This window comes from Primulina tabacum, chromosome 15 (assembly GCF_025594145.1).
Source record: "Primulina tabacum isolate GXHZ01 chromosome 15, ASM2559414v2, whole genome shotgun sequence".
In the NCBI taxonomy this organism is placed as follows: domain Eukaryota; kingdom Viridiplantae; phylum Streptophyta; class Magnoliopsida; order Lamiales; family Gesneriaceae; genus Primulina; species Primulina tabacum.
The window spans coordinates 15,350,359-15,422,447 of NC_134564.1; the positions used below are offsets into that span (position 1 = coordinate 15,350,359).

The 72,089-nt window shown below is 36.7% G+C and overlaps 2 protein-coding genes and 1 long non-coding RNA gene across 4 annotated transcripts; 2 read left to right on the top strand and 1 right to left on the bottom strand.

Moving 5' to 3' along the window:
* Positions 1-28,618: 28,618 nt before the first annotated feature.
* On the top strand, positions 28,619-36,637 carry LOC142526288 (uncharacterized). Of its 2 annotated transcripts, none has more exons than XM_075630578.1 (12): positions 28,619-28,799; positions 28,942-29,293; positions 30,421-30,598; positions 30,669-30,718; positions 31,116-31,208; positions 31,287-31,375; positions 32,484-32,562; positions 32,717-32,799; positions 33,488-33,566; positions 33,659-34,364; positions 35,100-35,676; positions 36,010-36,637. In XM_075630578.1, exons 1-12 carry the CDS (start codon positions 28,768-28,770, stop codon positions 36,140-36,142), a joined length of 2,451 nt encoding a protein of 816 aa, XP_075486693.1. In that variant the 5' UTR covers positions 28,619-28,767; the 3' UTR covers positions 36,143-36,637. The 2 variants fall into 2 exon arrangements, with proteins under 2 accessions (XP_075486693.1, XP_075486694.1); XM_075630579.1 differs by having other exon boundaries at positions 30,424-30,598.
* Positions 36,638-36,694: 57 nt separating this feature from the next.
* Positions 36,695-37,652, bottom strand: LOC142526289 (protein TAB2 homolog, chloroplastic-like; the record flags this gene model as incomplete). Its single annotated transcript, XM_075630580.1, is given in 4 exon segments — positions 36,695-37,147; positions 37,229-37,372; positions 37,458-37,550; positions 37,553-37,652. Coding segments are annotated over 4 exon segments (597 nt in total), but the record flags the coding sequence as incomplete, so codon positions are not given.
* An 811-nt stretch (positions 37,653-38,463) lies between these two features.
* Positions 38,464-58,936, top strand: LOC142528006 (uncharacterized). Its single transcript, XR_012815582.1, has 3 exons — positions 38,464-38,713; positions 47,586-47,649; positions 49,204-58,936. It is a non-coding gene; the product is annotated as an uncharacterized LOC142528006 (long non-coding RNA).
* The last annotated feature ends 13,153 nt before the right edge of the window (positions 58,937-72,089 follow it).

Here is a 72,089-nt window from a genome sequence, read left to right on the forward strand (position 1 = left end):
AGGCTTGGGCTTGAAATTCTTAGACTAACCAATTTTGTCTTTGGTGACATTAGTCTTGAAAGGTGCCTTGAACTCCTTTTTGACTTCTATCAGTTGACTTGAAGACAATTTGGCAGTGAGATCTTCGGGTTGCGGAGTGAAGATTAATGATGCATCCAACAGTCCAGTCTTGTGCAGAGTTTACGATTCACTTAAAAGGACGCCAGTTTCTTCAAGTAGATGACATAGAGGAATTTCCAAGCCAGTTGACTGTTTGGTAAACTGAACCATGGCCTTCAAAATGTTGAATATGATGGAGTACTAGTTCTGAAACATTTGCTACTCGTTTTCTTAACTTGTACTAGAAATTTTTTTTTCTAACTTCTCACAATTCGACCGATTGGAAAATATACATATATATACTTTAAAAATACCTTACACCATTTTAAAAATAAACAACCACCTAATATTTAAAAATCTAAAGGAAAATAGTTTAAATCGTCAAACGTTTACCAAACTTTAAAACATTATTTGAAAGGTATAGCTCATATCACAACCTCTCAAAAACCACTCATAAATAAATCGTCGTAAAAATATCCTTAACATTCACTTAAAATCATAAATCATAAACTGGTGTGGAAAACTAGCGTCGGTCCTCGGGTTATGTGCACCTTCAGTCCAGTCAGATCAACCATCAAGACCTTCCTTTAACATTATTATCATAATCACCTGCATCAATCACACCTAGTAAGTCTAAAGACTCAACACACCATAATCTTGATAACAAGTACTACATATATAGATCACATACAATAGTGAAAATAATTGTACTTAAAATATCATTTTTATGAAGATGCATAAACTTTAAACATGCACATTTTCGTAAACATTTTCATGATGCATAAACTTTAATTACAAACATTGTCATAATGTTGCATCAACTTTTAACATGAACATTTTCATAAACTTTTCATAAACATTTTCATAAACTTTTGCATAAACATTTTCATATCATCATAAACATATTCATATTCATATCCATATCCATATTTGTATCTGTATCCCTATTCGTATCAACATATTCATATTCCTTTCGTTGAATTCAGATGATAATTGTGACTCGTATTCGTATTCGTATTGGGTGATAGATCTATCTATAAAACCACAGTACTGGGCGGCGGGACAGCCAGCAACACTCTCACCGGTCAACTGGGCCTTACCCTACGTATTAACATATTAACGTATTCGTATTCGTATTCGTATCAATGAAAATACGATCGTCGGGCTCCCACTGAGACCTTCACCCTCATGATATCTCCAATATATTTAGTCACAATTACTTCACTTCCTTCAACGTTTCGTATTCTCATCACTTAATAAAAATTAAACATGCATATAACGTTTTTATTTTAAACCAAGCATACAACATATCTTTTAAATGTCAATATTAAATCATAAAAAATCCGTAAACATTTAAAATAAACTTTTTAACGTATAAAAATTATAAAAAGCCATAAACATTTCAAAATAAACATTTTAACATCATAAACATTTAAAATAAACATTTAAAATAAACGTTTTGACATATTAAATCATAAAAACATCCATAAAAATTTCGAACCAAGATTTTTAACATATTAAATCATAGCATTTAAAATAACATTTTGACATATTAAACCATAAATATTATAATAACATTTTAATATATTAAAAATTCGTAAACATTAAAAATAAACACATTAACATCCTAAAAATTCATAGAAATTTAAAATTGACATTTTAACATATAAAAATTCATAAACATCCATAACTATTGAAAATAATCATATTAGCATATAAAACAGCATTCAGGACACTGCCATGACGTTTTCTAATTTCTAGGTGTAAAATTATCGTTTTCCCATAGACGTAAAATTTCACATTTTCAAATTTTTCTTAATTCCGTCGACTCTAGACCATCCCCAATTATTATTTAAGCTCACCTTAATTTTCTCATATTTTTATTTGGCTTAAATCGATAACTTTTAAATTAATATTTAAATATAATATATTAATACGTTTTAATCCCGAATTAAACCAAACTTTAATATAAAATTCCCATATTTAAAACTTAAACTTTTAATTTTTATTTGAGCTTAAATATAATTTTTCATAATTTTATTCCGCATAAAACTAGACGTTTCAAATAATTCTTTAATTAGCGTTTCGTACGGCGATAAAATCTCTGATAAATCCAAAACTTTTATTTTGATACTAAATTTTAAACATAACAGTTTATTATTTATTCTACCCTTCCAAATCATGAGCCACACCCGTGGACCCATGGATTCACTTTTAGTCTTATTATTTTCGTTTTTGACCCTTAACCGATCAACCCCAGCCATCTCCCGATTTAGTCGAGCCACGCCCGAGCCACCTCGAGCCAAACCCTACCCAACCCACCTAGGGACCCTACTGACCAAGTCCAGCCCAAAGCACTAACCCTGGCCCGCTCGAAAACCTCCTGAAACTTGACCCACGTTTCTGCATGTGTGTGTGCGTGTGTTCCCTTGAACAAATAGGACTCCCACCTAGTCTAGGACCCTTCCAGCCCTTAACCACTTGACCCCTCATGACCATAACCTTCCCTAGCCACACCCAGACCCATCCTAGACTAGCTAAGCCCCTTGATCTCGCGCACGAAGCACTGCACCAGATGCATGCTTGGTCGAGAATCTCCTAGTATGGTATGACTCAATGTTTCTGTTGCTAGGACCTAGCCAACCACCCCAGACCTTGAACCAGGCCCTTGAGCACCTTCTTAGGACCCTAAGGACCTAACATAGCCCAGCTCCTAAGACCCTGGCCGAGCCACAAAGCCTGCACAAGCTGCTGTACACCCTGCACAGATTTCTCCATGAAGCTCACGGGTTGGAGTCCTAGCTTGCTAGGACTCCTCCCCAGCCCTCTTAATTCGAGTCCTAGCGTGGCTAGGACTCTTCCCTTGACCCAGACACGACCCAAGCCCAGCCCTGGTTTGGCCAAGCCAAGCCTTGCACCAAGTCTCCCCCTTAACCGAGCCCTATGACACCAAACATCCACTTTTGGTTTCCAGCTTCTGTAATTTGTGTGTGTAGCATCTTTGGTTGATTTCTATGACTCTAAAAATTGTGTAAATCATCCTTGATCATATCCTAGTCATGACAGCCCCTTTAGCAACCATATAAACATGTTTTTGTATCCAATATCAAGGGTTAAACACAAGCTTATGCATAGTTACAAAAACTCTGAATTGTGTGACTTGTTTTCATTCAAAACATGACCAAATAAATACTATGGTGTCATAGATGATTTAAAGGAAGAATATGGCATGCCTTTGCGTATTAAACGCACGATTTTACGTTGACAAATCAAAAAACGACGGCGATGAGGACCTTGGCTTGAAGAACTAAGAAGAACTTGATGCTTTTCTCTCAATTGGAAGTGTGTGCCGTGAGTTATTTTGGAAGAGAGGTGTTTGGTGTGTGATAGGAAAAGTGGGCGTGAGTAATATGGAGGGTTAAGGGGTTGTTTAATATATTATATACTTAATTAATCCACTAACAAGGCTTATGCCGATTAATAAATTTAATTAAGCCCACTTAGCTCATTAGTGTTTAATTAAGATATTTAAAATAATTTTGCTAGAATAAGTTTGTGAATTTATTAGTCGGGTTGCCAAAACGTTCGTATGTTTGTTGAAAAACCAACACCGATAAAATTTACATCCCGGCGTATAAAATCACCTCAAAACCCATTATTTTCCAAAAATAAGAAAAAGCATCAACCATATTTTAAATAATTAAGTTTAATTATTTTATAAAAAAATTTTACATTTTTCAGCCCTCGGCTTCCATTCCTCGATCACAACTTGAATAACATTTTAAAAAAAAATTAATGCAACCATGTAAAAAATATATTTTAAAGATGTCAATATGCATAACATAATTAATCCATGCAATTAAAATATTTAATTGAAATACAAAAGGAATTTAACAACTCGTATGCATGTGGTTCGCGTGGACCTTCGAGTTTTCGGAACCTTACAATCTCCCCCCTCTTAAATTGAATTTCATCCTCGAAATTCGCTTATCCTTGATAACCCAAAGTTTAGACTTAGTTACAGTATCCCAAAAATACACGCTTCCGCTGCGCTACTCTGATAAAACTTAAGTTCTAGAGCGTCCTCCTTATGTCTCTTTGATCCCAATTAAATTTACCTTCTAAATCATCGTTTGCGAATCCCAACTCCAAAAAGACCCATGATGACTTAGTGCTATGTTATTATAACTTTGAATTTCAAATTTTCTTACAATTCTCAATATTAAAAGATGGATGACCACACTTATCGTATATTACTTTCCTTATATTATACCAAAAATATTAATCAATCTAGATAGATTTCAACCTTAAAATCTCAAACACACCAACTAATTCTTAGATTTTTAAACTTAATATTGATTCATCCCGTAATACCCTTGATTAACATCCCTTATAACGTTGTGACCTAAAATATCCCAAGGTTCTAAATATCATTTCGAGCCTAAATCATCGAAATTTTTAGCATTTAAACCCTTCAATTCTCACTTAATTGCTAAAATAGTCCCCAAATTCCTAAAAAAGTGCAAAATAAATTCTTAATTTCCTCAAAAATTATCCAATTGGTCCTTAATTTCAAAATTCCTACAGTTAACCCATAAGTTCTTGGCATTCTTAATTTCCTTCTACATGTTTCCCATAACATAATTTCAATAAATTTAAACTTATTTACCCAAAAATCAATTCATATAATCAATCTTACCTTTCATCAAAACTTAAAATCTCAATTTATACATTGTCTTACATCCAAAGATCATCGCAGTCTTCGAATCACTATTCCTTACGTCTAATTCTCAAAATTAACTCAGCTAGTACCCACGAATCAAAAGTATTTTCTTAGAAAATCTACGTGTCCCAAAAGCATTCATAATATTCATGATTAACTTATGGCCCAAAAAGTAGAACGTCAATACTAAAACCCAAAAATCAACATAGTCCAATTCCACCACAAAGCCAACATGCGTTGAAATGAAATAATTTCTTATTTCATATCGTATCACGTATAAAAATTCTAGCCCATATAAATCATATATCCTCATAATGCTACTAAATATGTGACGTAAGCATATAATTCATGTAGTCATGCAGGTAACAACATATAAATCAAGTAAAATATGTAAACTTACAGATTGAGGCTTGACGACTGATCTTTCTGGCGCTGATGGTGGCATAACCCTTTACAGAACAATTGCTCTGATACCAACTGAAACGTCTGCTACTCGTTTTCTTAACTTGTACTAGAAATTTTTTTTTTCAAACTTCTCACAATTCGACTGATTAGAAAATATACATATATATACTTTAAAAATACCTTACACCATTTTAAAAATAAACAACCACCTCATATTTAAAAATCCAAAGTAAAATAGTTTATATTGTCAAACGTTTACCAAACTTAAAAAAATTATTTGAAAAGTATAGCCCATACTATAACATCTCAAAAACCACTCATAAATAAATCATCGTAAAAATATCCTTAACATCACTTAAAATCATAAATCATAAACTAGTGCGGAAAACTAGCGTCGGTCCTTGGGTTATGTGCACCTTCAGTCCAGTCAGATCAACCATCAAGACCTCCTTTAACATTATTATCATAATCACCTACATCAATCACACCTAGTGAGTCTAAAGACTCATCACACCATAATCTTGATAACAAGTACTACATATATAGATCACATACAACAGTGAAAATACTTGTACTTAAAATATCATTTTCATGAATATGCATAAACTTTAAACATGAACATTTTCGTAAACGTTTTCATGATGCATGAACTATAAATAAAAACATTGTCATAATGTTGCATCATCTTTAAACATGAATATTTTCATAAACTTTTCATAAACATTTTCGTAAACTTTTGCATAAACATTTTCATATCATCATAAACATATTCATATTCCTATCCATATCCATATTCGCATTGTATCCCTATTCGTATCAACATATTCATATCATATTCCTTTCGTTGAATTCAGATGATAATTGTGACTCGTATTCGTATTTGTAGTGGGCGATGGATCCATCTATAAAACCACAGTACTGGGAGGCGCGACACCAGCAACACTCTCACCGGTCAACTGGGCCTTAGCCAGTGTATTAACATATTAACGTATTCGTATAAATGGAAATACGATCGTCGGGCTCCCACTAGGACCTTCACCCTCACGATATCTCCAACATATTTAGTCACAATTACTTTACTTCCTTCAACATTTCGTATTCTCATCATTTAATAAAAATTAAACATGCATATAACGTTTTTATTTTAAACCATGCATACAAAATATCTTTTAAATGTCAATATTAAATCATAAAAAATCCGTAAACATTTAAAATAAACGTTTTAACATATAAAAATTATAAAAAGTTATAAATGTTTCAAAATAAACATTTTAACATCATAAACATTTAAAATAAACGTTTTGACACATTAAATCATAAAAAAATCCATAAACATTTAGAACCAACATTTTTAACCTATTAAATCAAAGCATTTAAAATAACATTTTGACATATTAAACCATAAACATTATAATAACATTTTAACATATTAAAATCCGTAAACATTAAAAATAAACACATTAACATATAAAAATTCATAAACATCAATAACTATTGAAAATAATCATATTAGCATATAAAACAGCATTCAGGACACTGCCATGACGTTTACAAATTTCTAGGTGTAAAATTACCGTTTTTTCCCATAGACGTAAAATTTCACATTTTCAACTTTTTCTTAATTTTGTCTACTCTAGACCATCTCCAATAATTATTTAAGGTTACCTTAATTTTCCCATATTTTTATTTGGCTTAAATCGGTGACTTTTAAATTAATATTTAAATATAACATATTAATGCGTTTTAATCCCGAATTAAACCAAACTTTAATATAAAATTCCCTTATTTAAAACTTAAATTTTTAATTATTATTTGAGCTTAAATATAATTTTTCATAATTTTATTCCGCATAAAACTAGACGTATCAAATAATTCTTTAATTAGTGTTTCTTGCGGCGATAAAATCTCGGATAAATCCAAAACTCATTATTTTGATCCCAAATTTTAAACATAATATTTTTTTATTTTTTGTTCTACCCTTCCAAATCATGAGTCACGCCCGTGGACCCATGGATTCACTTTTAGTCTTATTATTTTTGTTTTTGACCTTAAACAGATCAAACCAAGCCATCTCCCGATTTAGTCAAGCCACGCCCAAGCCACCTCGAGCCCAACCCTAGACAACCCACCTAGGGACCCTACTGACCAAGCCCAACCCAAAGCACCAGCCCTGGCCAGCTCAAAAACCTCCTGAAACTTGACCCACGTTTCTGCATGTGAGTGTGCGTGTGTTCCCTTGAACAAATAGGACTCCCACCTAGTATAGGACCCTTCCAACCCTTAACCACTTGACCCCTCATGACCCTAATCTTCCCTGAGCCACATCCAAACCCAGCCCAGACCAGCCCAACCCTTGATCTTGTGCACGAAGCACTGCACCAGATGCATGCTTGGCCGAGAATCTCCTAGTATGGTATGACTCTACATTTCTGTTGCTAGGACCTAGCCAACCGCCCTAGACCTTGAACCAGCCCCTTGAGCACCTTATTAGGACCCTAAGGACCTAACCTAGCCTAGCCCCTAAGCCCCTGGCCGAGCCACAAAGCCGGCACAAGCTGCTGCACACCTACGCAGCTTTTTCCTTGAACCTCATGCTAGGACTCCTCCCCAGCCATCTTGACTCCTAGCATGGCTAGGACTCTTCCCTTGACCCAGGCACGACCATAACCCAGTCTTGGTCCGGCCAAGCCAAGCCTTGTACCATGTTTCACCCTTAACCAGGCCCTATGACACCAAACATCCACTTTTGGTTTCCAGTTTCTATTATTCGTGTGTGTAGCATTTTTGGTTGATTTCTATGATTCTAAAACTTGTGTAAATCATCCTTGATCATATCCTAGTCATGACAGCCCCTTTAGCAACCATATAAACATGTTTTTGAATCCAATATCAAGGGTTAAACACAAGCATATGCATAGTTACGAAAATTGTGAATTGTGTGACTTGTTTTCATTCAAAACATGACCAAATAAATACTATGGTGTGATAGATGATTTAAAGGAAGAATATGTCGTGTCTTTGCGTATTAAACGCATGATTTTACGTTGACAAACCGAAAAACGACGGCGAGGAGGACCTTTGCTTGAAGAACTTGATGCTTTTCTCACAATTGAAAGTGTGTGCCGTGAGTTATTTTGGAAGAGAGGTTTTTGGTGTGTGATAAGAAAGTGGGCGTGAGTAATATGGAGGGTTAAGGGGTTGTTTAATATATTATATACTTAATTAATCTACTAACAAGACTTATGCTCATTAATAAAATTAATTAATCCCATTTAGCCCATTAGTGTTTAATTAAGATATTTAAAATAATTTTGCTAGAATAAGTGTAAATTTATTAGCCAGGTTGCCAAAACGTTCGTATTTTTGTTGAAAAACCAACACCGATAAAATTTACGTTCTGGCGTATAAAATCACCTCAAAACCCCTTATTTTCAAAAATAAGAAAAAGCATCAATCATATTTTAAATAATTAAGATTAATTATTTTATAAAAACATTTTACATTTTTCAGCCCTCGGCTTCCATTCCTCGATCGCAACTTGAATAACCTTTAAAAATACATTTTAATGCAACCATGTAGAAAATATATTTTAAAGATGTCAATATGCGTAACATAATTAATCCATGCAATTAAAACATTTAATTGAAATACAAAGGAATTTAATAACTCGTATGCATGTAGTTCGCGTGGACCTTCGAATTTTCGGGACGTTGCAAGTTCACCTTAATTCCTTTGATTATTGCAATCATAACTTGAAAATTTTCCAATGTAATTGCAGCAAAAGATCCTGCCTTAGCCAATAACAACTTTAACAATATCACATAGTATTTGATATTCTAGCTTCATTTCTTTGTAGGGTAGTGGTCTTGATTGCTTTCTCAGATGCAGAGAAGAAAGTCAGCATTTCTTCGATGTTTATAGCCTCAATGGAAGAGAATTTGGTCAAACCATCAGAGGGAACCTGAAGATCTTTGCGAAGAAACCCTTGTCGAAGAGGATTTCATTTCCTCCAATAATGAACAATAGTTTCTCATCACTGTTCACTTTCCCATTTTCATAGATATTTAGCTGCTCAATATATATGTCCAGCGAAGAGCCCAGAAAATATGTGAGTCTAGAGGACTTAAGGGCCTAGAAAACTTCTGTAAATGAAGCATATCCCATGGTATAGATAGATTTGAAATCGACTGCAAGATCATTCATGATATAAGCGGGTGTTACGGTTGCTGCAATTTTACAGTATTTGAGAGATTGAACGTGTTTTGAAAATCACAATAACTATTGAAAGTAGAAATATGAGAAATTACAGAATGATTTGCAGAAATATGCTAAGTATAAATAACGTAAAGAGACTAGATTGAACATATATACGGTGACTTTTTAAAATTCCTTTTGACACGTTGCAAAAAAATAATTTGAATTAGTAACTATTAATCCTAGAGTTGGATTGGTCAAAAGCTAACAGATATTGATGAGGAACTTAAACTGAATTAAGAATTCAATCGACTAGATGATAAGATTAGTTATTCTGAGAGCACATTGTCTCAATTTAGTTGAGATACTAAACTTACATTCAGTTGATCTTAAGGGTAACTGAATTCAGTCTTATCAGTTGACTTTCTGAAAACTCAAAATTCCCCCTAAATAAGATATTAAGACAAACCAAAGAGTCTTAAAACATTTCTAAAGAAAGAAAACTCGGTCTCAGGAAGTGGTTTGGTGAATATATCCGCTGCTGCTTGTTCAGTTGAGACTTATTCCAGCCTTATGTCATTTTTCAACGCATGATCTTTGATGAATGATGTTTGACATCAATATGTTTGGTCATAGAGTGTAGAATTGGATTGTAGGTGATTGTTAGGGTGCTTTTATTTTCACAAAAGATTGGTGACTCTTGTGCAATGATCTCATAGTCTCTCAGCTGTTGTTGAATCCAGAGTAGTTGAGCACAACAACTTCCTGCAACTAAGTATTTTGCTTCAGTTGTAGATGTTGCAATGTAATTCTGCTTTTTGCTTAACTATGAGATCAGTCTATCTCCTAGGAACTAACATGATCCACTAGTACTTTTTCGATCAAGCTTACACCCTGCATAATCTGCATATGGATATCCAACTAAATTGAAGGAAGATTTTTTCGCATATTATAGGCCCACATTTTGTGTGCTTTCTTATATTTAAAAATGTGATTGGCAGCTAAATAATGAGATTGTTTAGGATTATACTGAAATCGAGTACACATACAAAAAACAAATACAATATCAGGTTGATTGGTAGTTAGGTATAATAAAGAACCTATTAATCCTCGATACATGGTCACATCAACTGATATTTTTCCTTCATATTTGTCTAGTTTAACTTATTAACTCATCGGGGTTGCTGCTGCGGAACATGTTTTTATGCCAAATTTTTTGAGCATTTCCTTCGTATACTTGGTTTGACTAATGCAAGTAACATTATCCAATTGTTTCACTTTCAAACTAAGAAAGAATGTCAGTTCACCCATCATACTCATCTCAAACTTGTCATGCATTAATTTAGCAAACTTTTCACATTGTCTGGATTTAGTTGACCAAAAAATAATATCATCAACATAAATTTGTACCAATAAAGTATGCTCTCTCTTGGTAAATTTAAATAGAGTCTCATCAACAATCACTATAACAAAATCATGTTCAGTTAAAAATTTAGATAATGTTTCATACTGAGCTCTTGGAGCCTACTTTAATCCATATAAAGCTTTGTTTATGTGATAAACATAATTAGGAAATAAATATTTGATAAAACCTTGTGGTTTTTCAACATAGAATTCTTTCTATAGGTGTCCGTTCAAAAATTCATTCTTTACATCCATCTTTTAGACTTTGAAATTTTTGTAAGAGGCATAAGCAAGAAATATGTGGATGTATTTCAGTCTACCTACTGGTGCATATGTTTCATCATAATCGTTTCTTCTTCTTGCCTAAATCCTTGAACTAGTCTTATCTTGTTCCTTATTATGGTTAACTTCATTTAGCATGTTCCTGTAAACCCATCATGTACCTATAACTGATTGATGAGAGAGTCTTAGACCTAAGTCCCAGACATGATTTCTATTAAACTGATTGAGCTCTTCTTGCATAGCATCAATCCAGCTACTTCCATTTAAGGGTTCATCAATCTTTTTAGGTTCAATATTAGAAATAAATATGGCATGTAATTGTTGATTGATCATCTGCCCTGTGATTCTAATAAGGGCAGTTGGCTTACCTATTACCAATCCAGGTGTATGACTCTTGTTTCATCTGTAGTAAGGTTCATAGATGTGGTCGGGTGGAACTGAATCAGTTTAGTCGATTTCAGTTGGGTTTTGCTCACTTGAGTTGACTTCAGTTTGGTTGGCATCAGTTGGGATCTCATTATTATTCGTGTGTCAACAAATTGGTCAATTAAAGCGTCATTCTGTCTAATTGGTTCGTCAAACATCTTAGGTTTTTGAGATTGAAGTGTTCTTTTGTAGATTTCATCTTCATTTTCATTCTCCAGATTGATTTCTTCAAATCGGTTGATCAGTTTGGTTGGATCAAATGACTGGTCAGTCATCACTGTTTCATCAAACACAACATGCACATATTCTTCAACATTTAGAGTTCCTTTGTTGAATGCAGGATAAGCTTTACTGACTGAAGAGTAACAAAGAAATATACCATCATCTGACTTAGCATCAAAGGCAGACAGATGATTTTTACCATTGTTGTGGATAAAATATTTGCAACCAAAAATTTTGAAATGTGATATCATATGTTTCTTGCCATGCCAGATCTCATATGGTGTCATGTTCTGTTTCTTTTTATTTATTGATATGTTCTGAGTATAGCATGTAGTGTTCACTGCTTCAGCCCAAAATTTCCGAGAAACTCCAGAATCAGCAAGCATTGTTCTAGTAGCCTCTTTAAAGGTCCTATTATTTCTCTCAACAACTCCATTTCACTGAGGTATTCTAGTTGCTGAAAACTCATGTCGGATTCCATGATTTTCTAAAAATAGAGAAAAAGTTTGGTTGACGATTCAGTTCCTCTATTAGACCTGATTTTGTCAATCCCTTTTGATTTTTCATTTAAAATTCTTTTGAAAATTTGAGAGTAGCAATTATGTCTTTTGATTTTAAGAAGATAACTCAAGTGAATCTTCAGAAATCATCAATAATAACTAGAGTACATTTCATTCCTCATAAGCTCATGATTGGAACGGGACCAAACAGGTCCATGTGCAACAGTTCTAAGCTTTGGGTTGATGAGTTACACAATTTGTTTTAAAAGATGACCTAACTTGCTTTCTAGAGTGACATGCTGAACAAACTTTCTTCTTAGAAAATTCAATTTTGTGTTGACCAATAACCAAGTCATTCTTTCTGAGATTTATAATGGCTTTGAAATTTAAATGATTTAACCTTTTATGCCACAACCTGTTCCTTGATAAGTTAGAAGCCATGAAGTATACTGGTTCATTCGGTTGTGTGGTCCAACTAATTTTATATGTGTTGCCACACCTGTAACCTGTCATTATAATGCATCCAAAAATACCTCACAACTGACTTATGCTGATTAAATTATACTTAAGATTTTCAACAAGTAATATGCCTTTAATGATAATGTTACCATGGATAAGATACTCCTACCCACATTTTTACCTTGAGAAGCATCTCCAAATGTGATCTTGGGTCCAGTAAATTGAGTCTGTTTTGATAGCAGTTTAGCTTGACTAGCCATGTGCCTTAAACATCCATTGTCCAAGTACCAAACCGTCTTCTTGATCTGTTTAGTTATTCTGCCCTGCAATCACAAACTACGAATAACTCTTGGTACCCATGCTTTCTCGAGTCTAGACAAGATTAGTCCTTTTGGAACACAAACTTTGATTAGTTTAAGTAACCGACCACTTATTATGTTCCAAGTAGGTTGTGAGTATGCATGTATGTGTTGTGTTCTGTGTGCAGTAGAAACCACATGTTATTTACCCTTTCCAACATCATTGACCAGCCTATATCTTTTCTTGACAGACTTTCTGTTAAAGTATCGATTAGACTTGTGTTTCATTGAGTTATGCCTAGTTAAACTGGTTTGGCTAGGCTTCCAGTTTGTCTTAGTATTGAAACTCTCAGACACGTACTCAACACCAAATTTTCTGTCTTGACTCAGATTTTCAACAGGTTTTTCAAATTGAAGGATATATTCTTGATGTTCTTATACCAACTGGATCTTAAAAATGGATATATTTTCCTTTGCACATATCCAGTTTTGGTTTAGTACTTGTCTCGAGAATGCTATCTTTGTTGCTGAAACTGAGATCAGTTTTGTCTTAAATAGGTTTATGTAACTTTTGCATTTCAGTTAAGGTAACTGAAGACTTATTTCAAGATGAAACTAGCTCATTCAGTTTCTTATTCTCATATGTAAACTTCTGGTTCTCATTATGTATTCTTTCATTCTCAAATTTTAGTTTAGCAATTTTTCCCTTTAGACTTAACATTTCACTAAACAGTTCTGAGTCAGTTTCATTCTTGTTGTCTAATGGTTCAATTTGCTTTGCTTTAATTTCTTCAAATGATTGAGAAAGAATTGGTAATCAATCATTGATCATGTCATAAAGTGCATTGACAAGATCTTCTCGTGATAAATCGGTCGAGCTAAAGTCAAATACATGTTTACTGGTAGATTCTAGCTCAGCATCATTGGTCATTAAGTATCACTTCTTCATAATCACTAAAGCTACTTGAATCTTCTGATTCAGATGAACCAAAGTCTGAGTCAGCCTATTTTGACTTGCTTTCTTTAGCCACCAGCACCTTTTGGTCATTCTTATTCTTACAAAATTTCTTTTCATCCTTGGATCTCATTTTGTCAAAAGATCTCTTACCCTTTTCAGATATCCTTTTATGATCCCTTTTAAGTTTAGGGCAATCTGCTATGAATTGGCCAGTCTTGCCACGGTTAAAGCTAATATTGGAGTCATCAGTTGAATCCCCCTTCGATAGGATCTTCGGTTGGAGTTTTGAAAGTTGCCTTGATTTTTCTTAGAAACTTCCAAAATTTCTTTACGAACAGTGACATAGCACTGCTTAATTTTTTATCTGATTTCTTATTAGAAATTGATGGTTCCAGTTTCACAGCAGTTAGAGCCTTAATCAGCCGAGAGGTAGACTGATCATCTTCCCTTATTTGCAATTCAAATTCATAAGCTTTTAAGTCTGCAAATAAGTCATAGACCTCCATTTTCCTCAAGTCTTTAGATTCACGCATGGCTATCTTCTTGACATCTCAATCTTTTGGAAGCCCTCTCATCACCTTCAGAAATACTTCTCATTTGTTGTAAATTTTCCCAAATGCACTGAGTTCTATTACGATTCCACTAACTCTTTCATCAAAATCAGTCATAGATTCTCAAGTTTCATTTTAATACTATCAAACTTATGTATGGCCACAGAGAGCTTGTTTTCTTTTGTATGCTCATTATTTTCACATAGCTGAATCAATTTTCCCAGATCTCTTATGCAGTTTTGCACATTTTGATTTTGTTGAATGTGTTTTGTCAAGAGTTTTGCACAGAATATCTTTAGCCACATTGTCAAGACTCTTTTTCTTCTTATCATCATTGGTCCATTCGTTCCTTTGTTTTTTCAGCATTTGAGAAGCACCTTCAGTGATGTCTATAGTTCTATTTGCTTTTAGTATCTTCATTGGTCCATCTGTGATAACAAACAACATATTATCGTCTTGAGCGGCTAAATGAGCCTGTATTCTTATCTTCTAGTCATCAAAATCTTCCTTAGTGAACATCAAAATTTTGCTGAATGAAGTCATTTGAAGATAAATGTTCAAACTCGAGAATAAGCTTGCTCTGATACCAATTGTATAATCGGCTGAAATGTTTAGAAGGAGGTTGAATAAACACTTGATATAATTTTTGAAACCTCCACTACTCGTTTTTCTTCAATTATACTAGAAATTTTTTTTCCTTATCCATATATTCGGCCGAACCCATACACATATATATAAATATATTTTAAATTACTTTTGTACCAATTAAAAAATAAACCAATCAACTATTATTTGAAAATCCAAAAGAAAGTAATTCAAAGCATAAATTGTAAAACGTCAACCAACCTAAACTATCATTATTTCAAAAATAAACTTAACTCTAACATCCTCTCAAAAACCCCTCAAAAGAATCACAAGCAATAAAATCTTCAAAGTAACTTAAATTATTAGCATAAATCATAAACATAAGTGCGGAAAACTAGCGACGGTCCTCGAGTCATGTGCACCTTCAGCCCAGCTAGTTTAACCATCAAGTCCTTCATTAACATCAACATCATGATCACCTGCATCGATCACACTTAATGAGTCTATCGACTAATCAAATCTTAACCATGATAATAAATAATACATATACATCCACATGCAACAATGAAAATACTTTTACTTAAAATAACTTTTCATGAACATGCATAAACTTAAACATTTTCTTTTCATCGTATCATATCATGTTTCATTTCATCATATCATATCATATTTTCTTTCATCATATACATATACGTTTTCCTTTTATTGAATTCAGATCGTTAATTGTGACTTTCGTATCAGCTGAAGTTCGATGGATCCATCTACGTGTAACCACAGTACTGGGCGGTGGGACTTCAACGAAACTCTCATCCGTCAATTGAGCATTGGCCTTACATATCATCGTATCATCATAATCATCGTATTAGTCAAAATCAGTTCACCTCCTTCAACATTTCATATTTCCATCACTTATAAAAATTCATGCATATATAAATCATTTTTCTTTTAAACCAAGCTTGAAACATGTCTTTTAGTATTAACGTTTCATCATATACTTTCATAAACATTTAAAATAAATATATTAACATTATTTACAGCATTCAGGGCATTGCCAAACGTATAACAATTTTAGGTGTAAAATGAACGTTTTTCCTCTAGGAGCATAACTTTTCATATTTATCCCTAGACCTTGAAATGACGTCCCAAATCATTCCAAACTTAACCTATTATATTAAAACACTCCCTTAAATATCTCTTAGGCTTAAAATTTAGGTTTTCGATAATTTACTCGATTCGTTTTTTATGGATCGGCTCGGGCACCTTTGAGGGTGCTTCAAACACAATATTATCAATGAGCTACAATAGCTCGTGTTCTAAGAAATGTATACACCGATGAATTAGATCGAGTTTGGTTTCAAACCAAGTTGAAACACTCGAAGTAATCATTCGGTAAGAAAAACTGAAAAATTTTAAAAACTAATGACTTGTGTAAACTGATCGACTAAAATACGGGGAATCAGTTATGGCTTCTATCAGTTCAGATATGGACTTAACTGAACTGATATCAGCTGAGCTGATCAAATTAGTTTAAAACACAGTTAAACATTTAATACACAAGATATGTTTATGGATGTTTGGAGACTTCAACTGCTCCTACGTCATCCCTTTGACAACCTCGGGTAGGATCCACTAGGAGATTTTGATTTATACAACACCTTGTACAAACCCACCCAGCTTAGGACTTACCCACTGTCTAACTGAACTCCTAGTCTAGACTGAAGGCATCACCTTCCAACCAACATTTTTTTAACGTCTGTGTGTCAAAGACTACATACAAAAGTTTTACGTCTTTGTGCAAGACAGTATTTTGAGTGGTGGTGGTGTGTGTATGAGAACTGATCTCTGAAAACAACTCGAAAGGTGTTCTCACACACTGAGAGAAATGAGCTTATACACTAAGCTGATATAACTTGGAGTGCTCCCTCGACTAGACTGATTGCTTCTTTGTAAGATGATATGCAATAAGCGTACACTTTCTTGTTTTTCCACACTTCCTTATTCATATCTATTTGTTGATGGTCTTGGTCTGTATTTATAGTAGTAATGCGATCGTACATCAAGACTCATCACATATGATCGTTGTAGCTTGAATGCGTTCCTTGAAATTTGTGTCTCGACTCTTCCAACAACTATTCTGGAACATTTTGTCTTTAAACTTTGCTGCAACATCCATTATTGTACTATTTGATAGTACAGATGATTTTGTACCTTTGTGCACAGCTGGATCCCATTGAATAAGCTTGTCGAGTTCTGTAACTGATTGGTTCTAACTGATGATCTGAATAGGTCATTTGAACTGATCTTCAGTTGGGCTGGTGAAACCAGTTGAAAAGTTAGTTGAACTGATTTCACTCTTTCAATTGAACTGGTCAGCTGGGCTCTTCATCACCTGGCCATGCTTCTGAAGGTTTTCTGCTGAACCACCTATCAGCTAGACAATCAGTTGAATTGGTTTATGATTCATCAGTTGAACCGGTTCAGTTCGATTAATCAGTTGGTACTTTCAATTTGTATTCTTCGATAACTTAAGTTCATTAGTAACAAATAAAAGTTTTTTTAATATCAAAATCAAGTAAGATTACGGACATGAAATGTTCCAACAGTTTTTAAACTTAGATGTACATCCTGATTTTGACTCGTATTGATTTGAAACTTAATCAAACTTTACCAAACTTGAACCAAAGCTTAATAACACCTAAATAAGCCATACTCAACCCAAACCAAGCCAATCAAGATCCACGAACCAGCCTCCAGCCCTATTTTCAAAAACCCTAGGTTGTATTGCCATTCAAGCTTCGACCCTAGTCCTCAAGCAACTCGACCAACCTCTTTTTGACTACCCTAGGACCCTAATTGACCTCTATGGACCCTACTAGACCGAGCCTAAAGTACCTAGAAGCCCTAGCCCTCAAACCCAATCACATGCATGTGTGCGGCTCTCCCTACTCCACGCGATCCTCAAGCACTTCGCACCACCCAGCCACCCTAGGACCATCATCCAGCCCTCGTAGGACTCCTAACCATGCTCTAACAGTAGCTACAGCCGTGGATCTCAAGGAAAGCCCTAGCCGAAGAGTCCCAAACTACTAGGACTCTTATTTTCATTCCTCATGTCACTAGGTTGTGTCCAGCTTTTGATCACGCCCTTAAGGACTCTAAAACTAGTGGAAAACGTCCCTTATGAAGCCCCTACCATGGCAGCCCCTTTGTGCAATGATATCATGAGTTTTGGATCACAAAAACTTGAGTTATTGACATGTTATGGCATAAAAACGAAAATAAATACAAGACTAACATATTTTTCCATGTAAACATACTTCAATCATATAATATGGTGTGATGGATGAGAAAAAGGATATTAAGCAGTACCTTTGCGTATTTTACGCACGAAAAACAAGTTGAGATGCGAAGAACAGCGACGTAGAAAACCCTAGGCTGATTTCCTTCAAAAACTCACGAGTTTTTCCATCAAATTTTCATGTTGTGTGTGCTTGGTGTGCTACCGAGGAGTCCTTGTATTGTTGTGTGATGTGTGCGTGTGTTCTGTGTGGGTTAGGGAAGGGTTTGTTAGCTTTTTATTTTGATTAAAACTCATGGTGTAAGCCAAGACCCATTAACATGGTATATTAGGCCCATTAGGAAAAATAGTTAATATTTAAAATATTTTTTTAGAAAAGTTTGTGAAAATATTAGCCGAGTTCTCGAAAAGTTCATGTAATGGCCGAGATTTTTAGTCTGTTAATTTGAGATTATTGATTATGAATTGATATGATTATAGACGGGTTCTTCCGAGACCAGATTGGCCAAAACATATGAAGGATGCCATTTTTGGACAGAACTATTGGCGCCCGAGCGGTAGAAAATGACCGCCCGAGCGCCAATGTTCAATAAGAACATGTTTCGGGCAGAAGATGTGGCGCCCGGGCGGTAGTTTGTGACCGCCCGAGCGCCAAGGTGAAATCCGAAAGTGCTTGGACAGAGAATGCCGTGCCCGAGCGGTAGTTTTTGACCGCCCAAGCGCCGGCCAAAATGCATGAAAAATGTGACACGTATTCTTTCATGCAGCTGAGGATATATATATATATACATATAACTTGGTTCTTCAATAGAAAAGAAAGAGGAAGCACGAGAAATCTTTCAGAAATTCTTACGCCTTCATACTTCGATCCGTCCGTCTGATTTTGATTCCGACTTCGATACTGTGTTCCTATCGACGCAGGCTTCGACTAGACGTAAGTTTTCTTAAGTTTTGATATGTCTTGAATTTATGATATTATCAGAATCGGATATGATTCATATATGACGTTCTTGACATGTTAGACATCGTATAATCGAAACCGGATTAAAGAACGGATACCGTATGGAATTGTTATGAATTTCAGAGTTGAATTGATTGAGATTCGATATCAGATTTTTACTGTTATTGATTATGAGATGTTAGGGTTTGATATCTGATTGATATTGTATTACTGGGTATATTGAGTTTATGCCGTTATGCCGTTGAAACAGAATTTGATTAAGTTCTGATTATATCCAGTATTGATTTGAGATTGTATATTGATATTATGCCTATTGGGAATGTCCTTCCAGATTGATATATCGAAGGATCCGAAGACAGATCAGAGCCGAACCCCAACGAAAGAAAGGTATAAGTCAATGTGGTATTGGAAGATCGACTCGAGTAGGATATACTTGAGTTTCCCTAAATCACATACTTATTATTATTATTTACATTGATTTGAATTGATATGCTTGTTCTATTGATTTATAGAAGCATGTATTAGACGAATATTAGACGAGTGATCTTGTGACATAAGTGCCGATAGTGATGGAATCGTCACTGGCACATTGCACCTTGTCACAAGATAATGAATTAGCGATAGTGGCAAAGTCTGTGACGGATAGGTCAAGACACCGGATGTTTGGTTATATCGAAGTAGATAGAATTGGAATTTCTTCTATTACTGATGTTCGATATAGGAATGCCAACGTCTGGAAACCGGGATCCCTAGATTAGGATTGAGTCTAGTCTGGGACGTGGAGTCACGAGTCTGATTATCAGCCTTATATTGATTATGTTTTCAGATTTTGATACATATTCCTGATATCTGTTTATGCTTTTATATTGATTATATGATTGCATGTTTCGTTGATTTATACTGGGATATATATCTCACTGGAGTTATCCGGCTGTTGTCGTGTTTGTATGTGTGCATGGCAATAGGTGGGACAGGTTCAGGGTCGAGGAGATAAAGAGAGTTCATGATTAGAGTGGAGACTACGGACTTGATTGAGATAGGGTTTGAACACTTGATTTGTAGTCATTAAAGCTTAGTTTGAATGATTGTATATAGTACAAGACTTGTACTTTAATACTGACATGTATATTAGAATGTATTCCATTACGTTCAGCATTTAATACTGTATTTAAAAAAAATTAGACCCCGATTATTATATTGATTAAATTGTCCCAAAGGATGATAAAGAGAATGATTAGCGTCCGGGTCCCCACAACAGGTGGTATCAGAGCAATAGATCCTCTAGATTGAGATAGAAGCTAGTGAGCGGGGTAGATTGAGTTTTTTTTCCTGCTTGTGATTGCTAGCATGTATTACTGCTTTAATACATGTTTACCTGAATTAGCTGATTTGATTAGTAATGTCTATTAATTGAGAATGAATCAGAACCAATTCTTGATCAGCAGTAAGATGATCAGAGGAGGACTGAAATCGGTTTGTCGCATTTGGTTGCTAACCCTTTTGATAATCAGATATGCCTCCCCGACGAATCCCAGAACAGGGCAATACTTCGAATCCTCCAATGGATGTGACAGCGACACCAATGGAAACATTGCTGAAGAGATTTCAGTCGTTCCATCCACCGACTCTGAAGGGTATTGAGACTTCAGTTGATTGCGAGAGTTGGCTAGATGACATTGAGATGTTGTTTGAGTCCTTGGATTATACTGATGAGCGGAGAGTGAAACTGATTGGGCATCAGTTGCATGATGTTGCAAAGAACTGGTGGATTACAACGAAGAAAGCATTGGAGCATCGAGGTACGACTATTACCTGGAATGTATTTAGAACTGAATTTTATCAGAGGTTCTTTCCAGTGTCGTACAGGAAGGATAAGGGAGCAGAATTTGCGAACTTGAGACAGGGTCAGCTGAACATCGAGGAATATGTGGCCAAGTTCTCTACACTGCTACGATTTGCTCCACATTTGGCCGAGAATGACGAAGCAGTTGCTGATCAGTTCATTAATGGCCTGAATCCGGAAATCTTTACCTTGGTGAATACCGGGAGACCGAATAATTTTACTGATGCTTTGAACAGAGCTAAGGGAGCCGAAGCCGGTCTGATGAGACAGAGAGGAGCTTCGTTTGTGCCTCCAGCACCGAGACCACAGCAACCACCTCCCCGATTTGAGAGTGGCAGCAGCAGTGGAGGAAAGAAAGACTTTCTGAAAGCTAGAGGGAAGTAGTTCAAAATATCTGGAAGCAGTTCATCCAGTTCTAGTGGCTCGAGACAGACCGGTCAGGGCCAGAGTTATACAGGACCTTATTGCACCACTTGTGGAGGGAAGCATTCCACAGAGCAATGCCGAGAAGTGTTTGGCAGTTGCCGTATTTGTAGGCAGCAGGGACATTTTGTTAGAGTCTGCCCCCAGAGAGATTCTCAGAGATCACAAGGTGCCGAATCATCTGGATCAGTGGCACAGACTGACAGACGATCAGCCGCTGTTCATTCATTCCAACCAGCACCATCTCAGTCACAGCAGAGGCCAGGAGGTAGCCATACAATGAGCCAGTCTCTTAGACAGCAGGCCCGAGTATTTGCTTTGACAGAGGAGCAGGCTCAGGAGGCACCTGACGATGTTGTTGCAGGTAACTGTTTTATTTCTGGTTATCCTACATATGTATTGATAGATACTGGTGCATCGCATACATTTATATCTGAGAGATTTGCATTGATGCATTCTTTGCCTATTGAGTCATTATCTGCAGTAGTGTCTGTCTCTTCTCCTTTGGGGACGGGTTTGATATCAGTGAAATCTGTTAAACATTGTATACTACAGTATGATGGGCATGAGATTGAGTTAGACTGTATTGTGCTTGGGTTGTCTGATTCTGACTGTATTATCGGTATCGATATGTTGACCAAGTACAGAGCTACTGTTGATTGTTTCCACAAGATTGTGAGATTCAGACCGGATATGATTGATGAGTGGAAATTCTACGGTAAGGGTTCTCGATCTAGAATTCCTTTGATATCCGTATTATCTATGACTCGATTGTTGCAGAAAGAAGCGGAAGGATTCCTTATCTATTCAGTTGATTTACTGAAATCGAGTCCATCATTGGCGGATTTGCAAGTGGTGTGTGAGTTCGCTGATGTCTTCCCTGATGAGATTCCTGGATTGCCTCCGATTCGAGAAATAGACTTCAGTATTGAGTTGATGCCAGGTACAGTTCCGATTTCGAGGGCTCCGTACAGAATGGCACCGAATGAATTGAAAGAGTGGAAAGAACAGTTGGAGGATTTATTGGCCAAGGGGTATATCAGATCGAGTGTGTCTCCTTGGGGTGCTCCAATACTGTTTGTGAGGAAGAAAGACGGTTCGATGAGACTCTGTATCGATTACCGGCAACTGAATAAAGCAACGGTAAAGAATAAATATCCCTTGCCTCGCATTGATGATTTGTTTGATCAGTTGCAGGGTTCTTTAGTATATTCCAAGATCGATCTGAGATCTGTATATCATCAGTTGAGAGTCAGAGATTCTGATGTCTCGAAGACATCATTTAGAACCAGGTATGGACACTATGAATTTATTGTCATGCCATTTGGTTTGACTAATGCTCCAGCTGTATTTATGGGTCTGATGAACCGTATATTCCAGAGGTATCTTGATGATTTTGTTATTATATTCATTGATGATATCTTGATTTTTTCGAAGAATATGATGGATCATGCCGAGCATTTAAGAACTGTATTGAAAATTCTGAGAACTGAGAAATTGTATGCTAAACTGTCGAAATGCGAGTTTTGGTTGAGACAGGTTGTATTTCTGGGGCATATTATATCCGGAGACGGTATATCAGTTGATCCCAGTAAGGTTGAGGCAGTGATTTCTTGGCCGAGACCGACATCAGTGCCCGAGATTCGCAGTTTTATGGGTTTGGCAGGATATTATCGTCGATTTATTAAAGATTTTTCCAGTATTGTCAAACCGATTACTCAGTTGACTCAGAAGAATGCTCCATTTGTTTGGTCTGAAGAATGTGAGACCAGCTTTCTTGAATTGAAGAAAAAACTGACCAGTGCACCGATACTGACTATCCCATCAGGTACGGGTGATTTTGTGGTTTATTGTGATGCATCTCACCGAGGATTGGGGTGTGTTTTGATGCAGCGAGGGCATGTTATCACTTATGCCTCAAGACAGCTGAAGCCCCATGAGACTCGTTACCCAATTCATGATCTTGTATTGGCAGCCATCGTCTTTGCTTTGAAGATATGGCGACACTACCTATATGGTGAGAAGTTCGAAATTTATTCTGATCACAAAAGCCTGAAGTATCTATTTTCACAGTCCGAGCTGAATATGAGACAACGAAGATGGCTTGATTTATTAAAAGACTTAGATTGTGAAATCAAGTATTATCCGGGAAAATCCAATGCAGCAGCAGATGCACTAAGTCGAAAGGTATGTTCTTTATCCTTATCGACGATTGGTGTTTCGAATTTGATAGAAGATTGCTGCCTGTCTGGATTAGCTTTTGAAACAGATCGTCAGCCTATGAGATTATGGACTATTCGAGCTGAACCAGAATTGATATTGAGAATCAAAGAGGCACAGAAAATTGATCAGAATGTGCAGAATTCGATTGCTATGGTCAAAACTGGACATCAATCGGAGTATCAGGTTCGTGAAGGTGTTTTTATGTGAATAACCGTATTGTTGTGCCGAATGTTTCAGATGTGAGACAGCGGATATTGGCAGAAGCGCACAGCAGTCGTTTTAGCATTCATCCTGGTGGCAGGAAGATGTACAATGACTTGAAAAGACAATTTTGGTGGAAACAGATGAAAGCTGATATTGCTACATTTGTATCCAAATGTCTGAATTGCCAACAGGTGAAAGCCGAGAGGAAGAAACTAGGAGGACTGTTACAGAGTTTGTCTATTCCTGAATGGAAATGGGATCACATTTCCATGGATTTTGTGACGCAGTTGCCGAGATCCTCCAGAGGTTGTGATGCGATTTGGGTCGTGATTGATCGATTGACCAAATCTGCATGCTTTATTCCATACAAGATGACATACAGACATGACCAGATGACTGATATTTATGTCAGAGAAATGGTCAGATTGCACGGAGTGCCAAAGTCGATTGTTTCAGACCGTGATCCTCGGTTTACTTCGCACTTCTGGCAGAGTTTGCAGCAGGCTCTAGGTACGAAGTTACATCTGAGTACCGCATATCATCCCCAGACCGACGGACAGTCAGAGCAGACTATCCAGACATTGGAAGATATGCTAAGAGCTGTAGTGCTTGATTTTAGCATTAATTGGCAAGATGCATTACCTCTTTGTGAGTTCTCGTACAACAACAGCTATCAGACGAGTATTGAGATGGCACCATTTGAAGCGTTGTACGGAAAGAAGTGCAGATCCCCTCTGTATTGGGATGATATCTCTGAGGTTCCTGAGATTGGACCTGACAAGATCAGAGATATGACTGAGAAAGTGAAGCTTGATTCAGAAGAGAATGAAGGCAGCTCAAGATAGACAAGCCAAATATACCAACATCAGACGACGACCGTTGGTATTTGATGCAGGAGACCTAGTATTTTTGAAAATTTCACCTTTCAGAGGAGTTGTCAGATTTGGCAAGAAAGGAAAATTGTCTCCACGATACGTTGGTCCATATGAGATTCTCGAGAAGATAGGAGATCGTGTCTATCGACTCGCATTACCGCCTTCATTATCGGGGATACATAACGTCTTTCATGTATCTATGCTACGGAAATATCTCCCTGATGATTCTCACATTATTCAGCCAGACGAGGCAGAACTTGATGAAAGTCTAAGCTATGTCGAAAAACCGATCCAGATTATCGATCTCAAGGAAAAGCAACTTAGAACGAAGGCTATTCCTCTCGTAAAAGTTCAATGGACTCGTCATGGCACTGAAGAAGCTACCTGAGAGACTGAATCAGATATGAGACAGAGGTTCCCAGAGTTATTTCACTGATGTGAGTTTTCTATTCAGCTTCTGTTGTACATTTCGTTCTGATATGATTTGATTGCCTTTGATTTCGGGGACGAAATCGTATTTTAGGGGGGGAGAAATGTAATGGCCGAGATTTTTAGTCTGTTAATTTGAGATTATTGATTATGAATTGATATGATTATAGACGGGTTCTTCCGAGACCAGATTGGCCAAAACATATGAAGGGTGCCATTTTTGGACAGAACTATTGGCGCCCGAGCAGTAGAAAATGACCGCCCGAGCGCCAATGTTCAATAAGAACATGTTTCGGGCAGAAGATATGGTGCCCGGACGGTAGTTTGTGACCGCCCGAGCGCCAAGGTGAAATCCGAAAGTGCTTGGACAGAGAATGCCGCGCCCGAGCGGTAGTTTTTGACCGCCCGAGCGCCGACCGAAATGCATGAAAAATGTGACACGTATTCTTTCATGCAGCAAAGGATATATATATATACATATAACTTGGTTCTTCAATAGAAAAGAAAGAAGAAGCACGAGAAATCTTTCAGAAATTCTTACGCCTTCATACTTCGATCCGTCCGTCTGATTTTGATTCTGACTTTGATACTGTGTTCCTATCGATGCAGGCTTCGATTGGACGTAAGTTTTCTTAATTTTTGATATGTCTTGAATTTATGATATTATCAGAATCGGATATGATTCATATATGATGTTCTTGACATGTTAGACATCGTATAATCGAAACCGGATTAAAGAACGGATACCGTATGTAATTGTTATGAATTTCAGAGTTTAATTGATTGAGATTCGATATCGGATTTGTACTGTTATTGATTATGAGATATTGGGGATTGATATCTGATTGATATTGTATTACTGGGTATATTGAGTTTATGCCGTTATGCCGTTGAAACAGAATTTGATTAAGTTCTGATTATATCCAGTATTGATTTGAGATTGTATATTGATATTATGCCTATTGGGAATGTCCTTCCAGATTGATATATCGAAGGATCCGAAGACAGATCAGAGCCGAACCCCAACGAAAGAAAGGTATAAGTCAATGTGGTATTGGGAGATCGACTCGAGTAGGATATACTTGAGTTTCCCTAAATCACATACTTATTATTATTATTATTTACATTGATTTGAATTGATATGCTTGTTCTATTGATTTATAGAAGCATGTATTAGACGAATATTAGACGAGTGATCTTGTGACATAAGTGCCGATAGTGATGGAATCGTCACTGGCACATTGCACCTTGTCACAAGATAGTGAATTGGCAATAGTGGCAAAGTCTGTGACGGATAGATCAAGACACCGGATGTTTGGTTATATCGAAGTGGATATAATTGGAATTTCTTCTATTAGTGATGTTCGATATAGGAATGCCAACATCTGGAAACCGGGATCCCTAGACTAGGATTGAGTCTAGTCTGAGACGTGGAGTCAAAGTCTGATTGACTGTCTTATATTGATTATGTTTTCAGATTTTGATACATATTCCTGATATCTGTTTATGCTTTTATATTGATTATATGATTGCATGTTTCGTTGATTTATACTGGGATATATATCTCACCGGAGTTATCCGGCTGTTGTCGTGTTTGTATGTGTGCATGGAAACAGGTGGGACATGTTCAGGGTCGAGGAGATGAAGAGAGATCGTGATTAGAGTGGAGACTACGGACTTGATTGAGATAGGGTTTGAACACTTGATTTGTAGTCGTTAAACCTTAGTTTGAATGATTGTATATAGTACAAGACTTGTACTTTAATACTGACATGTATATTAGAATATATTCCATTACGTTTCGCATTTAATACTGTATTTAAAAAAAATTTAGACCCTGTTTATTATATTGATTAAATTGATGATAAAGAGAATGATTAGCGTCCGGGTCCCCACAGTTCATATTTTCGTCGAAAATCGAATACCGTTTAAAAATACATCTCTACGTATAAAATCACGTCATTTTTCAAAAATACCACACAACATATATCATATATTAAACAATTAAAAATAATTATTTAATAAAAATATTTTCCCTCATAGGGCCCCCGGTCTCCGTTCCTCGATAGCGTCTCTAATAACCTTTAAAACACAGTTTTATGCATTCATGTAGAAAAGTGCATTTTAAAAATGCAAGCATGAACACTATATTTAATTCATGCTATTAAAACCATTTGATTAATCATTTTCTATTTTCCCTAGATTCGCATGCAGTTAGATTATATTATCGTATTTTGGGTCATACAATTTTGTTTCTTCTAGTTAATTTAGCTGAGTTGACAACTAAATTATATATATTCTCGAGTGTCGATGTTAGTTTACTAACAAATAAGTGCGGAAAGAAGCCAAATTGACATTTTAGAACAAATTGTCAACAAGGTTGGCTAATGAATTGAAATGTAAACTGAATGTGGAAAATACACATGTATATTTCTGGATGTTTAGAGACTCAAGCTCTTATGTCAACCCTTCTTCTTTTTGGAAGACTCACATTAGAAGACTTTGAATCATACAAGTGATCTGCAAGATCCCAGTTCAGTTTGGACTTAAATACTTTTAAACTGAAACTCCTAGTATATCTATGCTGATAATAGACAGTATGCAAACTGCTATTCGAATGTAATAAATTACAATACTATCTTAGTACTTTATTATCCTTAAATGATAAGATACAATACTTTTTTTAAAGTGTGCTTGACTCAGATGAAATCTTGAATATTTAATCTTTTTCAATAGAAAGAATCCTTTGTGTTCGGCTGAATTTCTTCGGAATTCAGCTCTATATATAGTTTCAGAAATAAAAGATCCATTCCAAAGGAAAGTGTCCGTTGACTAAATCTGAACAATTTATTTCCTCTTGCTTTGAACATTGGAGATACATACAATGATTTTAATTTTTATGGATATGCCCAAGATATTGATACTTTAAAAAGTTAAAATAATACAATTTTGATTTACAAATTTAAAAAAAAACGCGCAAATATCGGAATCACAAACTTTACACACAAAAGATCAATAGATTAATCAAGTAGAACATCAATTGATCTTTCAAGCATTGCCAATAGATTTACAAGAAGTGATAATAAAAGTGTTTGAAAATAATATTTTCCAATTTAATGCAAAGAATTATGATATTTGAAAAATAAAATGCATATTCGAAGGTCAAATCTACAATTTGAGCAAAATCATATTTCCCGATAATATATATATATAAGCCGAGGCAGCCCTAATCGTTCACAAATTGCCTTTAGTCACCTTTCTCCTCCTCGCCACTCAAAATAATTATGGGGTTTTCCAATATATCAGTACCGTAAAAATAAATAATTTTTCTGCACGAAAATACCACCACTAGCTCGAAGAAAAATTAAAAATTCCCTTTAATATATAAAAAATTTTCAAATTTCATGGCTTTTCATGTTTCTTGCCCAATTACCTGGTAATCTCTCTCTTAATCTGTGGACTGAGCCCATTATTTTTCGACCCATGTGTAGATTTGCGCGGAGTGGAGCGTGTTTGTGCGTGTGCGATATGGGTTTTTGAGTTGGAATAAATCTGTCTCTCTTTTTTTGTGTTTGCAGTCGAAAGATATGTTTTTGTACACTTGGGTTTCCTCGAAGATTGCAGAGCGAGGAGGGCGTGAAGGGCTTTTTGCAGGAGGTTGCTCGGGTCGAGCAGTTCTTGAACGACCCGTGGTTGATCAAAGCCAGGGAGAATGCGACGTGTCAGGTCAAGGTGCCGAAGGTTATTGTTTCCCCCGCTACGCTGCCGCAAATTCCGGAAACCCCTGGGGTGGGATGTAGAGCTGGGGAGGGAGTGGCAGCGTCTGATGCTTCCGCAAAGGTGAAGAGAGCGGGGCTGCAGAAACAAGCTGCCGCCTCCTCAAGCGTGGCTGAGGATTATGCGAGGAGGTTTGAGTCTGGTGATAAGATGGTGAGGATTTTAGTAATCATGCAATGTGTTTCTTTTTTTTTTTTTTGCCAAAAAAGGAAAAGGTTTCTTTTCAATTCCGCGACATTGGATATCACACTCCGTAGTGCATTTGATATAGCAATGCATTTTGTAGTTTATTGGGGGGTAATATCCACCAGTGAATGTGTTATCCACATGTTTGCATTAGGTTTGGTGATGCACATAGTTTCTATAGTTTTCAGGGTTGATTATAATGAGATCAAGCTAATGTATTCTCTGCACGGTTCTTTTTCGTTGTGAAACTTTTGGAGTTTCATGCATGGTTTTGGCACACCTTGGACGGCCTCGTATAGGCTACTGTTCCAGTTCTATTGATATTTCACGAAATGGTTGAAGCCACCGCCATGGAATTTTGTGGAAGAAAACAAAAAAAAAATCAGAAATTTGAAAAATTACCAACAGAAAAAAATCATCTTATACTCCCAAGAAATCACCATAATCTGTTAAAAAAAGGCAATTACAGAACATAAAAATGTTTCGTGATGGCTGATACCTTCTACGATGCCAATTTCAGAAATCGGCAGTTGTTACAGGACATCACTGAGCTTGAAACTTTGACGCGACAGCATCCTTCCGGCTCTAGAACGGCTGCTCCAGCAAACCATGGTCCCATGAGCACGGGAAATTTATGATTGCATTAGCTGCTTGTTAACCGTTTTTATGATTTGGATTCCTTCTAACTTGATGGCGATGTCTTATAAAGACAGCAATTAAATACATTTGTCGAGAACACGTTTCGGAAATTAAATATTATTGTGTAACAGCCACAGATATTGTCGCTTTTCATAGAATTGTTGGTAACGGTATTTATAACTTGTAGTTCATGATTTTTTGAACAGTTAAGATTTTCTTTTTGGTCACTGATGACTTTAGTTTTGTAATTGACCCGTTATATGTCAAATCTTTTGTCGTGTAATGTGTAGGATTCTGCTCATTACATGCAGAGTATTATGAGTGTGACTCTGTTGGTCAATGCACTTCATTTTCATCCAGGGCACATACATTTGACTACTTGCCCTTTAAAGATTTTATTAATACAAGTCTGAATAAAAAAAATCTTTATTTCCTTGACATGCTTACCAAATTAGCAGGGTTATGTGAGAGATGCAGCTGGCGACAAGGGTCAATCAAATACAAAAGTAATGTGCCGGCTATGCTTTTGTGGGGAAAATGACGGAAGTGAAAGGACGGGAAAAATGCTAGCTTGCAATAGTTGTGGCAAGAAGTATCACAGGAGCTGTCTAAAATCTTGGTCTCGAAATAGAGGTACTATATGTTGTTAACAATATTGTGGAAAGCAAGTTTGTACCTTTTGTGATGGAATTTTTGGTCTCAGATCTTTTTCACTGGAGTTCTTGGAGTTGCCCCTCATGCCGAACATGTGAGGTGATTGTTAAAAATCTGAATTATAGAAAGTATTCTGTATCTTTGTGGGAAAGCTGTTCTGCCGTGATAAAGGTGTATAGAAAATTTGTGCTCATGCAAAGCGATGGGGAATGTCATTTTAGTCAACATGGTGTCTGTATAGCATGAGAATTGCATGCGAAACAAAAAATTGAGGCGTACATGGCACAATTATTTGTTCTGACGAAAAGATGGCCCTTTTTATAAAAGTTGATGATTTATATATTCTAGGGATGAGTTAGGATGCATATTTTTCGAACCTTCGAATGTTTTCTTGGACAACTGATTTGGGGCCCCATGTAACTTCTGACTGTTTATGGAAATTAATGAAAATGCTGGATTTAACTTGTCGTTACCTTTTCTACTTTGTTCCCCTTAGGTTTGTCGAAGGACTGGAGATCCAAATAAATTTATGTTTTGTAAAAGATGTGATGGTGCATACCATTGTTACTGCCAGCAACCTCCTCATAAGGTGGCTCTGTGTATTCCTTATTCTTGCAACGATACCAATATTATATGCGCTCATGTAGTTCACTTTTTAAACATGCAGAATGTTGGCCACGGTCCTTATTTGTGTCCAAAGCATACTAAGTGTCACAGCTGTGGTTCTTCTGTCCCTGGAAATGGTTTAAGTGTTCGGTATTGTTTTCATCGCTTGTGTGCACTTTCCCGTTTTACACTGTATTCTTAGATTTTTCTTCTATCCTGTGAACTACTGATCTTTGAATTATTCAGATCTAAGCGTTTTATTAACTGGCCTTAGTGTTTTGACCAAATTCATTGTCGTACGTGCTTTTACATGTGTGCTAGGGAAGCTTCTCTCAGCTAGCATCACTATCAGCCCGCGAGTAGGGGGGTGGCGGTTATTTCATTTTATTTTTTTTAAAGTCTCTCTCTTATATGGATTATATCATGTTGTTTTTACCACTCACCTGGTCCTGATGGAGTTTTTATTATACAGAGGGTTATTTCATTTTATTTTTTTTAAAGTCTCTCTCTTATATGGATTATATCATGTTGTTTTTACCACTCACCTGGTCCTGATGGAGTTTGTATTATACAGATTTCATCTTAAGAATATAAACCTTTTTGATATCATGTTCACTTGTAACATTTGATGAAAAAGTACTGGCTATTCGACAAATTAAGTGTTGGTTTCTTTTAAAGTGGGTTTTGGTATTTGACCGTAACATACATGGAGTACAAGTGCATTTTTGGATTATTTTTTAAGGAGGGGGCAGGGTGAATCGCAAAACTTTCTGATGTCATTGTATCTCATATGTTTTACCTTCTTTCATGATAGTACATATAGCTGAACTTGAAGGTGTTAAATCTGTTGCAATTCAGGAAAAAAGCAGTCCCCTGATATTCTTCAAATTATTTATTCAGGCGAAAGGCAATCCCTTAATATTTTCTAATTGAAGTTTTTTAATAATGACACTGAAGCTTAATTGAATCATCGACTAAGAACTACATACGAAAGCAATTTAATTTCTTAATTATATTTAATGTATTAGTTTAAATTTTAATGATTTAATTTAATTAACGACCACCCTAGGATATAAAATTTATGAAATATATTGAATATATAGTATGTAATTATATGTATACATATATGTGTGTGTGTGTGTGTGTGTGTTTCCCATAACTTTTTTATCTCAGGGTTAATCCCTTTTCTGATCCAAAAGACATTTAAATTTTGTAACATAAGTTCACTTCACTTGATACCATGTTTGAATTGCTGCAGGTGGTTTCTGGGGTATACTTGTTGTGATGCTTGTGGAAGATTATTTGTTAAGGGAAATTACTGCCCTGTCTGTTTGAAGGTACGACACGGTGCCAGTGATATTCCTATGGATATATGTGCATCCTCAGTATTCATTCGCTAAATGTTACTATATACCTGATATGAACAAGGTGAAATTTTGATTTTATTTAATGCAAAACAAGTTGATTGCTTATTCTCCTTAAAAACTGCAGGTCTATAGAGATTCTGAGTCAACACCGATGGTGTGCTGTGATATCTGCCAACGCTGGGTACACTGTCCCTGTGATGGGATCAGGTGTTTCTCTAAGACTTGTTCCTCGACCCTTTCCAATTGCCCATTTCCTTAAAATTTCCGGCATCGGCATATTTTCAATTGCCAAATTAGTTATTTTTTAAACAAAGCATAAACAGATTTACCCATTTTACCTATCAGATCACGAAATATAAATAATGCAAATACTAGATCAAATTTCGCTTTTCACCATTCTAAAAAGCTTCACAATTTTTAAGTGAAAAACTGAACTGAAAACCCAAAAAAATAGCCTTGTGGCAGTGGAATATTTTGTATCCTTTCTTTTTCCTTGTCACTGCTTAGAGTCGGAACATTTTGTAGTTCCCTTTTGTCACCGGAATAGAACATCCGCGCTGATTCAATTGCCCATTTTCCTGCATTGACTTGCTGTTGGCTCCTGAATTAGCACCCTAAGCAAGCGAACTATCAATTTGGCTATATTTTCTCCATTGGTCAACAGTAGTTAACTATAGGATGGATCCATGAATTTCTCAAGGAAGTTGGTATCTCCATCTCCTAACAGAATGGTTGATGACTAGTTGGATTTTTTAGTTGTTTTCTCTTGAGTTGCCTTGTCTTATCTGCTTCCACATCAAATTTGTGTTCAGAGTAAAGAACTTGGTACATTGGTTATTAGTCGCTATCTCACACCTTGATTTTCTTGCTTCAACCTTTTTGGCCACCATTTTAGTGATGCCAAGTACCTTCAATTTCAAGTTGATGGAAATCTCCAATATGTGTGCGCTACTTGTCGTGGAGAATGCTGCCAGGTTAGATTTTCTGGTTTCACTGGTTTCTAGAGATGTGTGCCATGTAAGTTCTCCCTTTCTCATGTTTTCCCTTAATATCTCTCACTTGTCAGGTTAGGAATCTTGACGAGGCTGTTCAGGAGCTTTGGAAAAGAAGAGACGAAGCCGATAAGGATTTGATCGCTAGCTTGAGGGCAGTTGCGGGTTTGCCAACTCAGGAAGAAATATTTGACATTTCACCCTTTTCAGATGATGAAGAGGGTGGATCTCTGTTGTCAAAGAATGAAAACAGCAGTTCATTGAAGTTCTCTCTTAAAGGGATAGGTGATAACTCTCCAAGAAAGAACAAAGAATATGGAAAAAAGTCCTCGAACAAGAAGTATGGAAAGAAAAAAGGGAATGAAACATCTTTTAAACATGGAACTGATGGTCCCCAGAGTTTTGAAGATCACATGGGTGGACTATTGTCTGGATACAGAACTGGTCATGAAAGGAAAGAAAAAATTTCTGATCCTGTGACTGGAAATTTAATAGAAGGCCTTTTTTCAGTTGATAAGTCCGGTGTCTCTAAACGCAGATATGTCGATGAGGTTACGGCAACTAGTGGAAATAAGAGGTCAAGAACAATCAAAATAAGTAGTAATAAACCTCATGATTTGACTAACAAGGAGGACATTGGCAACGACGGTAATGTGGCTAAGGGTGCCCAAGGACCAAAGCTAGTTATACATTTGGGTGGACGAAGCAGAAATATCACTGGTACTCCCAGATCTGACACTTCAATTGTTAGAAAGGGACAAGATTTGACTTCATCAAATGGTACGTTCTGTGTGATGTTTGTGTACTCTTTTTCCTATGGAATTTGTAAGCTTTGCTGGACACACAATTTGATGTTTATTCTGCCGAAAGTCGTTCTGTGAAAATTACACAATATGAATAGTTATTTACTTATAACTGAATCTTGTTGGGTATTCAAGTTTTGCATTATATTGATATGTTGGGTGTAAAAGTTTCTACCAAAAGTCATTTTCTGTGGAAATTACACATTATGAGTAGTTATTTAGTGATAACTGAATCTTTTGGGTATTCAAATTTTGCATGCTAGTGATGTGTCTGAGCATGTAGCTACAGACCTTAAATCTTCCATTTTCTTTGAATTTAATTTAACCAAAATTGAAAAAAAAAAAAAAAAACTATTTCGATGAACGTTCAGAGAAATTTAAATCCTTAATTTTCCCTTGATGAAGATTGAAGTTTCATATCTATCAACGCAATATAAATGTGAAACTACTGTGCACGAGTTCTTTTATGTGTAGTTAGGTGCATCTGCAGGCAATGATTTCCAAACTTACAAGATGAGTATATATATCTCATGTTGGAGAAACAGAGTTATAAAAAGATTTTTCATTGTTTTTAGATGTGATACGAACTTGTTACTCAGAGATCTGTTTGAGACTGACTGAGGCAGCAATAAGAATATTTATTTTTTCCATCTTGCTGTATTTTGTCCCTTTATAGTTTTGCTGAGAAAAACATTTGTCTTTTGAGTTGCAGGCCATTACCATGCCGACTCGGTGAAGACTTCCATGTTACGAGGAAAAGAGGGTAACTTGATTAAGATCAAGAATGACAATTCGGAAGTCTCTGACTTTTCTGATGGGTACGAGTCTGTTTCTCCAAAGAATAAGCATTCGGCACTTGGAAAAAGAGCCATCGAAGATATTGAATCTGCAAGGAGTGGATCGGATATCCTAGTTAGCAGGAGGAACAATTATTCTTCTATGAAGTATGCAGAAGATGGCCCTACTACTTCTGGAGACTTGAATGATGACAACATCAGTGTTCCAACGATTCCAAAGGCATCAGAGAAAGATCATAAGCCTCACTTGAAGTTCAAAATCCCCAACAATTCAAATCATGGAAACCAGACTGCCCTGAAGGAAGAGATAACATATACCAGGGGTCAAAGATCAAAACGTAGGAGACAAGCACAAGGAGATGAAGATACATCTCAATGGCAAGAAGACGACACAATGAAGGAGTTCACTGATGCTAACTGGGTATTACAGAAACTAGGAAAAGATGCTGCAGGGAAAAGGGTGGAAATTCATCAGCCTTCCACGAACTCCTGGTGAGTGAATTTTTTGGAATGAAATATTAAAGGCTACCTCAGATTTCAAGGGTTTTGGTTGAGTTTGGTATGAAGGACGTGCCATGGTGGGATCTAGAATTAAATTGTAAACTGTTTGTTTCTAAATATTTAATCGGTTTTTCCTGACGTCTGATTCCAATTCAATATTCCGTTTTTTTTCAAGCAATAGAATTGGTGATTTGATAAACTATTGCCAATCCAACATGACAGTTTCCAGTTGTGTTGGTGTCATCTTGTTCCTTCTTCAAATGATCACCCTTTTTGGATTACCTGGTGCGTATGTGTAAAATTTCTCGTTTTTTTCTCTTCCAGGCACAGGGGAACAGTAATAGAAGTCTTTGAGGGTACATCAACTGTCTCCATAGATCTTGATGATGGAAATGCCAAGAATTTTGAACTGGGGAAGCAAGGAATTCGTTTTGTGTCTCAGAAGCAAAAACGTTGATTTCGAATTTCTGTTGTTTTAGTAGGTTCTGGCTTCTTGAGAGATGGCGGTCAGCGATTGATGGCAACTCGACGTGATTATCCAATTTAGGCAATCACATTAATAGGTCCAAGAAGCTGCCAGAACGTGGAGCCTCGTTTTGCTCGTTCCATTTCATCATCTTGTTGCCAATCCTTGCTGCACTAGAATCTGTTTAAAGAGCAAGGGATGGGTTGGAGATCATATTGTTCCTCCGTGCATAGAATCCCATATTATTTCTTTAGTGCTGATGACTTCATGCTTCTGTTCTTTCAGAAGTTAGTTTGTTAGTTATTTCTATTGCTAGCTTAGTTTGTCTGTTGTCTTCTGTGAATGCCTGAGCTGAATTCAGCTCAGTTGCTGTTTATCTATCTGTAAATGAATAGAATACTTCATGTGTCTATTAGGCAAACTCACAATTGACATTGGAATTCTCTAAAATCCCGTAGTTATCCAACTCTTTTAACCATTGTGTCATGAATTCTCTCTCTATTGCCTTCACAATTTGTCTCTGCAAACAACCATCTAAAGTTCATAATTTGCACCATTTCTGACCCCGATAGTTGGTGGACAATTTGGTGTATATTAAATGAAAGACCTGAACTTTTAGAAGAATAGTTACAAGGTACTTCTATTTGAGTCGGGAGATAGATATCTTCGGCTCAGTGTAAAGAAAGTTCTCGAAATACAAAGCAACTACATCTGGTGGTTTACTAAAGCTTTAAAATCATACAGGTGAAGGTGGCAAGTCTAATAATAACCAAAACCCATCGCAACTGTCTGAATCTAAGTCGTCTTGAATAGAAAGAAAGTGTAAGCCTCCACAGGCCTCTTTTGCTGCTTCCCATGCTTCAGCTTCACGTGTAGCGACTGGTGTTTTCTTGTATGTTGCATAAACATACCAGGTCGAAATCCCGACTGAGAGGATTATACTAGCCCGAGCTACGTCTGCTTCAATCGAACATACTTCTAAACTATTCATCCACGCTGCAACAATGAATGTAAACATCAATACGATGCTTGGAAAAGAACACGATGCTAAGAAAAATATATGCATAGCATTGTAACTTGCTAATGGTTTAGCTCGGGAAGATCCAACAGCGTGTCCCGCAACTAATGTCTTTTCGCCTGCTTCAATCCCGAGAAGATCCAAATCTAAACCTGCACCAAAGGCAAATCTATTTTGCAGAGATGCAACCTCTTCTGCCACAGCTGAGAATACAAGACTTGATTAATGTTGTGGTAATCAAAAGATGCTAAAATATAGAATTACTAACTCAATGAGAAAAGTTGATACCTGGAAAAGGTAACTGGACAAAAGCCCATTTTTCTCGATACAGATTCTCTGGAAGTTGTACAGGGTAAGGATTATCAAGTGAAAGAATTGGCCTTGACCCTTTTGAAAACCGGGATGGCGTGTATATAAGGTTTTATAGCAATCTTTTAGCCATAGAACCAGAGATAAGCACTGCAGGGAACAGATTAATTTGCACAAAATTAAGGGCACCCACGTTGGTGCATTAATGGGTGATTATTAATACCCATTAATATTCATGCACCAATGTGGGTGCATGAATTATTAATCATGGCAGCCAAGAAATTCATCAGAATGAACGGCATTATTTCGCAAATAGCGACGGTTTTTCGTAAACCGTCGCAAATTGAAAAACGTCGCTACTTGCGACGGTTTCTCAAAACCCGTCGCTAATTGCGACGGTTTTTCACAAACCGTCGCTATGTGCGACGCTTTCTCACAAACTCGTAAAATAATCTGCATTTTTTAGAACATTGAATCTGCATTTTTGAGAACATTGAATCTGACGGCTAGTTACATTAGTGTTTACATAAATGAAACTCGTAAAATAATCAATAAAACTATTAAAATTTTGTTTTTTCATTTTTTAAATAATATTTTAAATAAAATAGTCCAACATTTTTATCATTTTTAATAATATTTTAATGAATATTAAAATTAAGTTATTTTTAAAATAATAATACTATTTATTTTTAATAATATTTGTTGTAAAATTTTAACAAAATTAGAAAGATATTGAATTAATTAAAATTAAAATAAAATTAGTAAATGGACAGTGGGATCCATAAATAATGAAAGTTGATATTAAATGAATGTGAGTGTGTGTTAATAATGGGAAAATGTTAATGTAATGAATATGTGGCTCGTGGACCCCATAATTTTTGAGGAGATGAAAATTAATAACATAAATTAATGTGGACGGATGCGGATGCAATGCAAAATTTAAAACTTTTAACATTTCAAAATACAGCCAATTTCCAACTTTTCGTTTCAATCCAACCCAAGAAAATACATATTCACAATCAAGCCATGCAATCAAGAAAATATATACGTGTGGTGGAAAAGCATATGTGTGTAATGTTTAGAGAGAAGTGCTCTCCCCTCTCGCTACAGAACATGACAGAGACAGACCACTCGTCTTTCTCTGGTCCGTATTCTATTGTTCATCAATATTAACTCCCGCTTCGATTCTCTTCACTTGGCCTTGGTTTATTGTTTGAGATTCGAGATTCATCTGGGTACATTTCTTCCTGCCTCTAGAGTTACGGTTCAGTGACTATCTGTCTTACTGATTTTGTTTGCCGTGGCTTGGTTGCTATTGCTTCATTGTTCTTCTTCTTACTGGTTTCATCCCCGTGGGTTGCGATTTCAATGTATATCTGTGATCTTCGCTGCTAATTTATTATTGCACACGTAGTGTTTGTTGAATTGTCAGTGTGGGCAAGAAGATGACTACTGTGGTTTCCGAATTAATTGACACTGCTATTGCCACTGGTCAATATGAGTTTCCTAGTGTTAGGGGCTCAAATCCTAGTGCTCCTACACACCAGATTACTGACTATGACTCGGATATGGTTAGCAATAGAGCTGCTACTCCTACACAGCAAGCTCTTTAGGAGAATTCTCCACCACCGAGCAATAAGAAACAAGCTCGAGTTCCTTTTGTCAAGCTGTTCAAATCCAACCGTATGCTGAATGTTAACCATAAGCTTTAGTTCTTCGCTCTAGGAACTAATACGCATAAATTTACATTTGACGATATTGATTCAGTGGAGAAGACTTATGGATTCTGCTTGTTGGGATATGTTATCAGTGGTCGGCCTCCGATAGGGCTGTAAACGAATCGAATCGAATCGAATTTTATGAAATTTTCAGTATTCGAGCTCGAGCTCGAATTCGAATAAACATATTCGAAGCTCGATTCGAAACTCGAACTTTTATTATTTTCGATTCGAACTCGATTCGAACTGAGGCTCGAGTTCGAATTCGATTCGAACTCGAATAATATTATATATATTATATATTATAATATTATATATAATATATTATATATATTATATATATATATACACTTAATAATATTATATATATATTCGAACATTATAATATATATATATATATACTTAATAATATTATTTTATAATATTATATATATATATATATATACACTTAATAATATTTTATTTATTTTTTAAATATAATGCTAAAGCTCGCGAACAGTTCGCGAACAATCGAACAATATAATTTTAGCTCGAATTCGATTCGAAAAATATTCGAACATGTTCGAGTTCGGCTCGAATTCGATAATTTCGAATTCGAACCAAATATTATTCGAACCGGGTCGAAAAGTTCGGGAACGTGTTCGGTTCGTTTACACCCCTAGCCTCTGACCAGTGCCTTAGTTGATCTTGTTCGTCGTTGGGGGAAGGATGTTCAATTTCAGACACATGACAGTGGGTGGATTGTGTTTACGTTCCCCTCTGCTGAGGCAAGAGATCTGATACTAGCTGGGGGATCATTTATGGTTTATGGATACCATCTTTTCCTAAAAGAGATGCCAAGATGTTTTTTATTTAGAGAGGAGGACTTGAATTCAATACCGGCGTGGGTTCAAATTCATGGACTACCTCCTGATTGCTGGAATCACTTCATTCTTAGTAATATAGCTTGAGAGATTGGGCAACAGATTCATATGGATCTTCTTACACATGGTCGTAAAAAAGTAAAGTTTGCTAGGGTATTGATTGAGGTCAATGTTACTACGCCAAGAGTGCATGAGGTGCAGGTGGAATTGCTAATTGGGCCGGTCACTGCAACTTTGTGTATGAGATAGACATTAAACTATGCCACAAGTGTCTTAAGGCGGGACACGATAGTACTTCCTGCCTGGTTTTAACAACTGACATTCTTAAAGCAGGGACAAGCTGTGAGCCACCTATTGTTCCCAGATTTCGATCTAAGAGTGTAGTTTGGAGAGGAGATAGATCTCGTGGTCGAGAATGATCAGTAAGCATCGACATGCACCACCCCGCATAGCTGTTCATGTTTCAGTAGCCACTCATAACACCATTGAGCACACATCGGTAAACACCTCCCCTAATGCTAACGATACTGTGATTGAGGCCGAGGCAACTGAGCAGTGTTCTACGATGGATATAGAGAGGCAGGAGAAAATTTATAAAGGCAAGGAAATTATTGTGAGTGAATTCCCACAGTTGGGTACTACATCCACTATGGTCGATGTTGAAGATGATGAGTATACAATGGTGACCTATAAGAAGAATAAGAAGAAGCACAAAGTCATGAAACCAAAGGTAGCTGGGGGCCAAGGACAGAAAAATTGGAAAATGTTTGTATTTTTCGAGGACCTAGATGACTCCAACTCGGGGTGATACCAAATACTTATTAGAGGAGGACACAAATAAAGATGACTGGTATTTTGGTAATAAAGGTAAGGGGCGGCAACCCAAAATTGTCTCTGTTTCCAATGAAGATTGCATGTTGGAATATCAGAGGCCTTCACAAACCTCTGAAGCAGAAGAGCGTACATAATGCTATGAGCGCTCATAAAATCGATATTTTTGGAATTTCGGAAACCAAGTTTGATGACAAAGCTCTGCAAAACATGATGAGACTTCGTTTTAAATGTATGCAAGTTACACATAATTTCTTGTTTTCTGAAAAGCGTCATATCATTGTGTTGTTGAACCCCTCTACGGTTGATATTAGTATCTTGAGCATGAATGGGCAGGCTATTCATGTCAATGCTATCTGTTTGAAAACAAAAAATAGATTTTGTGCTTCTTTCATTTATGGTTTTAATACTGTTATTATGAGGAGACCATTCTGGGAAAACCTGATATTTGTTGGTGAGTATTGTCTTGTTCCTTGGCTATTAATGGGGGATTTCAATAATGTCCTTAAACCGGATGGGAAAAAAAGGGGTTTGCTAGTTAAGAATTATGATATAAAAGATTTTGTTGATTGTGTAGCTTCTCTTGATTTATTGGATCTTCGTTCTTTGGGTTGCCATTTCACGTGGATGAGCCCATCAGTTTGCTGCAGATTAGACCGTGTTCTTGTTAATCCTCATTGGATGAATTCAAATTTTGATGGGTTAGTAGAATTTGTGGCACCGGGGTGTATCCCATATCATACTTCAGACCAAGAAACCCTTCGAGTTCTTTAATAGGTGGGCTCTTAGTGAGGATTCTAATGATGTGGTGCAACAACATTGGAATTTTAATGGCTTTGGTACGATGCAATATAGGCTGAAGCAACTCTTAGATAAGCTAAAAAAGCCACCATCTTCCCTGAATCGTAAGCATTTTAGCCATATCTCTACTAGAGCCGAGTCGGCCAAAGCGCAATTACAATATATGCAGCGTTCGATGCTCTCATCAGGTGTCATTATTTTTTGGGTATAAGGGAGTTAGAAGGAAGGCAGAGATGTTATTGGAAGACGAAAGATCATTTATAGCACAAAAAATAAAATGTACCTATCTACAGCAAGGGGACAGATGCACTAAGTTTTTCTATGATCTTATCAAGAGAAATAACAAGAGGAATTCTATTACTGCAATTCAGAGTCATGATGGCACCACTACCACTGATATGGCTTATATTAGTAGGCAATTCATCGACTTTTATAAGTTGATAGAGTCTCTCTGCAACGTGAGTTGGTCTCGGATGGCCCATGTGTTTCTTCGTGTGAGTGGCAACACCTGACAGCTGACATCACTATGGAAGAGGTTCGTAGTGCTTTATGCGACATATAGATTGAAAAAGCTCCGGGTCAGATGGGTTTGGTTCGTTTTTCCTTAAATCGGCTTGGGATATAGTTGTTAATGATGTTTTTGCTGCGGTATAGGAATTCTTTGTTAATGGCCATATGTTGAGACAATGGAATCATACCATCATCGCGCTTGTTACGAAATAGACGAATGCATCATTGGTTAATGATTTTAGACCTATTTTCTTGTTGTACAGTCTTTTATAAAATTATTTCGAAGGTGCTTGTTGATAGGTTGAGGAAGGTTATGGGGGGTTTAGCAGATGGGGCACAAGCAGCATTTATCTAGGACCGATCCATTGTTGATAATATCCATTTAGCACAAGAACTGCTCCGGAAATATGCATGCAAGCGTATCTCACCGCGATGTACTCTTAAAGTTGATTTAATGAAGGCCTACGATACGGTGGATTGGGATTTTCTGAGGGAGGTTCTTACATTCCATAATTTTCCTTACAGATTCATTGACTGGTTACTGGAATGTGTTTCTACTACATCAAACTCCATTGCACTTAATGGACACTATAAGGTATAGGAAATTCGAGATATGTAACATGAGTGCATTCAATCTAGGGTTTTAATTAAAATTTGTGTTTAAGGATTTTTATGCATGATTATTGCATGGCCATAGTTTATTTCATGATTATTTTAAAGTTTCATTCATTAGGGTTTTAAGTTGCATTTCACGCTTGAACGAGTAATGGAGACCGGGGATAATCAGGAAAAATATTTTTATTAAATAATTAATTTAATTATTTATGATGAGGTGTTTTATGTGCATTTTTTGAAAAATAAGCCTTGCTGAGTATTTTTACTCGTCGGGTCATTTTTTTAATCGGTACGCAAATTTTAGCAAGTCGAGGAACTTTTTGAGGGCTCGAACAATATTTTCAAAAACTGTATAAACGTTATATTTTTCGAGAGGGTTTTGGGCTTGATAGGTTTGTTTTAATCACTACAACAAAAATGGATTTTCGCAGCGCGCAAATTGTCTTTCCGCGGCGGTTACAAACCGTCGCTACATTTCGCGACAGTTTACAAACCGTCGCTAAAGTTTGCGTAAAAAAAAATTTATTTATAATTTAATAAAATTTAGAAAAAACTTATATAAAACTATGATAAATTGATTGATAATCTTAACTAACACTTAAAAATTAACCAAAATTGAAACAAAAAATGTACCTAAATCGAAATTAAAATCGTATAAGAGAGAAAAATTTTTAAGTGTTGTGAAGTGGTGTCGAGGAAAGTGGAACGAAAATTGGATATTTATATATAATTTGTGACTATTAGCGACGGTTCAAATATAATTGTCGCTGATTTACGGCTATTAGCGACTGTTTAATATAAATCGTCGCGGTTTAGCGACGGTTGTCATTAAACTGTCGTCGATTTAAATCGACGACGGTTTATCGTATACCGTCTTTAAAGATAGCGATGGTTTTTTAAACCGTCACAACTTTTAAATTAGCGACGTTTTGACCAAAACCGTCGCTAATTTAAAAATTCGCACCCATTTCCCGCAGCGTGCTTTTAATGCACGCTGAGAATGCATAGGGTATTAACAGCGCACATTATTGCACGCTGCGGAAAGTATATAATATTTACAGCACATATAAATACACGTCGCGGATATTACTTTCCGCAGCTTGCTTTTAATGCACACCTGTTATTTCTAACAAATGCAACAATATTAACAGTGCACATATTGATGCACGTCGTTAAAAGTACTATTCGCAGCGTGCTTTTAATGCACGCTGTTGATGATGTGCTGCGAAAAATCATTTTTCTTGTAGTGAATGCCTAATGGGCTTAAAACCCTTTTAATTTTTAATTAAGACCCATTAGTACGTGTTTTATTAATCTAAACTACACCTAATCAAACCCTAACCCTACTTAACACCCCTTGGCCGCCCACCCCTTATTCCAGCAACCATTTCTTTCAAGAAAATCTTCTCTCCCGCCTCTCCGATCACGTCCCACGCGCGTATCTTCAAACTTTTGATCATATAAAGGCTAAGGCATGCATGTATCTTCCTCTTCTCTTCATTCACGCCAATATTATGCCGAAGTTTATGCTTATGCATGAAAATCTTGTGATTCTACCTTGAGTTCGCATTTTATACAAGTGTTTGACATGAATGTGCATTCTTGTGTTGTATACTCATGTTTTTATGATTCTTGTGCAAGGGGGTTGTCGAGTCATGTCCCTAGGAAGCTATTCACGTCAAGAACTAAGGTAGAAACGGGCTGGAGTTGGCTTTGTAGAACCCGAAAATCAGATTACGTACAAGCCATGCATAATTTCTATTATTTAAATTAAATATGAAGTTTTAAATCATGATTATTTATTTTAAGAGTAGATATTTAGTTTTATCTTTTCAGGATAAATACGCGAGGCCGGACCGGAGTTTGGAGATTTGAGATAAGATTAATAATAAGAAAACATTCCTAAATTTAATTTAAGTCAAGGGATAATTTAATTTAAAGGAAAAGAATGTATTAGGAGTTATTAAATTAATTAGAGCAAGTTATTAAATAAATTCTTTTAGATTCAATATTTACTTAAAAGCTTAAATTAAAATGTGTAAACAATTGAGAATGAATTAATCTAAGCATAATATATTCAAGAAATTAAAGTATAACATTTAAATACTTAAATCATAAATCCATGCAAGAGTTTCTAACTTAATGTGTAAATGCACTAAAGTGTATAATGAGTATTTAAAACCTCAAACAATTAAAATACAAAGTTTAAACCATAATATACCATTCAAAATTTGTAGGAAATCGGTCAACACTTTTAAACAAATGCAAATGTGGTGTAAACCCATTCAAACCATCCTCAATGACCTTTAAGGTGGATTCAATTCCTCATTTTAAATCACTAATTAGTAGTAGATTCAAATACTATAATTCATATAATTTCCCTCAACCTATTAGACTATGAAATGAGTTTGAATGTTGCAATAATTTGAATGACATGCAACGGAAGCTGGGAGAGAAAGCATGCAAATGATATTCAAAGCTTTCACTTGTAACCTTCCACTTTAATTCATTTTATGGCATCCTTAAAACCTCTTGTAACCATCATTTCCCCTTACATAACATTCCTACATCCTATATACTCGAAAATATTAGAATCAATAGGCTAATGAAATCGGGAATAAAAGCAAGAAAAGGGAGGAAAAGAATCGGCCAGCAAGGAGGAATGAAAAACCATTCAAAGTCCCTTTCACTCCTTCACTTGTAACTCTCATTTTAAGGCATATAACGTCACCTTTAACACCTATTAAATCATTCACCTTCCTCACCTACATTCCCCACAACCTTACCTTCGAAATTACAGAAGAAAGCATCAGCAAATAATCGAGAATAACAGCAGCTGAACAAGAAGGAAGCCAACTCCGATCCCGTCGCGTCGTATTGTCGTTTTGATTTGTTTTTCTTCAAAACAAATTCCAGGCATGTATATATTAGTTCTTTGCTCTTCAATCAAGTTATAATAGATATTTTAAATCAATATGTGATCATGGTTTGGGAGGAAAAACGAAATATAGCAGCAACTACCCAAGAAATTCTGTACAGAATTTTTTATGTTTCCACTTTGTGTCTCACGGTTTTGGTTGGCTTGCTTTGTGGTTCAGGAGGTTGGCTCGTTTACCAGGCACTCAAGGCTGCTCCTAGGAATGTTTTACCATGTGTTAGGGAGTTGTCGGTTCATTGGTTGAGTCTAAACATTTTTAAACAAAGGCATGACAGCAAACTTTTTCTACCAACTACAGATTTGGTTCACGATTTTTTTTGTCATTGAGTTGTTTAAGGAGTGTTCGAACCCTGGCAGTCCTAGGGGCTGTAGCCATGGTTAGAACCCTACTTTAACATGTCTAGGACGTGACCAAATCATCCTTTCAAAGATTGGTTCAAGGGTCCATCAAAATTTCACCAAAACAACATAAGTGCATTTCGGTGTTCTCCATTTTCTGTGTGTGTACACTCTCGGTTTTTGGGCGTTGTTTGGATTATGGTTGGTTTCTAGCCCATAGCCATGGTTCATACAACACTCCATCATGTCTAGCTCAAGCCATGGTCGATCAAATGACCACTGGAACGACACAAGACATTAAAACAAATTATTACAGCATACTACACATAAAGGGGTGCTCTCGGCAGCAACTTTGAGTTGTCCTAGGTGGTTGCTTGGTTTGTGGTTGGCTTTCAACCCTTAGCCATGGGCCAAGCCATGCCTTAGAATGCTGGTAAGAGTCCTTGGGAGGTGGTTCAAGCCATTGGTCAATAAATTTCAGAATTTCACCACAAACACACAAGTGCCACTGCTGGATTTTTTTGACAGCAACTTTCATCTTCGGTTTTGGAGGTGGTTTGAGTTCTTGGTTGGCTTTTAGCCAATGGCCTTGGACAGGACAGTACCTCAATGAGTTAGGAAAGTCATGTTTTTGTCTGTTCGTGATTCGGTCGAGTTTAGAGGTCGTACGAGAATTTACGGTGAAAGGTGCCAAAATGACTCTCGAAAGAGTGTTTTATGTTTTTGGATTCCTTTCACCCATTTTCGTGTTTTACAGTTATTATGCATATTTTTCAGTATGTTTGGGGTATTTTTAATCATGGTTAAACGTCGGTTTAATGTTGGTTCGGGTTGGTACGAAGCCATGGTTAAAAATCAAGTTGTTGGTCCGAATCGTCTCGTTTTTGGTTCTATTGTTAAGATTTTGTCAAGTTAAGATTTATTTCATGTGTCACATATTAGTAGTAAGTCGCAGCAAGCCTGGGAACAATCCAACTCATCTGGTAAAAAAATAAGGTTATAATTATGTTACGTGCATAAAAATATAAAATGTTTATTTTTGAGATATATGCGATATGTCTTGTGGCCACCTTATGCTTATTGGTTTGGAAGTCGGTAGGAACAACCGAGGACCTCTCCGCCCGGTGACTTACGACCGGTTTATGATTATGTATGGGTACGGACATCCAGTCCAAGGGCTGTGATTGATCTCTACCGCCCAGTATACTGTGGTTTAGTCTGATCAGGCGCTTACGCTATGTTATGGGCCACTAGCTTAGAAACATTATCTCTACCAGAAAATTATGATATGTTATGACAGAGCTCTATTGAGCAAAGCTTTTACGTAAGATTTTTAGATATGCACGTAGTTATAATTATTCTTGATATGATTTTTACCGTACGCTTTACGATACTTTATTTTTACGTTGCATGCGATTTTATGATATATTTACTTGTTATTCACGATATATACATGTTGAGTCTTTAGACTCACTAGACTTGATTGTTGTAGGTATTGATGAGGTCGGGACCGCGGACGGAGACGGAGACCAGTGAGCGATCTTGGAACAGCAGTAGTAAACCCGAGGACCTTATGATTTAATTTATGCACATTTTATTATTCAAACTCAGTTTAATACGTTGGATTATTTTTAAGTTGATGTTTACGTTGAATTATTTTTAAATTGTTGGTTGAAAACAATATTTGCTTCCGCTGTTATTTTAAAGTTAAAATTATTTACATATTTACTTTAATTAAATGGGACAAGATAATTATCTATTTAGAAAATTTTTAATAATTTCGGAAAATTATGAATACGAAATACGGGCCTTTACAGGCTTAGTGTCGAAAACATTGAGGGCCGATCGGTGCTTGGTGTAGGTTCGCTCGATTTTGGTGAGGGCTTTGGGTTGTGCCGTCGTGCATGGCTTGATTCCATCCAAGAATCTGACCCTCTTGGGTCCATTACAGGGCTGGGAGAGGGCCTTGAACGGTTGGGCGTGGTCTCGGAGTCGGCCGAGGGCGTTAGATCGAGGGATGGTTCGTTAGTATTGTGCGGTGCGGTTGCGAGAGTAGCGCACAGGGCTGGTGTATTGGACAGTAGGGTCAGCTAGGGTTGGTCAAGGAGAGCCTCTTGGGTTCGAACTTGGTCCCAGAATAGTTGGCTAGCTGCTGGTTCGCGTGGTCTTGAGCAAGGATCGAAAATATAAAGGTTGGTGCACTAGGGTTTCAAGTGTGCACGTGCAGAATTGACATCAATTTTTGGTTACTGTTTGAGGGTCATAATGGGTCTGAAATAAGTGGTTTTTAGTCATGGATTGAGTTGGGAAAAATTGATTAAGTTTTGGGTCTATTCTAATTAAAACCGAGATCCCCGATCCAAGTTTTAAAAAGAATCGTTTAAATTTTGAAACGGGCTCGAGTTTACGCCTAAGAAATATTTATAATTATGTTTTATGGTGTTTTAAAGAGTTTGGTATGCTTTGGGTTGAAATTTTGAGGTCCAGGAGTAAAATGGTCATTTTGGGTTTCGAGGGGCAAAACAATTATTTTGCACGCGGGTCGAGTTTTTAGTCCTGGCAGCGCCCTGATAAAAAATTTAATATGTTTTTAAACATTCATGTATCACGTATATGACTTTTATGAAATTATGAAAAATACGTTGCATGCTTGATTTTAAAGAAAATTGTGTATATGCATGATTTTGATAAGTGATGAAAATAATGATTTTTTTTAAGGTTGGGAGTTTGTTGTGACTGACGATATATGTATACGATGAGTTGTAAGACCAAGGCTCAGTGGATAGGTAATGTTGTCTCTCTGATGTCTCCGCTATCGGGTACCACGGTTATATGTAGATGGATCAATCGAATATAGCTGATAAGATAGAGCTGATATGAAAGTCACGACTAACGAACTGAATTCAATTAAAGAAAATGAACAGGTATGATGATATGATGAGATGTTTTGACACGTTGTGCTTTTACGATATGCTTACGTTTACGCTTTTAAGATCAAGAAATATATTTTTATTATGGTACTTTTTATTGTTGCATGCTATGTATATGTACTTACTATTAATGTTACAGATGTGTTGAGTCTTTAAACTCACTAGGTGTGAATGTTGTAGGTGAGCATACTGATGAGGAGGCTGGAGACGCCAAAGTCTGAGTAGGCGAAGCTGGATGTGCGCACGTGAACCTGAGGACCATATATTTTCCGCACATCACGTTTGATATAAGAGTGGACATTATTATTTTATATGCTTTGTTTTGACATGTTGATGATTGTGAGGATTTTTTTTACTTGTCATATTTGCATTATTTTAAAATGTTAGTCGGGGTTTGAAGATTTGTCTATTTTTAAACTGCAGTATTTTTATATGTCATTGGATTGCATCTATTTTTGGAAGATGATATTTTCTACTATAATTTATGAAATTTTCGGGTTTGAGCTTGTAAAAAAAATTAGTAGCGTTTTTAAGCAGTAGACGTTTCAGTTGGTATCACAGCAAGGGTTCTGTGTAGGGTTGTGCCACCGCGAACTTCTGCAGCTCAATCTTCAAGCCTCAACTCTTTAAGCTTTTATGTTTTATATTTTTAACTAGTCTATTGCTATCACCTGCATGATTCCATGTTATATGTTTTACAGCGATTTACAGTACATGTTTAGATGTTTTCATGGTTTAAGGATTAAATGTTTTGAAAACTAGATTAAATTGTATGATGGGCTACAGTTTAGAATTTGGACTGTATTCAGATGTCATGCCTCCCAGACGCGTTCCTAGCACAGATCGTCATGATGATACTTCCGGAGATGATAGAGGCTTTCCACCTCCACCGCCACCGCCATTGGATGCAGCTACTCGAGTTCTCGAGGGCATGGCTAGACTTCTAGAGCAGGCGCAGCAGGCTCCTCGACCACATACATACATTTATGAGCAGTTTCGACGGCTCAAACCGAAGGAGTTCGGGGGTACTACTGATCCTTTCGTAGCAGAGAGTTGGATTCGGTCTTTGGAGCTATACTTCCAGTACTTGCAGATGATGGATGGCGACCAGGTCAGGTGTACCACTTATATGTTGAGAGATGATGCATCCTTTTGGTGGGGGGAGCAGCTCATGGGTTGAACTTGGCTACCCTCGCATGGGATCAGTTCTAGGATGTGTTCTAAGGTAAGTATTTTCCAGTAGATGTCAGGGGTCGCCTTAAGAGGGAGTTCATGAGTCTCCGCCAGGGGGACTCGACTGTGGCCGACTTATCAGGAAGTTTGACAGGGGCTGCCATTTTGTGCCCCTAATTGCGAGAGTGCCACCCAGAAGCTGAGGCATTTTATAGATGACCTGCGACCCACGTTGTGCCGGGACGTTATGCTGATGAGACCGGCGAGCTAAGGTGAGGCCACCGCTTGTGCCTTTCAAGCGGAGCAGGCCCTGATGGACATTGATTTTGAAATGCAGATGAATAGATCCCAAGCCCAGTCCAGCTCTCAGCCACGAAAGAAACAGTTCACGGGGCCACCGAGACATCAGGGCAGTAGATGCCCCAGGGATAGATGAAGAGGCCTGGTTATCAGAGGCCACCACAGGTACCAGGGGCTCTGAAACCGCCAGAGGGACAGCCATGCAAGCAGTGCAACCGATTCCACCTTGGAAAATGTTTATGGGAAACCTACAAATGTTTCATCTGAGAGTAGGAGGGTCACATGGCAGCATATTGCCCTAAGAACAAGGGCCCCACTACTGGCAAAGCATATGTGATGCATGTCGAGGAGGCAGAGGCTGAGCCCGACTCTACTTTGATCACTGGTAACTTTTATGCTTAAGTTTTATGTATTTATCGCCTTGATTGCATTGGGCGATTTTATTATTGTGTGAATTATTTTGGGATTGAGAACCTAGAATAAATTAGGATGCATGCTCTACCTAGTTGGATTTAAGGGTTTGAATTGCATGAATTGAGAATTTTAAGGACCTAATTGTAATAACCAATAATATGAGGGTCTAAGTGCAAGAATCAAAATTTTTAGGGCTGTATTCGAATTTTTTGGAATTTTGGGGGTCAAACTATTAATCTTCGAGAACTTTAAGATTTAATGGGGCAAAAATTCGAATATTTTATGGGGACAAAAATGAAAATTTTGAAATCTAGAGGGCAAGATTGCAATTTCTGAATTTTTGGAGGTAAATTTTGAGATTTTCTTATGGGATGCTAGAAATAAATCAATAAATTTTCGAGGAACTCGGGATAATCGCTGGATAGAAATTTTGTAAGTCTCACCGCGAACAGATTTGATGGTATGTTTTGTCATAGTAAGGATATATCTTTCAGGTGTAGCCAGGCATGCACTGCTAGATTCCAGAGCTACACATTCGTTTATTTCCGAATCTTTCGTCAAGCGACTAGGAATCATACTGGAGGCTATGGATTTGAGATTCAGAGTATCGATTCCATCCCGGGATCAGATATTTACCTCCCAGATATTGAAGAAATTGGAGCTTCGGTTACAAAAAAAATACGGTACAGGCGGACTTGATTGTGCTACTGTTGCCGGAGTTTAATATTATTCTGGATATGGACTGAATTTCTTCTAACGGAGCTATCATAGATTTTCGACGGATGTCAGTATCTGTCCGACCGCCTAGCGGTAAGCCGTTTACATTTGAGGCAACCAGACATCAGCAGATGACGCACATCATTTCTTGCATCTGTGTGAGGAAGCTCATGAGGAGAGGCTGCCAGGCATTTTTTGCCAGTATTGTGACAGTGTCAGAGCCAGCCAGTCAGAGGCTAGAGGAGTTTGAAGTAGCCAGAGACTTCCCCAATGCTTTCCCTGGCGATGTTTCAGGCATTCCACCGGACAAAGAGGTGGACTTTTCTATCGAGCTCATGCCAGGTACAGTGCCGATATCTAAGGCACCCTATTGTCTAGCACCTGCAGAGATGAAAGAACTGAAGGATCAGATACAGGACTTGCTAGATAAATGTTTCATTCGCCCGAACTTTTCTCCATGGGACACACCGGTACTGTTTGTTAAGAAGAAGGATGGCAGCATGCGGCTTTGCATTGACTACAGAGAGCTGAACCATGTCAAAGTCAAGAACAAGTATCCACTACCTAGGATCGAAGATTTATTTGATCAACTTCAGGGAGCATCAGTATTCTCGAAAATAGACCCCCAATCTGGATACCATCAGCTGAAAGTAAGAGAGTCTGATGTGCATAAGACGGCATTCAGGACGCGTTATGGGCACTATGAGTTTTTGCTGATGCCTTCGGTTTGACTAACGTGCCAGCGATATTCATGGATCTCATGAATCGCGTGTTTCAGCCATATTTGGATCAGTTCATCATAGTTTTCATTGACGACATCTTGATCTATTCGAAGAGCAGAGAGGAGCACAGTCAGCATCTGAGGATCGTACTGCAGACTTTACAGGACAGACAGCTGTATGCCAAGTTCAGTAAGTGCGAGTTTTGGCTAGACAGAGTGGCATTCTTGGGCCACATTGTATCTCGGGATGGTATAGAGGTCGACCCTAGTAAAGTTGAGGCAGTCAGAGATTGGCCAATGCCTAAGAGCGTGATAGAGATTTGTAGCTTCTTGGGATTGGCTGGATATTACAAGAATTTTATTCAGGGCTTCCCTTCTATTGCGATGCCTATGACCGTCTTGACGAAGAAGAATACCAAGTTTATTTAGGGACCGGAGTGCCAGGAGAGTTTTGACAGGTTGAAGCAGGCGCTGATCTCGGCACCAGTTCTAGCTATGTCATCAAGGCAAGGAGAGTTTGTGGTATATACAGATGCTTCGAAGCTCGGTTTGGGCGCAATTTTGATGCAGCATGATAGAGTTATAGCTTATGCGTCCCAACAATTGAAGGTCCATGAGCAGCATTATCCGACTCACAACCTCAAGCTAGCGGCAGTGGTATTCGCCTTGAAGATTTGGAGACATTATCTGTATGGGGAGAAGTGCAGGATTTTCACTGACCACAAGATCCTGAAGTACTTATTCACAGAGAAAGAGCTGAACATGAGACCACGGAGGTGGCTAGAGCTAGTGAAGGATTATGACTGCGACATTAGCTACCATCTGGGTAAGGCTAATGTAGTTGCAGATGCCCTGAGCAAGAAGACTGCAGTGATTACTCAATTGTCAGTACAGAGACGTTGCAGGCAGAGATCCAGTGGTTTGAGCTTGCAGTTTATGCCAGGGGCAATGCCCCTAGACTTACTACCCTGACAGTCAGTCGACACTGAGAGACAGAATTCGGGCAGGGCAGATTTCTGACGAGCAGTTACAGAAGTGGAGACAGAGGGATGAGGCTAAGGATCGGAGGTTGTATACAGTTGTGGATCACATATTCAGATATAGGGACTGATTATGGGTTCCTTGAAGTGATTCCCTGAGAGAAAATATCTTGAGTGAGGCCCACGGCACCTCGTACTCCATCCATTCAGGGAGTATGAAGATGTATAAGGATCTTTAGTCTCTTTATTGGTGGCCGGGCATGAAACAGGATATTCTGTGTTTTGTCTCAGAGTGTTTGATGTATCAGCAGATCAAGGCAGTGCATCCGAGCCCTGCACAGAAGCTGAGACCACTCCCTATTCCCGAGTGGAAATGGGAGAATATTACTATATATTTTGTGACGGGACTTCCGATGACGACTGGTGGGTACAATGTCATTTGGGTGGTAGTCGATCGGCTCACTAAATCAACACACTTTTTACTGATCAGGAAGACTTTCACCATGACGTAGTACGCAGAGCTGTACATCAGAGAGATAGTCAGGCTGCATGAGATTCTAGTGTCCATCATGTCAGACAGGGATCTGAGATTCACGTCTGTTTTCTGGAAAACTCTGCATCAGGCATTGGGTACTAAGCTGATATTCAGTGCTTTCTTCCATCTCATACCGATGGACAGCCAGAGAGGGTGATTCAGATATTGGAAGACCTACTCAGAGCTTGGATGATCGACTTCCAGGGCAGCTGGGAGTGGAAGTTACCTCTTGTTGAGTTCACATACAACAAAAATTATCAGGCATTGATTAGTATGGCTCCATATGAGGCGTTGTACAGGAGGAAGTGTAGGTCACCAATGTATTGGGATGAGGTATGAGAGAGAGCAGAGCTAGGACTGGATATCATCAGTCAGACTACAGAGTTAGTGCTCCATATCAGGGACATGATGAAGACCGCTCCGAGCTGACAGAAGAGTTATGCAGATCAGCGGCGCAGGGATATTGAGTTTGCAGTAGGGCATCACATATTCGTAAAAGTCACACCGATGAAGGGTGTGCTGAGATTCGGGAAGAATGGAAAGCTCAGTCTTAGATTCATAGGACCGTTCGAGATCCTAGAGAGAGTTGGGACACTTGCATACAGAGTTGTATTACCGTCGAATCTGGCGGGAGTTCATAATGTGTTCCATGTCTCTATGTTACGGAAATATATGTCGAATCCTTCACGTGTATTGAACTATGAGCCGCTGCAGCTGACACCGAACCTGTCCTTTCGAGAAGAGACCCACTCAGATTTTGGCCAGGCAGGAGAGGAGGCTTCGGAACAGATGATTTTCATGGTCAAAGTCAAGTGGCTGAATCATTCCGAGGATGAGGCTACTTGGGAGACTGAGGCCGAGATGAAGAGTCGCTACCCGGAGTTATTCGGTATGTTTTAAATTTCAAGGACGAAATTCTGTTCAGGGGAAGAGAATTGTAAGGTCTAGGAAATTCCAAATACGTAACCTGAATATATGCAATCTAGGGTTTTAATTAAAATTAGTGTTTAAGGATTTTTATGCATGGTTATTGCATAGCCAGGGTTTATTTCACGATTATTTTAAAGTTTCATGTATTAGGGTTTTAAGTTGCATTTCGCGCTCGAACGAGTAACAGATACTGGGGATAATCAGGAATTTTTTTATTAAATAATTAATTTTAGTTATTTAATATGAGATGTTTTATGAGAATTTTTTGAAAAGTGGGCCTTGATGAGATTTTTACTCGTCGGGTCATATTTTTAATCGGTACGCAAATTTTAGCAAGTCGAGAGACTTTTTGAGGGCTCAAAAATATTTTCAAAAATGTACCTAAACGATATATTTTTCAAGAGGATTTTTGGGCTTGATGAGTTTGTTTTAATGCCTAATGGGCTCAAAACCCTTTAATTTTTAATTAAGGCCCATTAGTACAAGTTTTATTAACCTAAACTACACCTAATCAAACCTTAACCCTAGTTAACACCCCTTGGCCGCCCACCCCTTATTCCAGCAGACATTTTCACGTTTTTTTAGCAACAACTAACAACAAGCTTTGGCTTTGCATTTATTTCAAGAAAATCTTCTCCCCCGCCTCTCTGTTTCACATCCCACACGCGTATCTTCAAGCTTTTGATCATATAAACGCTAAGGCACGCATGTATCTTCTTCTTCTCTTCATTCACGCCAATATTAGGTTGAAGTTTATGTTTATGCATGAAAATCTTGTGATTATACCTTGAAACGCATTTTATACAAGTTTTTGACATGAATGTGCATTCTTATGTTGTATACTCACGTTTTTATGATTCTTGTGCAAGTGGGCTGCCGAGTCATGACCCTAGGAAGTTTTTCACATCAAAAACTAAGGTATCAAGGGGCTAGAGTTGGCTTAGTGTCGAAAACGTTGAAGGCCGATCGATGCTTGGTGTAGGTCGGCTCAGTTTTGGTGAGATCGAGGGCTTTGCGCTGTGCCGTCGTGCATGGCTTGATTCCATCCAAGAAGCTGACCCTCTTGGGTGCATGACAGTGCTAGGAGAGGGCCATGAACGGTTGGGCGTGGTCTAGGAGTCGGCCGAGGGGGTTAGATCGAGGGATGGTTCGTTAGTCTTGTGCGGTGCGGTTGCGAGAGTAGCGCACATGGCTGGTGTATTGGGCAGTAGGGTCATCTAGGGTTGGTCAAGGAGAGCCTATTGGGTTCGAACTTGGTCCCAAAATAGTTGGTTAGCTGCTGGTCCGCTTGGTCTTGAACTAGGGTCGAAATATGGAAGGTTGGTGCACGAGGGTTTCAATATTGCACGTGCAGAATTTCCAGCAATTTTCGGTTACTACTTGAGGGTCATAAGGGGTCTGAAATAAGTGGTTTTTAGGCTGGTCATGTAGGTTTTAGTCACGGGTCGATTTGGGAATAATTGATTAAGTTTTGGGTCGATTCTAATTAAAACCGAGACCCGGTCCAAGTTTTAAAACGAATCGTTTAAGTTTTGAAACGGGCTCGAGTTTACGTTTAAGAAATATTTCTACATATTTTTTGTGGTTTTTTAAGGAGTTTGGTAAGCTTCGTGTCGAAATTTTGAGGTCCAGGGGTAAAATGGTCATTTTGGGTTTCGAGGGGCAAAACAATCATTTCGCACGCGGGTCGAGTTTTTAGTTCTAGCAGCGACCTGATAAAAAATTTAACATGTTTTTAAACATTTGCGTATCACATATATGACTTTTATGTAAGTATGAAAAATACGTTGCATGCTTGATTTTAAGGAAAATTGCGTATATGCATGATTTTCATAAGTGATGAAAATGATTATGTTTTTTTGAATGATGGGAGTTTGTTGTGATTGACGATATATGTATACGATGAGCTGTAAGTCCAAGGCTCAGTGGATGGGTAATGATGTCGCTGATGTCTACGCCGTCGGGTACCACGATTATATGTAGATGGATCAATCGAATAGAGTTGATAAGATAGAGCTGATACGAAAGTCACGACTAAAGAACTGAATTCAATTAAAGAAAATGAACAAGTATGATGATATGATGAGATGTTTTGACACGTTATGCTTATGTTTACTCTTTTAAGATCATGAAACGTATTTTTATTACGGTACTTTTTACTGTTGCATGCTATGTATATGTACTTGCTATTAACGTTACAGGCGTGTTGAGTCTTTAGACTCACTAGGCGTGAATGTTGCAGGTGATCATACTGATGAGGAGGCTGGAGGCGCCAAAGTCTGAGTAGGCGAGGCTGGATGTACGCACGTGAACCCGAGGACCATATATTTTCCGCACATCACGATTTGATATAGGAGTGGACATGATTATTTTATACGCTATGTTTTGACATGTTGATGGTTGTGATGATTTTTTGTTTACTTGTTTCATATTTGCATTATTTTAAAACGTAAGTCGGGGTTTGACGATTTGTCCATTTTTAAACTGTGGTATTTTTATATGTCACTGGATTGCATCTATTTTTGAAAGATGATATTTTCAGTTGTGTTGCATGTATGCATAATTTATGAAATTTTCGGGTTCGAGCTTGTAAAAAAAATTTAGTAGCAGTTTTAAGCAGTAGATGTTTTAGACACTGTCATGGGCACTTTCTTGGACAGATAGGACTTTGTCAAGGTGACCCTCTATCACCTTTCTTATTCACTCTCTGTCTAGAAGTCTTATCTCGTTTGCTTAGACTAATGTCACGCTCTACTTTGTTCGGCTTCCATCCTAAATGCCTTAACTTAAATATCACCCACCTTGCCTACGCGGATGATCTATTGTTATTCTCGAGGAGTGATACGACCAGTGTTTCCATGATTCTGAATTGTCTTAATTTCTTTGGAGATATGACTGGTTTGAAAGTAAACATCTTTAAATCTAGTATCTTTCTGGTTGCAGTTAGCAGACATGATATTCTCTCTTTATCTGGATTCAGTCAGGGTGAGCTCCATTTACGTTATTTGGGGATACCTCTGGCCTCAGCAAGACTTCATTCCTTTGATTATAGCATCCTTGTAGACGCAATTGCTGCCAAGATTAATTCCTGGCACGCCATTCTTTACATTATGCTAGGAAAATTGAGTTGATCAGATCTGTGATACAGGGGGTAGGTTGCTACTGGTTAGCCATTCTAACCTTATCGGCTTCTATTGTGGACAATATCTACGCCCTTTGCAGAAAGTTTGTTTGGCCTTCTAGTCGGCCGCCCATAGCATGGAAATCAATCTGTCGGCCTGTGGAGGATGGAGGGCTTGGATTGAAGAACTTGAGTACTTGGAATAACGCTCTATCATGCAAGACTATATGGAAAATTCATCAAAAAAAATACAGTCTGTGGATTAACTGGGTAAACCATATTTATAGCAGATTTGACAGTATTTGGCAGTGGAACTAGCACAAAGAAGTTTCACCATTAATTAAGCAACGCCTCCATATTCGTGATGTGCTGATTCTTAACTTTTGTTCAGTTGATGATACAATTTCCTGCGTGGACAGTTGGTTCAGTGGCATTGCAGGAGTCGGCAAGGCGTATGAATTCTTTATAAATAGAGTTGGTAAATGGCTTTGGAAACATCTGGTGGCACAGTCTTTCCTACTCCCTAAGCACCGTTTTGTCTTTTGGTTATTTGTGCATGCTAAACTCCTTACTCGAGATTGCCTTGATTTTGTTGAAGATAAATTGTGTGTGCTTTGCAAAGGTGAGTTTGAAACTATGGCCTATTTATTCTTTTCGTGCCCTTTAGCTAAAAAAATCTGGGATGCAATTCGTGATTGTCTTGGTATGAAGAAATTGATGGGCTCGGCTACTGCAATCCTTCGTGCCTTCAGAAGCCGTCTACCGTGGTAAGTCTATTCTTAACAAGTTGAGGCTATTGGCGTGTGCTGCTACTATTTACCATATCTGGAATGCACGGAACCGAGCAATATTCAAGAATGAGACTATTTGTGTTGAAGAAACTATTAAGAAAATTAAAATTGCATGTCTTCACTGCTATCGAATGCGATTAATGTACTACAATAATCTAGAGAAGTAGGTGATTTGAGTTATGTATTTTATATCTCTCCCGGGAATTCTCAGTGTAGTTGTTCTTGTATTAACTTTTTGCCCTTTTAATGAAATCTTTTTTAATTAAAAAATAAAAAGAAATATATAGAAAAAAAACCTAAACAATTACCTGAAAAATCGAATTTTGTGTGTGTACATGTTCAATTTTTTCAACTTTAAACCTTCAAGGTTTACAAATTTAGTAAATTTATGAATTTCCATGTCTGAAATGTCATATTATACCCAAACACATCATTCATATGTTAAGCCCATTCACATTATCTTTTGTAGATTATAACTTGACATCTACCATTAATTACTTAATGATAAACTTGTCAACAACAACATACGGAAAACACAACTATATAAATTATTGGCTAAATTTTTTTAGTGCAAATATCAAATTCTACTACACGTTTTGAATATATAATTATAACATCCTATACTTTTCTACATACCAAGTTAATATTCAAGACCTTCTTAGTTGTAAATTTTCTCACAAGTTGATTACAAATTAAAGTTGTTCTATTGTTTATAACAATGTTCATTCCATTGATATATAGCATGAACACCAGATGACTAACTTTTTTGGGACATTACATGTGGCGGAAATATATCAAATCACGTGATGACTAATGTTTCTAATTTAAAATATTAAATTGTAATTTGACATCTATCAATAGTTACAGGTGACTAACCTACTTGTATTGAAGCTAACAAAAGAAATCACAATATTTATCGTAACTTATATATAGTTCAACCTATTTCATAAATATATAAAAGTTCACCTAACTTCTTCTATTTTACTTTATATATACTTACATGATTAGTTATTTGAAAGTTGACGCACTTACCGCTTATAATTTAGGTGCATATACGCTTAAAAGTTGAATCTATGTATAACCTTATTATGTTCAAACACTTATGATGAAATTACATGGAAGCTCGACCAAGGATCTTTTTTTAAAACCATAGTAGTGAAACTATCAACTCAAAAATCTACATTATTTTCAAGTGTTTCAACGATTCTAATTAATTTTTCCTAAACATTAAAATATCAGTTATTATACATTAAACTATAGAACATATTAACCTCTATGCATAAATAAATATAAGCTGCTCAGTTAGATAATATAATTTAATATCGACAGTTTTTTCCCATCTAAAAGACCTTTTTTCCTTAATTACATGACATTAATATCTTTTTCCCATATCCATAACTAAATATTGTTACATTCTTTGTATAAGAATTTTATATAATTCTATTACAAAAAAAAAACTTCTTCTAAAGTTCGTAAGTTGTTATCAATCTTTTTCTTATTAATGACCCAAGTATTATCATTTTTAAATTTGAGTAGGAACATGAATTCTTCTTATTATGAAAATATACATACGTCTTTAAAACATATTTTCTCAAACTGTTTCCAACTCATTACTTAACATTAATCTTATAATTCACTTTCGATCTTATGTTAATTTGCAAGGTCTATACATAATTTTTTTAGGACATATCCGAATATTTTATATATCATCTCAAATATTTTTTTTAAAGTTTACAACCTTACTTACTTAAAATATATATATATATATATATATATATATGTAAACATGTCTTTCATTAAATGTAAACTCGTATTACATACTTCCATGGTTAGAAAAACAAAATAAATATAAAACTTATTTGTACTCTTATGCTTCTACCATTATACAATCATGCCCCATGCTACGTAAATCTTAAATGTTTTGCATTAATGCTTCTAATTCCCATATTAAAACTCCACTTGTTATAACATTTTGTAATGCCAAAACCCACTAACCTATAACTCGAAAAAGAATAACCAATATATTTCTATATCTTTCTATCTTTCAAACTACAATCTTCTCTTTACATTCTTTTGAAAATATTACGAAAAACAATAGCTTACGCTCATTTTTGAGAATGTTAAAAAAGCATGCATACACCTAAAAAATAAATTTTAAAATTGAAAAAAGTTTTTAAAAAATAACAAAAGTTGAAGAAGGTTGCTAACAAGCTAAAACGACAAAGAAAAAAGGTGACAAAAAAATAAATGGACAGTAGACCCACATATTTAATTTTTTTTTTTAAATTTCGTTTAAACTTTTATAATGAACTTATTTTATACATATTAATACATTATTATTGTTGTTGTTGTCACCATCATCATCATCATCACTACTATAGAAAGTATCATTGATGCATAAATATTACAGATTTCATACTTAAATAATGTAAATAATTTTTAGATTCATGAAAACAATCTTTATTGTACCTATATTAGTTGTGGACAATTATCTATTTCAAAAAAATTCAAATAATTAATAAAAAAGTTTTACTCCAACTCAATACGAACTGTTATATTATAAATGATATTTCAAGTAAAATGAAAGCTTTCTTGCTTTATAACTTATGCAATTAGTATTGAAACAAAACTAGATATCCATAATATATATGAATCAAAATCAAACTGTACACCAAATTAATAATGAAACTGTTACCTTATAGATGTATTATCCAACATGTTTGGTTGTCTATTTCCCACTTCTTATTCTTACTTAGATTCATTAATTTCTTTCATTAATCGTTAGCTTTAATGTTCAATAGATTGAATCACAGTTAATATTTTTAAATCTTGAAAAATTGACATTATGAAGTTCACAAGTCCATCAACATCAGTATGGTTGAACATAAAGACTTTATAGTTGTTATCATGCATTCAATATTAATATTCTATTTTCAAATATGTGATAACCTACTTATATTGTTGTCATCTTGTTAGGTTTTAATTTGAGCATATATTCATTTCGATTTTAAAACAAGTTAGTACCTTTCACTTTTATCTCAAATCAACTTCTTTTTTTTTTTGTTATTTCTACCTCCACAAACTTCTTCCACTTTCTTAATACTTATTTCTTAGGTGTAATTCCGACATGAGATAATAATTATGTTTCTACGAATATGAAAAAATATAAAAATCACTACAATTAAAATAAATATAGCTCCAAACAAAAAATAATAATCATATCATTTTACTTGGTTGACTAAATCAGTTTTAAGATAAATCCATAAACTTTTCGCAGGATACTATATATATGTGTGTGTGTGTGTGCAACTTTCCCAACTTTAAACCTTCAAGGTATGCAAAATTAGTAAATTTATAAATTTTCATATATGTAATGTCATATTAAAACTATCAGCTCAAAAATCTACATTAAGTAATTATATATTATTACTGATAATATCTAGAGTTAACCAAGTGTTTCAGCGGTTCTAATTAGTTTCTCCTAAACATAAAAATATCAATTAATATAACTTAAATTATGGTACATATTTACCTCTATATATATGTAAACATTAAACTGCTCAGTTAGATGATATAATTTCATATTAACATGCTTTTTTGTCCTCTAAAACACGTTGTTTTTCTTAGTTACATGACATTAATATCTTTTTTCTGTATCCATAACTCATTACTGTTACATTCTTTGCATAAAATTTTTATATAATTATATATTTTTAGCTTCTTCTAACATTTGTATGTTGTTATCCATCTTTTTTCTTATTAACCACACATGTAGTATCATTTTTAAAATTGGCTAAGAACATGAATTCTTTTCATTATGAAAATATACATACGTCTTTAAAACTGCTTTATTGTTTATAACAATATTTATTTCATTAAACGTATCATGAACAAATGATGACTAGCTTTTTTAGGACATCACATGTGATAGAAATGAACCAAATGATGTGATGACTAAGGTTTCTAATTTAAAATAATAAATTGTAACTTAACTTGTAACGTCCTGAAAATTTGAATGTGCACGTGAACCAAATGCATGCAAGTTATCAAATTTCTTATGTGTTTTGATTAAATTTTTTATATTAAATTAATTAAATGCGGTAGGCATGTTTACATGTTTAAAATATGGTTTTCTACTAAAATGCATAAAATTGTGTTCTTAAACGATTATTCGAGATGCAATCGAGGAATGGAGACCGATGACCATATAAGGGAAAATATTTTATTAAATAAATATTTAATGTGTGGTGTATTTTAAATGATATTTTCAAAAATAGGGTGTTTTGATATGTCGAGTCGTATTTTTAATTGGTATTCGATTTTTGACGAAATTAAGTATGAACTTTTCGAGAACTCGGCTATTATTCTCACAAACTTTCTAAAACAAAATATTTTAAATAATGACTAATGGACTTAATGGGCCTATTATACTTGACTAATGGGCCTAAACTTGCATAATGTGTTTTAATTAAAATAAAAAGCCTAAAACCCCACCCCAAACCCCATAATATACACGCCTCTTGCCCCCAACATTTGCAAGGACTCTTCCCTCCCCCAAAGCACACACATCACACTGTATTTTGAAGGAGGAAATCATCAGTTTTCATAAGGATTTCAGCCTAGGAGTTTTACGTCGCCGTTCTTCGCATCGTCAATTTGTTTTCAAGCGTAATTTATGCAAAGGCACATCTTAACTTTCTTTAAAACATCTTTCACACCATATTATGTTTGTTTTATTAAAATTTGCATGAAAAATATGTGGCACAAGTTTTATTTTCGTTTTTATGGGCATACATGCATATAACTCATGTTTTATGATTCAAAAACTCATATTATGGATACCTAAAGGGGCTGCCGTGGTAGAGACACCAAAAGGGATGAATTTCCGAGAGTTTCAAGGGCTAGATGTGAGGACCTCATGGATGAACGAAAATAGACTCCTTGGGGGCTTGGACTCTTCGGCTAGGGTTTCCTAGGGCATGCGGCTGCTAGCTGTTAATAAGGGCACGTCCAGGTGTCTTATGAGGGTCGAGCCATGGTCTTAGACAGGTTGCACGATGAGAGAGTCGAGGGCAAGGGTGATCACGCGGCTATAGGGCCGCGCCATGCAAGGGAGGGTGCGGCTGTTGGGGGCTGCGATGTCTAGGCGGGTTAGAATGGATCCAGTAGCTTGCCAAGGGTTCGGTTAGGATCCTAAGATGGTGACCAAGGGTCTGGTCATGTGGCTAAAGGGCTGGGGTTGAAGTTAGCCTAAGATCGAATCACCCTAGAACTAGGACTCTTGTGCAGAATAATACAACAGCTTCCTAAGCATGACGAAGGTCTTGTTGAGCTTGAATTGGTTGAAAATTATTTTTTTAGGTGTTATTAAGACTTGTTTCAAGTTTGGTAAAGTTTGGTTAAGAGTCAATACGAGTCAAAACCGGGATACACGTCTAAGCTTTAAAAATGATTTGGGAAGTTAGTCGAGGGGCATAAGTTTACGTCTAAGGAATATTTATGGGAGTGTTTTAAGGTTATATGTTAAGTTTGGAATGATTTGAGACGTCGTTTCGAGGTCTAAGGAAAAATACGAAAAGTTATGCTTCTAGGGGTAAAACGATCATTTTACACCTGAAAATTGTTAGACGTCTTGGCAGTGCTCTGAATGCTTTAAATAATGTTAAAATATTTATTTTAAATGTTTGTGGAATTTTATGATAATACGTTAAAGCTAAAAGACATGATGCATGCTTGGTTTAAAAAAAATAATATTTATATGCATGAATTTTTATAAGTAATGAAAATATGAAACGTTGGAATAGGTGAAGTAATTGTGACTAATACGATAATTATGATGATACAATGATTATGATGATATGTAAGGCCAAGACTCAGTTTATGGGTGAGAGTGTCGCTGATGTCCCCGTCGCCCAGTGCTGTGGTTACACTGTAGATGGATCCATCGACCTTCAGCTGATACGAAAGTCACAATTAACGATCTGAATTCAATAAAAGAAAAAGGTATACGTATATGATGAAATGAGATATGATATGATATGATGAAAGGAAAATGTTTAAGTGTATGCATGTACATGAAAAGTTATTTTAAGTAAAAGTATTTTCACTATTGTATGTGATTGTATACATATTACTTGCTATCATGGTTAAGGTTTACTGAGTCAATAGACTCACTAGGTGTGATCGATGCAGATGAGCATGATATTGATGTTGTTGAGGGACTTGATGGAGTGAGCCAAAGGGTTATTGGATTTGATCCATACCGATGTGTGCGGTCCACTTAGCATCACCACTAAGCATGGACATGTCTACTTCATCACCTTTACCCGATGACTTTTCGAGGTATGGGTATGTGTATTTGATGAAATACAAATCTGAAGCCTTTGAAAGGTTCAAAGAATTCAGAAGTGAAGTAGAGAAACAGTTGGGACGAAGCATCAAGACACTTCGATCGGATCGAGGTGGTGAGTACTTGAGTACCGAGTTCCAAGAGTATCTTAGGAAGAATGGGATTCTCTCGTAGTGGACTCCGCCCGCTACACCGCAATTGAATGGTGTTTCGGAGCAGTCGTAACCCGACGTTGATGGACATGGTTCGGTCTATGATGGGGTTCACGGAGTTGCCGCCATCCTTTTGGGGATATGCGCTTGAGACAGCGGCACTGTTGTTGAACAATGTCCATTCAAAGGCAGTTGATAAGACACCATATGAGATATGGATGAGTAAGCCTCCCAAGTATTCTTATCTTAGAATATGGGGGTGTCCTACTTATGTGAAGCAGGTAGTGGGAGATAAATTGGATAGTCGATCCATTTTATGTTAGTTTGTGGGATATCCAAGGAATTCTGTTGGATATTATTTATATCATCCCAAAGAAACAAAGGTGTTTGTTTGTAAGGCTCGAGATTTATTAGTCTTCATTGATGTGATATTCGGAAGATATGAGTATGCATGACATGTAATGAGAGGCACTGAATGAGATTATGAAGAGTTGCATAAAGACTAGACCGCACCCGCGCTACGAATAATACCGCACCCGCGGTTGATGGACAGAGAGTTGGAGATTATTTATAGAAGTGACACCGCACCCGCGGTGAAGAAGTACCGCACCCGCGGTGCATGGCCAGTAGGGTATGAAAGTGCTACTGGAGATTGAGCGCACCCGCGGTGCTAGACAGACCGCACCCGAGGTGTTGTACCAGTAGGATCAGCGCACCCGCGTTAAAAGACAGAGCGCACCCGCGGTCCAAGCTTCGGGGAAAGTTGATGCATATCTGTACATGGAGCGCACCCGCGGTGCAAAAGTGAGCGCACCCGCGGTGCGACGTGCAGTATGAAGGTTTAGCCATTTGTTTGACATGCAATTGAGATATATATACATGTATTGATTCTCACGATTTCAGCAGAAGAAATCGTTGGTTTTCCTTCAACAAATTTCTTAAAGCTTTTCATATCTTCAAATAGTGATTTTGAGATATCCGTGTATCAGAAGTCGAATCCGAACGCAGTATCGTACTCCTCTCGCTACGAGCTATACAATGACGTAAGTTTTATTAAGTTTTGAGATGATTTGGAAACATGATATTGTTCGAATTGAATATGAACCAGATATGGTGTCTCTGATATAGTAGGCATCGCATAATTGAAGTCAGATCGCAGAACTTATTGTGTATGAAATTGTTATGAATTTCAGAGTTGATTTAGTTGAGATTATCAATCAGAATTGTGTTGTCATTCAGATTATGAGTTGTGCTGATACTGGTTATGAATTCTGATATTATATCTGTGACGTTGAGATAGACGGGGTTATCGTGACTGTATTCTTATGCCGTCGAAACATCAGTAGATTGATATTGATCAGATTCAGTATTGATTGAGATTGATCAGATTCAGTAATGATTTCGATTGTATCGTGATATCATTGATATGAATTAGATTGTACCTTGTTCAGATATGGATCAGATTATATACCGATTTGAGTATTGATCAGAACAGGTCTTGAATTGAGTTATATACTGATATGGTATTTATATGATTGTCATTATCAGATTTGGATATGGACAGATTGGGATACGAGACTTCGTCTTCATCAGACCGAGAAGACAAAGGTATAAATTGATGTTTATTGGGAGCTCGACTTGAGTTAGATTCTACTCGAGTTTCCCTAAACCATATACTTGTATGGTATTGTTTTTATACCTTTATGTTTTACTGATTATGTTTATTCTATTGACCTAGAAAGTAGAAAGCAGAGAGCTATTGAATAAGAGTCACTGACAGAGGGGCCAGACTATGACAGAGCCGTCACTGACCCATTGCACTTTGTCAGAATAGGCATAGTCTTGTTAGATACTCCAAGACACCGGACGTTTGGTCATATCGATGTGCTTATGAGTAGAGCCGCTCTTATCATAGATATTCGATATAGCGAGGGCCAAGTCCGTAAATAGGAACGTAGCAATTACAACCACCGCGAACGTAAGAGATAGGTGTGAGATTTGTTACATTCCTATTCACCGGGATCCCTAGATTAGAATGAGAGATGAGTCGAGTCTTAGATATCGAGACTAGAACTTGATTTACATATTTGTATTGATTTATGTTTCGTAGATTACGATTCATGTTTTATTTACAGACTGGTATTGATACATGTTGTTTGATTATGCTACATGTAATAAGATATAATTCATGCTTTTATGTTAATTCAGTTAACTGGATGTATACATTATTTATACTGGGATTTATTCTCACCGGAGTATCCGGCTGTTGTCTTGTTTGTATGTGTGCATGACAAAAGGTGGGACAAGATCGGGGTCAAGAAGATGATGAGAGAAGATGAGTTTAGAGTGGTGACTCCGGATTTATTGTAGACTTGGTTTAATACTTGAAATTTAGTAGTTAAACCTTAGACTAGTTTGAACTAGAAGCATGTTGTACAAGATTTGTATTATTATACTGGTTTGTATAATAGATTGATTCTATTACCTTCCGCATTTTAAAAAAAAAAATTAGACCCTGTTTATCTTAATTGATAATTAAATCCCAAAGATGATTAAGATGATGATTAGCGTCCGGGTCCCCACAACAGGTGGTATCAGAGCGATAGATCCTTTAGATTGAGATAGAAGAGAATGAGCGGGGTAGATTGAGTTTTCTTTCCTTGCATGTGATTGCTAGCATGAGATTTATTTTAATGTTGACTTACATTGTGTGTGCTAGCATGACATTATGCTTTACTGCTTTGAAATACATGTTTACCTGATTATCTGATTTGAATTGGTAATATGTATTATTGAGTATGAATCAGATATGATTCATGATCAGCAGTAAGATGATCCGAGAAATATTGGAACAGATTTGTAGTATTTGAGTACTAATGTTTTGATAAGCAGATATACCTCCACGGAGAATTCCAGAAAGAGGTAGTACTTCGACTGAACAGATAGATGTATCAGAAACTCAGATGGAAATACAGTTGGAAGAATTTCAGTTATTTCAGCCGCCGATTCTGAGTGGGGTCGAGACGTCTGAAGATTGTGAGAACTGGTTTGATGACATAGAAATACTGTTTGATTTACTTGATTATTCAGATGAGCAGAGAATTAAACTGATATTCCACCAGTTACGAGAGACTGCCAGAAGTTGGTGGATTACAAGTAAAAGAATGCTAGAACAGAGAGGTACAGTGATTCAGAACTGAATTTTATCGAAGATTTTTCTCAGTTTCGTACCGGGAAGATAAAAGAGTAGAGTTTGAGAATTTGAGACAAGGTCAACTGAATATTGAAAAATATGTTGCTAAATTCTCTACTCTTCTGCGTTTTGCTCCTAATATAATTGGGAATGAGGAAGTTGTAGCGGATCAGTTCATCAGAGGATTGAACTCGGAGATAGTTGCATTGATGAATATGCAGCGACCTTATCATATTGCTGATGCCTTAAGTAAAGCGAAGAGAGCGGAGGCGAGTCTGATTAGACAACTAAAAAGGGTGTGTGAGATGCAACCCCAGACACAGCAATCCCCTCTTAGATTTGATAAAGGCAGTACGAGTGGAAAGCAAGATTTGCTGAAAGCTCGAAAGAAACCATTCAAGAAGTTAGGGAGCGGACTGAGCGGTTCATCTAGCTCCAGTGGTTCCAGCCCAAGTTATACTGAAGTATAATTGGAGAATTTGCGGAGGGAGACATTCCACAGAGCAATGCCAGGGAGTGACTGGTAGTTGCCATATTTGTAGACAGCGGGACACTTTGCTAGAGTTTGTCCTCAGAGAAATTCCCGAAGATTTTAGGGAGGAGAAGACCGAGGAACAGACATAGGACACACCTGATGATAGAGTGGCAGGTATTGTTCTTTTATGATTATATTGCATAGGTATTGATATATACTAATGCATTCCCTACGATCATCTTTGACTGAGTTGCGTTGAAATATGCTGTATCTATTGAGTCTGATTGTACTGTAGTATTGATTCCCTTATTTTTTTGGAAAGAAAGATTGATATCAGAGATTTCTATGAAATATTGTATACTACAGCAAGATGAGAATGAGGTCGAGTTAGATTATGATGTACTTGTATTTCTGATTTGACCGCATTATTGATATTAATATGCTGAACAAGTACAGAATTATGATAGATTCCTTTCAGAGAGGATAAGATTCAAACCAGATATGGTTGAGTAGAGATTCCACAGTAAGGATTTTAGATCTAGAATTCCTTGGATATCTGTATTGTCTATGACTCGATTATTACAGAAAGGAACAGATGGTATCCTTATGTATTCAGTAGATGTACTGAAATCGAGCCTAGCATTGGCAGATTGCCAGTGATGTACGAGTTGACTGATAATTGCCAGATAAGATTTCAGATTTGCTTTATATCATAAAGATAGACTTCAGAATTGAATTGATACCAGGTACTGGTTGTGTTTTAGAATTCAGTACAGAATGATATTGAATGTACAGAATGACACTGAAAGAATTGAAAGATCAGTAGAAGAGTACCAACCAGGAGTTACATCTGATTTAATGTTTCTCTTTGGCATGTTTCAGTATGTTCAGAGATATTATGATGATTTCATGCTCGTTGTATCTATGATGTTTTGATATACTTACAGCATCTGATTGACTGAATCGAATATCTGAAGATTGTACTGAATACTCTGAGAGCTGTGATTATTGTATACAGAAATTATTCAGATATGAATCCTGCTTGAAACAAATTGTATTCAGAATATGCAATATCTGAAGTTAGTATACTGATTGATTTTGACACAGTTGAGATCATGATCAGTAGATAAGAATAATACCGATATCAGAAATTTCAGAAATGTCAGAATTGTCAGAAATTTATGTTTGGTCTGAATTGACAGATTTTCGTATACGATTATTATTTTGCGTCTGCCTGAGTATTTTTATATTTCTACAGTTGTATTTGATACAGATCAATGTGAACCGTTGAGATTATATACAGTTCAATCCGAATCAGAGTTAAATTCGAGAATTTCAGTAGATCAGAAATATAATCAGAATGTTCCGAGTTTAATTGCAATAATCAGAACAGAGCATCGATCAAAGTGACAGATATGTGATTTTACGGTATGAGAATGATTATCTTGTGATGTCAAATGTTTCAGAATTGTACAACAGAATTTGATATCGACAATCAGAACCGAATACCAGGTAGGTATTTTTCTTTAATTTATATTATTAACTGATTGTTTATACCAAATAGTTCGAACTGGAAATGACAGATAGGGTTAGAAGCGCACAGAAATGGATTCAGTAGTCGTTCAGATAACAGAATGTATGATATTCGAACAGATAATTCTGACCTGGACAGATTAAACCAGTTGTGATAGAATTTGTACTGAAATGTTGGCAGAATTTGTACTGAAATGTCTGAATCGCCAATAAATGAAGATAGAAAGATAGAAATCAGAAGAGTTATTACAGAATTGGTATGTTTCTGACTAGACATGGGGGGTATAATTCGATGAATTTCGTAATGAGATCACTATAATACCTTCCAGATTGTGATATGATATGATTGTGATTGACAGATTGTTCAATCTATATCTATTAGTTTGTACCAGATAACGTACAAACATGACCAAATGACACAGATCGATGTCAAAAAAGTGGTCAGAATAACTAGAATGCCGAAGTAGAGATTGCTTGATTTTGTGCTTGTGGCAGAATATACCACGAACTCTTTTCTATACTATCCAGATATTAGAAGATAATTATGGAGTTGTAGTGCTGGATGCTAGCACTAGTTAATATGACATATTGTCATCATATGAATTATAGTATGATAATAGCCATCAGAAGAATAATGAGATAGTTGCAGATAAGATATTGTACAGTGAGTACTGCAAATTTCTTTGATATAAGAATAATATCTCGGAGATACCTGAGATAAGATTTGATACGGTCAGAGATATGACAAAAGAAAATGTAGCTAATTCAGAAGAGAATAAAGATAGCTCAGACCAGACAGACTTAATACACCAACGTCGGATGAGGACGCTTGGTATTTGGGGCCGAAGATTTAGTATATCCTTGACTGGGATAAATAGAGTTGATAACAGCTAATGATATTAATTTGGTATGAGCTGTTGATTGGTATATACGGATATTGTATAGCCAGTATTTTGCGATTGATTCGATTAAAATGATTTCGAGTGGTAATTATGATTTTATGCTTCTTGAATGACTATTCCGGTTTGGAATCAGAGATCCGTGAAAGGAAGAAAATTTAGAACGAAGAATATTCTAATGTTGCATATACAGTAAAGTCGATGGAGCATTAGAAATATTCCTTGAAAGACAGAATCTGATATGAGATTAAGATTTCAGAATGGATTTATTGAGATGAGTTTTTGATTTAAACTCTGTATACATTCCTTCATATATGTCTGAATTGATTACTTGCGAGTTCGAGGACGAACTCAGATCTAAGAGGGGGAGAAATGTAAGGCTCGAGATTTATTAGTCTTCATTGATGTGATATTCGGAAGATATGAGTATGCATGACATGTAATGAGAGGCACTGAATGAGATTATGAAGGGTTGCATAAAGACTAGACCGCACCCGCGCTACGAATAATACCGCACCCGCGGTTGATGGACAGAGAGTTGGAGATTATTTACAGAAGTGACACCGCACCCGCGGTGCATGGCCAGTAGGGTATGAAAGTGCTACTGGAGATTGAGCGCACCCGCGGTGCTAGACAGACCGCACCCGCGGTGTTGTACCAGTAGGGTCAGCGCACCCGCGTTAAAAGACAGAGCGCACCCGCGGTCCAAGCTTCGGGGAAAGTTGATGCATATCAGTACATGGAGCGCACCCGCGGTGCAAAAGTGAGCGCACCCACGGTGCG

Coding starts and splice junctions, on each gene's coding strand:
- LOC142526288 (XM_075630578.1), top strand. CDS start 28,768: ATGGCTTTTCATGTTTCTTGCCCAATTACCTG. Junction 32,800..33,487: donor TGTCCCTGTGATGGGATCAG/GTGTTTCTCTAA, acceptor CCACCATTTTAG/TGATGCCAAGTACCTTCAAT. Junction 34,365..35,099: donor AGATTTGACTTCATCAAATG/GTACGTTCTGTG, acceptor TTTGAGTTGCAG/GCCATTACCATGCCGACTCG.